At 42.0% G+C, this 72,089-nt stretch overlaps 1 protein-coding gene across 2 annotated transcripts; it reads left to right on the top strand.

The window, feature by feature from the left end:
* The first annotated feature begins 26,417 nt into the window (after window positions 1-26,417).
* Window positions 26,418-61,568, top strand: LOC123044699 (midasin). 2 transcript variants are annotated; one of them, XM_044467540.1, is made up of 66 exons: window positions 26,418-26,889; window positions 29,292-29,370; window positions 29,739-30,010; window positions 30,094-30,255; window positions 30,349-30,497; window positions 32,131-32,240; window positions 32,437-32,556; window positions 32,723-32,801; window positions 33,043-33,165; window positions 33,230-33,329; window positions 33,409-33,505; window positions 34,241-34,372; window positions 34,452-34,508; window positions 34,798-34,974; window positions 35,415-35,540; window positions 35,891-37,639; window positions 38,208-38,275; window positions 38,357-38,552; window positions 38,651-38,755; window positions 38,841-39,146; window positions 41,586-43,817; window positions 43,897-45,387; window positions 45,460-45,646; window positions 45,736-45,801; window positions 46,131-46,213; window positions 46,290-46,526; window positions 46,715-46,850; window positions 46,947-47,032; window positions 47,117-47,193; window positions 47,676-47,817; window positions 47,896-47,985; window positions 48,839-48,965; window positions 49,379-49,533; window positions 49,794-49,901; window positions 50,577-50,729; window positions 50,852-51,031; window positions 51,270-51,467; window positions 51,574-51,675; window positions 51,750-51,977; window positions 52,057-52,179; window positions 52,442-52,523; window positions 52,598-52,725; window positions 52,799-52,963; window positions 53,051-53,126; window positions 53,371-53,483; window positions 53,570-53,646; window positions 53,728-53,841; window positions 53,992-54,060; window positions 54,137-54,296; window positions 54,910-55,037; window positions 55,111-55,208; window positions 55,325-55,551; window positions 55,704-55,940; window positions 56,034-56,160; window positions 56,261-56,322; window positions 56,406-56,564; window positions 56,834-57,052; window positions 57,614-57,901; window positions 58,007-58,141; window positions 58,251-58,457; window positions 58,532-60,196; window positions 60,312-60,593; window positions 60,672-60,851; window positions 60,936-61,034; window positions 61,121-61,246; window positions 61,337-61,568. In XM_044467540.1, exons 1-66 carry the CDS (start codon window positions 26,474-26,476, stop codon window positions 61,367-61,369), a joined length of 16,080 nt encoding a protein of 5,359 aa, XP_044323475.1. In that variant the 5' UTR covers window positions 26,418-26,473; the 3' UTR covers window positions 61,370-61,568. The 2 variants fall into 2 exon arrangements, with proteins under 2 accessions (XP_044323475.1, XP_044323467.1); XM_044467532.1 differs by having other exon boundaries at window positions 58,529-60,196.
* Window positions 61,569-72,089: the final 10,521 nt, after the last annotated feature.

Genomic DNA, 72,089 nt, shown 5'->3' with positions numbered 1-72,089 from the left:
CTCTTCCAAACCCGCTTTAGATGATAGTATTATTCATACTACAAAATATATAAGTGAAGTTCATGGAGCATTCTACAATTAATATACACTAACCAATATCCAAGCTCAAAATGTATAAGTGAAGCACACGAAGCATTCTATAAAACCATACTCAAAGGATTTAAGTGAAGCTCAAAGAGCAATTCTATAAGATCATACTTAAAAGATATAAGTGAAGCACACAAAGTATTCTATAAATTGATGAAGGTACATCTCATACTAGCATGGTTCTTAAAGAAAATGAAAAACACAAATGACACAAATCATGTGAACGAAACAAAAACCGAGGTATACCGGTATTTGTTGAAGAAGAAATATGGGACGCCAACCGGGGCATCCCCAAGCTTAGATGCTTGAGTATCCTCTGAAATATTTACTTGGGGTGCCTTGGGCATCCCCAAGCTTGAAATCTTGCCTCTCTTTATTCTTCTCATATTGATATCTCCTCGATCTTCAAACACTTCATCCACAGAAAACTTTAACAAAAACTTTGTGAGATCCGTTAGTATAATAAAGCAAATCACTACCTTTAGGTACTGTTTCAAACTCATTCCAATTTCATATTAGAACTACATCTACTTTATTCCAACTTCACCATGGTTCATACCCCCCGATACTACCCATAGATTCATCAAAATAAGCAAACAACACATGAAAAACAGAATCTGTCTAAAAGAGGACAGTCTGTAGTAATTTCGAGCTTTAGTAAACTTATGTAACTCCAAAAATTATGAAATAAATTTGAAACTTTTGTACAGAAGTAATGTGCAAAAAGTTTCAGACGCATTTGACTTTCCGATAAAAATGTAAAATCACGCGCTACAACCAAAGTTTCTGTTTTTTGTTCTGCACATAGTAAACAAGCAATCTAGTCATCCTAAAACCAAAGCTTGGCACATTATTTTTATAATACAATGGATATACACAAGGGGATAATTATTTTCAGAGAAGATTCCATGGAAAATTCTACATTGTTTCCATGAGCATGAACAGGAGTGCTCAAGGTCGACCCTCACTTCTTCAATGCATAACTTTCCAATCACTTCTCTTTTTGAAAAACTTTTTAGGCATGAGAGGCAAGTAATTTTTTTGTACTTTCATTCTTTAATTTTTTTTGTATGTTTCACCCACAACTAAACAGAAACAAAAAAGGAAAAACAAAATCTACTTAGTGAAGAAAGCAAACAAGCACACACGAGAATATCAACCCCACGCTATTGCTCCGCGGCAACGGCGCCAGAAAAGAGCTTGATAATCCCCAAGTGCAGGGAATCATCGTAGCAATTTCCAAAGGTTGAAGTGATAAGTATGGAGTGCCGAACCCACAAGGAGCTAAAGGTAAGATCAATATTCTCTCATGCCCTATCTGCCAACGATACGACTCTACGTACACCAGACGTTTGCTTCCAACTAGAAACGAGAAATAAAACTACGTTGTGGGTATGAAGTGGATAACTTTGTATGATATCGGAGAGCTAAAATATGAAAGTAGGTGCTGTTATCATAAAGTTAGAATATATTACTCAGTATTATAAATAGCGAGTGTGGAATAATGGTGGATCAGTGTGCGGAATTGTCCTAGGAAATTGTTAACAAGACTGGTAATCACTATTGCAGTTTCATATTAGGGAGAGGCATAAGCTAACATACTTTATCTTCTTGGATCATATGCACTTATGATTGGAACTCTAGCAAGCATCCGCAACTACTAAAGATCATTAAGGTAAAACCCAACCATAGCATTAAAGCATCAAGTCCCCTTTATCCCATACGCAACAATCCCCTTACTCGGGTTTATGCTTCTGTCACTCACGCAACCCACTATAAGCGAATCATGAACGTATTGCAAGACCCTACAGCGGGAATCCCTCATGCTTGCACGACACGGAGGGCACCATAGGACAGCACCAAAGTAAAACATACAATTCATACCAATCTAGATCATCAATCAACCCAAAGACAAAGGATATCTACTCAAAACATCATAGGATGGCAACACATCATTGGATCATAATATGTGGCATAAAGCACCATGTTCAAGTAGGGATTACAACGGGGTGCGGGAGAGTGGACCGCGTAAAAGAGATGAGGATGGTGATGATGATGGTGATGAAGACGATCACCGCGGCGATGATTCCCCTCCCGATGGCACTCCGATGCCACCGAGAGAGAGGAGGAGAGATTCTCCCCCTTGTGCTTCCTCCTCCATGGCCTCCCCCCTGGATGGGGAGAGGTTCTCCCTCTGGTCATTGGCCTTCATGACGATGATGGCCCCTCCGGGATCCTCCTCCATGCCCTTCGGTGATGATGGCCCCCTCCGGCAGGGTGCCAGAGAGGGCCTAGATTGGTTTTCGGTGGCTACGGAGGCTTCTGGCGGCGGAACTCCTGATCTAGGTTAATTTTCGGAGGTTTCTGTATTTATAGGAGAAGTTGGCGTTGATTTCACGTTAGGGGGGACCTCGGGGAGTCCACGAGGCAAGGGGGGCCCCCGTGGGGTGGGCGCGCCCCCCACCCTCGTGGGGCCCCCGTGACTCCCCTCCGGTGGATTTTCGTTCCAGTATTTTTCATAATTTCTAGAAAAAATCTCCGTTGATTTTCATCGCATTCCGAGAACTTTTATTTCTGCACAAAAACAACACCACGGTAGTTCTGCTAAAAACAGCGTCAGTCCGGGTTAGTTCTAATCAAATCATACCAAAATCATATAAAAATATTGTGAACATGGCATGAATACTTCATAAATTATAGATACATTGGAGACGTATCAGGGAGTGTATGGAGCAGAGAACTCGTAACTAATACCATTTTCATCAAGAAAATCCTCAATATGAGTATTTTTTAACTCAATGCCATTGTCGCTTCTGACGTGCTTTATGCACACATCATATTCATTTTGAGCTTTCTTGGCGAATCTTTTGAAGATGTCTTGGGTGCATGTCTTGTCTTCGAGAAAGAATACCTAAGTATAGCGAGATAAATCATCAACAAGAACCAGACCATAATGAATGCAACCGAAGCTGGCATAATTCTGAGGCCTGAATAAGTCCATATGAAGAATTTTCAGAGGTCTTGTCGTGATCATGACAATTTTTGATGAGTGATACTTCTTGGCCAATTTTCCGTCCTCACACGCAACACATATGCGACCCTTGTCGAATTTCACATCAGGAATGCCATGAAGATGATTTTTATTCACTAGGGTCTGCAAATTTCTCATGCCTGCATGACCAAATACGCAGAGCCATAGCCAACCTTCGGTTGCTTTTGCAAGCAAACAAGTCTGGACTCAGGGTCCCTTAGAGAAATCCACAATGTATAAATCACCTTTTCTATTTCCCTCTAAGACGATGGAATTGTCAGTGGCCATAAAGACAATGCATTTGGTGATGGAAAATAGAACTAGCATGCTTAGATCACATAGCTTGCCAATTGACATGAGATTGAATCCAATAGACTGAACATGTAAAACATTGTCAATGTTCTTGTCTTGGAATATAGCAATTTTACCTAGCCCAATTACCTTTCCTTTGTTGTTTTCAGCGAAAGTAATATACTTCAGAGATGAAGCAAATAAGTTGGGGTCGACAAACAACGACTTGTCTCCGGTCATATGACTAGTGCATCCACTATCCATGATCCATTCGGTACACCCGGAGACATAGTGTAGAATTGTATTGAATAATTGTTGATGCAATATTATGTCGGTACAAGAAGTATATATAAGAGCTAAGCCGCACCTGACCTAGCCTTATTACAAACCGAGTAGGAGTCATAATCCTAATACAAGTTGTATTCTAACATCCCCCCGCAGTGTCAACGATAGGCTCGATGACGTTGAGACTGAAACGAATGTCTTGGAACGGAGTAGTCGTCAGGCCTTTAGTAAAGATATCAGCAAACTGAGCAGAAGTAGGCACGTGGAAATGCTAACTTGACCGAGAGCCACCTTCTCTTGAACAAAATGAATGTCGATCTCAATATGCTTGGTGTAACGGTGTTGAACCGGATTCCCTGACATGTAGAGAGCTGAAATATTATCACAGCAAACAATGGTAGCTTGCTCAATAGGATGGTGCATCTCCGATAGCAACTGGCGCAACCAAATCGTATCAGCAACCGCATGAGCCACATCGCGGTACTCAGCTACAGCAGACGAGCGGGAGACCGTAACCTGCCTTTTTGAAGACTAAGAAACCAAATTGTTACCAAGAAAAACACAAAATCCGGATGTGGACCTACGAGTATCTGGACAACCAACCCAGTTTGCATTAGAGTAAGTTGTCAAGGAGGTGGGAGAGGATTTGTTGATATGAAGACCTAAGTCTAGTGTGCCTTTGAGATACCGAAGAATACGTTTGACATGATTGTAGTGTGGAATACGAGGATCATGCATGTATAAACAAGCTTGTTGGACAGCAAAAGAAATTTCAGGACGAGTGAGAGTGAGATACTGAAGTGCACCGGTAAGACTACGATAAAGAGAAGGATCAGAGAAAGGATCACTGTTGGCAGAGAGTTTGGAACCTGTGTCAACAGGGGTACGGTAAGTTTGACAATCAAGCATACCAGCACGAGAAAGAAGATCCAGAGTGTACTGACGTTGAGACAAGAAAAGACCAGAGGAGTCACGGATAACAGCAATACCTAAGAAGTGGTGAAGACGACCTAAATCTGTCATAGAGAATTCATGGCGAAGAAGAGAGATAATATGATCTAAAAATTGTTGTGATGAAGTTGTGAGGATAATATCATCAACATATAAAAGAAGTTAAGCAGTATTGTTGTTGTGATGAAAGGTGAAGACTGAAGTGTTAGAACGGGAAGGGGTAAAACCGATGGTTTGAGCATAAGTAGAAAAGCATTGGAACCAGGCACGTGGTGCTTGTTTAAGACCATAAAGAGATTTTTGAAGAAGACAAACATGATTAGGATAGGAGGAATGTTCGAAGCTAAGAGGTTGTTGACAATAGACCGTTTCTTGAAGAGAGCCATGAAGAAAAGCATTTTTGGCATCTAGTTGATGAATTGGCCAGGAAGAAGAGACGACGATGCTAAGGACAATGCGAATAGTGCCGGGCTTGACAACTGGAGAGAAAGTCTCATCATAATCGATGTCGTGTTGCTGAGAGTAACCACGACATACCCATCGAGCCTTATAACGTGCAAGACTCCCATTAGAATTAAATTTATGGCGAAAACCCCATTTTCCTGAAATGATATTTGTATTGGAAGGATGAGGAACTAACTGCCACATGTTATTCTGCAGAAGGGCATCATATTCATCTTTTATAGTTGCGGTCCAATTAGGATCTAGGAGAGCTGATTCGTAAGATTTGGGTAGAGAGGAAGGAGATAGAGATGCATGAAGATTGAGACGAACTTTTGCAGGTAAGCGAAAGCCAGACTTGGCACGTGTGCGCATGGTATGATCGTTAGTCGGTGCTGGAACGGGAATAGCATGAGTAGGAGGGGTGGGGGAAGATGTGGTGTATGTGTCCAGCGCAACGGAGGAAGCGGACGCGGGAGATGGCGGTGAAGACTGCGGTGGCAGGAGGTCTGCCGCGACAGAGTGTAATGGTTTTTCCTCTGTCGGAGCAGAGGTAATGAGAGAAGTGAAGGAAATATGCCCTAGAGGCAATAATAAAGTTATTATTTATTTCCTTATATCATGATAAATGTTTATTATTCATGCTAGAATTGTATTAACCGGAAACATAATACATGTGTGAATACATAGACAAACAGAGTGTCACTAGTATGCCTCTACTTGACTAGCTCGTTAATCAAAGATGGTTATGTTTCCTAACCATAAACAAAGAGTTGTTATTTGAATAACGGGATCACATCATTAGGTGAATGATCTGATTGACATGACCCATTCCATTAGCTTAGCACCCGATCGTTTAGTATGTTGCTATTGCTTTCTTCATGACTTATACATGTTCCTATGACTATGAGATTATGCAACTCCCGTTTGCCGGAGGAACACTTTGTGTGCTACCAAACGTCACAACGTAAATGGGTGATTATAAAGGTGCTCTACAGGTGTCTCCAAAGGTACATGTTGGGTTGGCGTATTTCGAGATTAGGATTTGTCACTCCGATTGTCGGAGAGGTATCTCTGGGCCCTCTCGGTAATACACATCACATAAGCCTTGCAAGCATTGCAACTAATGAGTTAGTTGTGAGATGATGTATTACGGAACGAGTAAAGAGACTTGCCGGTAACGAGATTGAACTAGGTATGGGATACCGACGATCGAATCTCGGGCAAGTAACATACCGATGACAAAGGGAACAACGTATGTTGTTATGCGGTCTGACCGATAAAAGATCTTCGTAGAATATGTAGGAGCCAATATGAGCATCCAGGTTCCGCTATTGGTTATTGACCGGAGACGTGTCTCGGTCATGTCTACATTGTTCTCGAACCCGTAGGGTCCGCACGCTTAAGGTTTCGATGACAGTTATATTATGAGTTTATGAGTTTTGATGTACCGAAGTTAGTTCGGAGTCCCGGATGTGATCACGGACATGACGAGGAGTCTCGAAATGGTCGAGACATAAAGATTGATATATTGGACGGCTATATTCGGACACCGGAAGTGTTCCGGGGAAGTTTCGGATAAAACCGGAGCACCGGGGGGTTACCGGAACCCCCCGGGGGGTTAATGGGCCTCATGGGCCTAAAGTGGAGAAGAGGAGGGGCTGCCAGGGCAGGCCGCGCGCCCCCTCTCCCCCTAGTCCGAATTGGACAAGGAGGGAGGGGCGGCGCCCCCCCCTTTTCCTTCTCTCCTTTCCCCTCTCCTACTTGGACAAGGAAAGGGAGGGGAGTCCTACTCCCGGTAGGAGTAGGACTCCTCCTGCGCGCCTCCTACTAGGGCCGGCCGCACCCCCCCTTGGATCCTTTATATACGGAGGCAAGGGGCACCCCTAGACACACAAGTTGATCCACGTGATCATATTCTTAGCCGTGTGCGGTGCCCCCTTCCACCATAGTCCTCGATAATATTGTAGCGGTGCTTAGGCGAAGCCCTGCGACAGTAGTACATCAAGATCGTCACCACGCCGTCGTGCTGACGGAACTCTTCCCCGACACTTTGCTGGATCGGAGTCCGGGGATCGTCATCGAGCTGAACGTGTGCTAGAACTCGGAGGTGCCGTAGTTTCGGTGCTTGATCGGTCGGGCCGTGAAGACGTACGACTACATCAACCAAGTTAACGCTTCCGTTGTCGATCTACAAGGGTACGTAGATCACACTCTCCCCCTCTCGTTGCTATGCATCACCATGATCTTGCGTGTGCGTAGGAATTTTTTTGAAATTACTACGAAACCCAACAGTGGCATCCGAGCCTAGGTTATATATGTTGATGTTATATGCACGAGTAGAACACAAGTGAGTTGTGGGCGATATAAGTCATACTGCTTACCAGCATGTCATACTTTGGTTCGGCGGTATTGTTGGACGAAGCGGCCCGGACCGACATTACGCGTACGCTTACGCGAGACCGGTTCTCCCGACGTGCTTTGCACATAGGTGGCTTGCGGGTGACAGTTTCTCCAACTTTAGTTGAACCGAGTGTGGCTACGCCCGGTCCTTGCGAAGGTTAAAACAGCACCAACTTGACAAACTATCGTTGTGGTTTTGATGCGTAGGTAAGATTGGTTCTTGCTTAAGCCCGTAGCAGCCACGTAAAACTTGCAACAACAAAGTAGAGGACGTCTAACTTGTTTTTGCAGGGCATGTTGTGATGTGATATGGTCAAGACATGATGCTAAATTTTATTGTATGAGATGATCATGTTTTGTAACCGAGTTATCGGCAACTGGCAGGAGCCATATGGTTGTCGCTTTATTGTATGCAATGCAATCGCGCTGTAATGCTTTACTTTATCACTAAGCGGTAGCGATAGTCGTGGAAGCATAAGATTGGCGAGACGACAACGATGCTACGATGGAGATCAAGGTGTCGCGCCGGTGACGATGGTGATCACGACGGTGCTTCGAAGATGGAGATCACAAGCACAAGATGATGATGGCCATATCATATCACTTATATTGATTGCATGTGATGTTTATCTTTTATGCATCTTATCTTGCTTTGATTGACGGTAGCATTATAAGATGATCTCTCACTAATTATCAAGAAGTGTTCTCCCTGAGTATGCACCGTTGCGAAAGTTCTTCGTGCTGAGACACCACGTGATGATCGGGTGTGATAGGCTCTACGTTCAAATACAACGGGTGCAAAACAGTTGCACACGCGGAATACTCAGGTTATACTTGACGAGCCAAGCATATACAGATATGGCCTCGGAACACGGAGACCGAAAGGTCGAGCGTGAATCATATAGTAGATATGATCAACATAGTGATGTTCACCAATGAAACTACTCCATCTCACGTGATGATCGGACATGGTTTAGTTGATTTGGATCACGTAATCACTTAGAGGATTAGAGGGATGTCTATCTAAGTGGGAGTTCTTTAAGTAAATTAATTGAACCTAAATTTATCATGAAACTTAGTACCTGATAGTATCTTGCTTGTTTTTGCTTGATTGTAGATAGATGGCTCGTGCTGTTGTTCCGTTGAATTTTAATGCGTTCCTTGAGAAAGCAAAGTTGAAAGATGATGGTAGCAATTACACGGACTGGGTCCGTAACTTGAGGATTATCCTCATTGCTGCACAGAAGAATTACGTCCTGGAAGCACCGCTGGGTGCCAGGCCTGCTGCTGGAGCAACACCAGATGTTATGAACGTCTGGCAGAGCAAAGCTGATGACTACTCGATAGTTCAGTGTGCCATGCTTTACGGCTTAGAATCGGGACTTCAACGACGTTTTGAACGTCATGGAGCATATGAGATGTTCCAGGAGTTGAAGTTAATATTTCAAGCAAATGCCCGGATTGAGAGATATGAAGTCTCCAATAAGTTCTATAGCTGCAAGATGGAGGAGAACAGTTCTGTCAGTGAGCATATACTCAAAATGTCTGGGTATAATAATCACTTGATTCAATTGGGAGTTAATCTTCCAGATGATTGCGTCATTGACAGAATTCTCCAATCACTGCCACCAAGCTACAAGAGCTTCGTGATGAACTATAATATGCAAGGGATGAATAAGACTATTCCCGAGCTCTTCGCAATGCTGAAAGCTGCGGAGGTAGAAATCAAGAAGGAGCATCAAGTGTTGATGGTCAACAAGACCACTAGTTTCAAGAAAAAGGGCAAAGGGAAGAAGAAGGGGAACTTCAAAAAGAACAGCAAGCAAGTTGCTACTCAAGAGAAGAAACCCAAACCTGGACCTAAGCCTGAAACTGAGTGCTTCTACTGCAAGCAGACTGGTCACTGGAAGCGGAACTGCCCCAAGTATTTGGCGGATAAGAAGGATGGCAAGGTGAACAAAGGTATATGTGATATACATGTTATTGATGTGTACCTTACTAATGCTCGCAGTAGCACCTGGGTATTTGATACTGGTTCTGTTGCTAATATTTGCAACTCGAAACAGGGACTACGGATTAAGCGAAGATTGGCTAAGGACGAGGTGACGATGCGCGTGGGAAACGGTTCCAAAGTCGATGTGATCGCAGTCGGCACGCTACCTCTACATCTACCTTCGGGATTAATATTAGACCTAAATAATTGTTATTTGGTGCCAGCGTTAAGCATGAACATTATATCTGGATCTTGTTTGATGCGAGACGGTTATTCATTTAAATCTGAGAATAATGGTTGTTCTATTTATATGAGTAATATCTTTTATGGTCATGCACCCTTAAAGAGTGGTCTATTTTTATTGAATCTCGATAGTAGTGACACACATATTCATAGTGTTGAAGCCAAAAGATGCAGAGTTGATAATGATAGTGCAACTTATTTGTGGCACTGCCGTTTAGGTCATATCGGTGTAAAGCGCATGAAGAAACTCCATACTGATGGACTTTTGGAACCACTTGATTATGAATCACTTGGTACTTGCGAACCGTGCCTCATGGGCAAGATGACCAAAACACCGTTCTCCGGTACTATGGAGAGAGCAACAGATTTGTTGGAAATCATACATACAGATGTATGTGGTCCGATGAATATTGAGGCTCGTGGCGGATATCGTTATTTTCTCACCTTCACAGATGACTTAAGCAGATATGGGTATATCTACTTAATGAAACACAAGTCTGAAACATTTGAAAAGTTCAAAGAATTTCAGAGTGAAGTAGAAAATCATCGTAACAAGAAAATAAAATTCCTACGATCTGATCGTGGAGGAGAATATTTGAGTTACGAGTTTGGTGTACATTTGAAAAATTGTGGAATAGTTTCGCAACTCACGCCACCCGGAACACCACAGCGTAATGGTGTGTCCGAACGTCGTAATCGTACTTTACTAGATATGGTGCGATCTATGATGTCTCTTACTGATTTACCGCTATCGTTTTGGGGATACGCTCTAGAGACGGCCGCATTCACGTTAAATAGGGCACCATCAAAATCCGTTGAGACGACGCCTTATGAACTGTGGTTTGGCAAGAAACCAAAGTTGTCGTTTCTGAAAGTTTGGGGCTGCGATGCTTATGTGAAAAAGCTTCAACCTGATAAGCTCGAACCCAAATCGGAGAAATGTGTCTTCATAGGATATCCAAAGGAAACTATTGGATACACCTTCTATCACAGATCCGAAGGCAAGACTTTTGTTGCTAAATTCGGAAACTTTCTGGAGAAGGAGTTTCTCTCGAAAGAAGTGAGTGGGAGGAAAGTAGAACTTGACGAGGTAACTGTACCTGCTCCCTTATTGGAAAGTAGTGCATCACAGAAAACTGTTTCAGTGACACCTACACCAGTTAGTGAGGAAGCTAATGATGATGATCATGAAACTTCAGAACAAGATACTACTGAACCTCGTAGATCAACCAGAGTGAGATCCGCGCCAGAGTGGTACGGTAATCCTGTTCTGGAAGTCATGCTACTAGATCATGATGAACCTACGAACTATGAAGAAGCGATGGTGAGCCCAGATTCCGCAAAATGGCTTGAAGCCATGAAATCTGAGATGGGATCCATGTATGAGAACAAAGTATGGACTTTGGTTGACTTGCCCGATGATCGGCAAGCAATTGAGAATAAATGGATCTTCAAGAAGAAGACTGACGCTGACGGTAATATTACTGTCTACAAAGCTCGACTTGTCGCAAAAGGTTTTCGGCAAGTTCAAGGGATTGACTACGATGAGACCTTCTCACCCGTAGCGATGCTTAAGTCTGTCCGAATCATGTTAGCAATTGCCGCATTTTATGATTATGAAATTTGGCAGATGGATGTCAAAACTGCATTCCTGAATGGATTTCTGGAAGAAGAGTTGTATATGATGCAACCAGAAGGTTTTGTCGATCCAAAGGGAGCTAACAAAGTGTGCAAGCTCCAGCGATCCATTTATGGACTGGTGCAAGCCTCTCGGAGTTGGAATAAACGCTTTGATAGTGTGATCAAAGCATTTGGTTTTATACAGACTTTTGGAGAAGCCTGTATTTACAAGAAAGTGAGTGGGAGCTCTGTAGCATTTCTGATATTATATGTGGATGACATATTACTAATTGGAAATGATATAGAATTTCTGGATAGCATAAAGGGATACTTGAATAAGAGTTTTTCAATGAAAGACCTCGGTGAAGCTGCTTACATATTAGGCATTAAGATCTATAGAGATAGATCAAGACGCTTAATTGGACTTTCACAAAGCACATACCTTGACAAAGTTTTGAAGAAGTTCAAAATGGATCAAGCAAAGAAAGGGTTCTTGCCTGTGTTACAAGGTGTGAAGTTGAGTAAGACTCAATGCCCGACCACTGCAGAAGATAGAGAGAAAATGAAAGATGTTCCCTATGCTTCAGCCATAGGCTCTATCATGTATGCAATGCTGTGTACCAGACCTGATGTGTGCCTTGCTATAAGTCTAGCAGGGAGGTACCAAAGTGATCCAGGAGTGGATCACTGGACAGCGGTCAAGAACATCCTGAAATACCTGAAAAGGACTAAGGATATGTTTCTCATATATGGAGGTGACAAAGAGCTCATCGTAAAAGGTTACGTTGATGCAAGCTTTGACACTGATCCGGACGATTCTAAATCGCAAACCGGATACGTGTTTACATTAAACGGTGGAGCTGTCAGTTGGTGCAGTTCTAAACAAAGCGTTGTAGCGGGATCTACATGTGAAGCGGAGTACATAGCTGCTTCGGAAGCAGCAAATGAAGGAGTCTGGATGAAGGAGTTCATATCCGATCTAGGTGTCATACCTAGTGCATCGGGTCCAATGAAAATCTTTTGTGACAATACTGGTGCAATTGCCTTGGCAAAGGAATCCAGATTTCACAAGAGAACCAAGCACATCAAAAGACGCTTCAATTCCATCCGGGATCTAGTCCAGGTGGGAGACATAGAGATTTGCAAGATACATACGGATCTGAATGTTGCAGACCCGTTGACTAAGCCTCTTCCACGAGCAAAACATGATCAGCACCAAGGCTCCATGGGTGTTAGAATCATTACTGTGTAATCTAGATTATTGACTCTAGTGCAAGTGGGAGACTGAAGGAAATATGCCCTAGAGGCAATAATAAAGTTATTATTTATTTCCTTATATCATGATAAATGTTTATTATTCATGCTAGAATTGTATTAACCGGAAACATAATACATGTGTGAATACATAGACAAACAGAGTGTCACTAGTATGCCTCTACTTGACTAGCTCGTTAATCAAAGATGGTTATGTTTCCTAACCATAAACAAAGAGTTGTTATTTGATTAACGGGATCACATCATTAGGTGAATGATCTGATTGACATGACCCATTCCATTAGCTTAGCACCCGATCGTTTAGTATGTTGCTATTGCTTTCTTCATGACTTATACATGTTCCTATGACTATGAGATTATGCAACTCCCGTTTGCCGGAGGAACACTTTGTGTGCTACCAAACGTCACAACGTAAATGGGTGATTATAAAGGTGCTCTACAGGTGTCTCCAAAGGTACATGTTGGGTTGGCGTATTTCGAGATTAGGATTTGTCACTCCGATTGTCGGAGAGGTATCTCTGGGCCCTCTCGGTAATACACATCACATAAGCCTTGCAAGCATTGCAACTAATGAGTTAGTTGTGAGATGATGTATTACGGAATGAGTAAAGAGACTTGCCGGTAACGAGATTGAACTAGGTATGGGATACCGACGATCGAATCTCGGGCAAGTAACATACCGATGACAAAGGGAACAACGTATGTTGTTATGCGGTCTGACCGATAAAAGATCTTCGTAGAATATGTAGGAGCCAATATGAGCATCCAGGTTCCGCTATTGGTTATTGACCGGAGACGTGTCTCGGTCATGTCTACATTGTTCTCGAACCCGTAGGGTCCGCACGCTTAAGGTTTCGATGACAGTTATATTATGAGTTTATGAGTTTTGATGTACCGAAGTTAGTTCAGAGTCCCGGATGTGATCACGGACATGACGAGGAGTCTCGAAATGGTCGAGACATAAAGATTGATATATTGGACGGCTATATTCGGACACCGGAAGTGTTCCGGGGAAGTTTCGGATAAAACCGGAGCACCGGGGGGTTACCGGAACCCCCGGGGGGTTAATGGGCCTCATGGGCCTAAAGTGGAGAAGAGGAGGGGCTGCCAGGGCAGGCCGCGCGCCCCCTCTCCCCCTAGTCCGAATTGGACAAGGAGGGAGGGGCGGCGCCCCCCCTTTTCCTTCTCTCCTTCCCCCTCTCCTACTTGGACAAGGAAAGGGAGGGGAGTCCTACTCCCGGTAGGAGTAGGACTCCTCCTGCGCGCCTCCTACTAGGGCCGGCCGCACCCCCCCCCTTGGATCCTTTATATACGGAGGCAAGGGGCACCCCTAGACACACAAGTTGATCCACGTGATCATATTCTTAGCCGTGTGCGGTGCCCCCTTCCACCATAGTCCTCGATAATATTGTAGCGGTGCTTAGGCGAAGCCCTGCGACAGTAGTACATCAAGATCGTCACCACACCGTCGTGCTGACGGAACTCTTCCCCGACACTTTGCTGGATCGGAGTCCGGGGATCGTCATCGAGCTGAACGTGTGCTAGAACTCGGAGGTGCCGTAGTTTCGGTGCTTGATCGGTCGGGCCGTGAAGACATACGACTACATCAACCAAGTTAACGCTTCCGTTGTCGATCTACAAGGGTACGTAGATCACACTCTCCTCCTCTCGTTGCTATGCATCACCATGATCTTGTGTGTGCGTAGGAAATTTTTTGAAATTACTACGAAACCCAACAAGAAGTGGTCGTGGCAGGATCCGCTACCACGGTAGAGGATTCAGCTGGTTTCGCTGGATAGGTCGGCGGGTGAAAGAAGGGAAGATGATTGTGACGAGAGGAACTAGTGGACGGCGTGGGTGAGTTGGGATCTAATTGTTGATGCTCGGAAAAGGGAAAAATGTTTTCGGCGAATGTTACATGACGAGACACATGAACACGGCCACTAACAAGATCTAGACAACGATAACCCTTGTGCTCGTCAGAAAAACCTAGATGGACACACGGGGTAGAGCGCGGGGAAAGTTTGTTAGGAGAAGTGGAGTAGGAGTTTGGGAAACAAAGACAACCGAAGATGCGAACGTCGGAGTAATTTGGATGAGAGAGAAATAAAGAGAAGTAAGTAGTTTGTGGGTTAACTTTGGATGGACGAATATTGAGTAAATATGTGGTCGTGTGGAGGGCCTCAGCCCAGAACTTCGGAGGCATAGAAGATTGAACAACCAGAGTGTGAATGATGTCATTAAGAGTACGAAGAGAACGCTCGGCTTTGCCGTTTTGAGGGGAGGTATAAGGACAGGAGAAGCGCAAGAGAATTCCATATCGCAGAAAGAAATTTCGATTTTTAAAGTTGTCAAATTCACGACCATTATCACATTGGATGAATCTTATAGGGAGGAAAAAGTGGACCGAGACATAGCGCTGAAAGTTAAGGAATATATTATGAACGTCGGATTTGTTACGTAAAGGAAAAGTCCAAACATAATGAGTAAAATCATCAAGAATCACGATATAATACTTAAAACCAGATACAGTTTCTATGGGTGATGTCCAGAGATCACAATGAAGTAATTCAAAAGGAGAAGTGCTAGAGGATTGAGAGGAACTAAAGGGAAGGCGAACATGTTTGCCCAATTGACATGACTGACACATAGAAGAATTATGAGAGTCTCTATGACAAGGTATTGAAAATTCACTAAGAAATGTGGATAACACATTTTTATTGCCACTAAGAAATTGCCGAGACGTTGGTGCCATAGATCAACAGAGGCCACCGTAGATGTTGGAGGAGCAGCGATCGGAGCACCATGGAGAGAATATAAATCACCGGAGCTATTGAATCGAGCGATCTCGGCTTTGGTCAGGTAGTCCTTCATAGACAAACCAAAGGGGTCAAACTCAACAGAAACATGATTATCAGTGGTGATTTGGCGTACAGAAATCAGATTTTAAATAAGAGCAGGAGCTACAAGAACATCACGAAGAAGCAAATGCTTAATTGGGGATTGGATTTGAGCCTGATCGACACAGTAAATACGAATAGAAGATCCATCACCGAGAGTAATAGAGGGAAAAGACGAATGTGTGCAAGAAGAAAGCAAATTAGTCGATGCAGACATGTGACGAGAAGCACCAGAATCGAAAATCCAATCCGTACCTGAGTTCCCTTGTGCATCAAAGTTGTTCATGGCTTGTAGAAAAGCAGCTTGGTCCCAACTCGGAGTAGAAGTAGAGGCCGGTGTAGGCATGGGAGCTTGCGGGTGTGGTGGCGTCGGTAGTAGGGGCGGCATCGGCGTAAAGAGAGAGACACCATCATTGTACCGCTGCATGTAGGGGGACGATGGAGCGCCATAGGATGCATACGGACTGGTGTTGTAGATAGGTGGTGTGTAGAGGGAGCAGCATGGTAGGCAGCCGTCGGCTGTCGAGGTGTGAGGACGGGTGCGCCGGTGTGAGGGGCGAGCACCGGGCTGCCAGCCACCGGTATAGGCAGGCGGGGCACCATATGGCGTAGGGGCGGACCATGGCATAGGCCACGCCTGGACTAGCCCTGTCCATGGATCAAGAGATGGGCGCCATCTGGGCGGCGGTGGTGGTGCAGTTGATGAAGCCGGGGGCGGTGGTGGTGCAGTTGGTGGAGCCGGGGGCGGAGCAGGAGCGGGCATCATGCGGAACTGCGGCGGCCTAGGGTTTTTGCCCCGGTAGTTAGGACTTGGACGCCAGCCGGATGGTTGAGGAGGTGTTGTTGGTGGAGGTGGCCGTGGCGGCGTCGACGCAGGCGGGCGAGGAGAAGCAATGAGGACCCGAGGACGGGAGTCCTTCGTAGTTAGGGCACGATCGGCCCATTGGAGCATCGAGTGAACCTCGGCGAAGGAGGGACGCGGATGCATCATAGGAATGAAGGAGGTCTTCTTCTCGAACCGCTCGCTAAGCCCAACGAGGAGGACGTTGATGAGCTGGCGATCGTCGATCGGATCACCAAGTTCGCGGAGTTCATCCGCGATCACCTTGAGGCGTTGGCAGTAGACGCCGACTGGTGAATCACCTTGCACCGTATTCCAAAGCTCGGTGTGGAGATTGTTGGCGCGAGCATCGACGTTGTCCTGGAAGAGCTGACGAAGGGCCGCCCGTAGATCGGCGGCGGAGGCACCGTCACAGTGGACGAGATTGAAGATCTATGTGGAGACTCACATGTAGATCCATTAAATAATGGCGAGATCATCCTTGACCCATTGCAGATCATGAAGTTCAGGAAGAGAGTCGTCGGCAACGTGAGAGCGGAGACTGCATCGCCCAAGGTGTACGTCGACGTAGTAGTTGTGAGCAGCGAGGTCTAGGGTTACGGGGATGTAGGGGCTAATATCGGAGATGATGTCGGTGAAGGAGATGGAAGGGGGTATTGGTGGAGGTAGAGCTAGAGTAGATGTAGAGGCAAAGGAGGCCATGGTCGCGGCGACCTTGGCGGCGACGATGGTGGCGCGCCGCTCGAAGTAGCCGGGCGGCGGCAGCGGTGGCAGGGCTGGCGGGTTAGCCATACCCTAGGATCGAAAGTCTGATACCATGTAGAATTATATTGAATAATTATTGATGCAATATTGTGCCGGTACAAGAAGTATATATAAGAGCTAAGCCGCACCTAACCTAGCCTTATTACAAACCGAGTAGGAATCATAATCCTAATACAAGTTGTATTCTAACACATAGTCCTTTTCTTTCGAAGCTTTGGCCATGAAGCAGAAGGCTGGACACTCGTTGTCGCTCAAATGATTCTCGAAGAAGTTCATTGTTGGGCCAGAAGCACATGCTATGCCAGCCATTCTAAAGTCCAAATAATCCTCAGATTCAACAACTTCTTCGGAGTCGGATGATTCTTCTTCATCAGAGTCCATCTCCTTGCCGATGTACCCTTGGCCTTGAGAGAGGTGTTCTCGTGGTTGGACGAAGACTTGGAGGGTTTCGTGAGGAAGATCTTGACGAGGACTTGGAGTAACTGTCCTTCTTCTTGAAGAACTTCTTTGATTTCTTCTCATCATCCGAGTCGTAGTTCTTGCCCTTACCTTTTCCATGGTTGCTGTTTCCCGAGTCAAATCTTCCACTCGCACGTATTTCAGCTCCAATCATCCGAGTCGTAGTTCTTTCCCTTCCCTTTTCCATGGTTGTTGTTTCCCGAGTCAAATCTTCCACTCGCACGTATTTCAGCTCCAATCCCAAGATTTTCCGGTGCCGCTTCCGGATGGCGAGACATGTGTTCAATTGTATTCGGGAGGGAGTGGTAGCATATGATGATTACTTTATGTGACGGTATGCTATCCAGGCAGAACAATGTGCCGGCCGGTTGGGCGCACTGCCCACGCAAACAGAGAAGAGGTCGGTCGTCGCCCCTTTGGCCGACCCAGACAGATGAAAAGCGGACAAAAACCGTGTCCATTTGCGGTCAGGCATTGGAGCTGGCAAAAAATTAAAGTTCTGGAATTGTCCTAAGTCAATCCATTAAAGTTTGACGAAGTCTATATAAAAAGTATGTCAACAACTACAAAACCGAAATTACCCCATTAGATTAATTATGGAATATATTTTCATATTATATATATGCATGTATTTGATTTTATATAATTATTATATACTACATCCGTTTCTAAATATTTGTCTTTCTAGAGATTTCAACAAGTGACTACATACGGAGCAAAATAAGTGAATCTACTTTCAAAAATATGTCTATATACATCCATATGTGGTATTCCATTTAAAATCTCTAAGGGTGTGTTTGGTTCGGGAACGAAGTGTAATGGAATGCCATAGTTTCATTCTAGTGTAATGAGTTTGTTCCATTCTCATGTTTGGTGCGGATAATTCAAAGGAATGAAATGGTTGCATATTGATGTTTGGTTTGATGGATGGAATGGAATGGATTTGTAAATGCCCATCTATACATGGAGATAAACATTTTTACTTTTTAAATCGGTGCCAAAGTTTCACGTAAAACAAAGTCATTGTACATTTAACTTTTTCTTTTCTGGATAAGCAGTTCCTGCAACTGAAGTTTGCCTCGCAGAACTGAACCGGGACAACAAAACTGCAGTATGCCTCGCTGAACAGGGGTGTGAGAATCACCGAACCGGACTCAAGCAATTTTTGTTTGAGCATCAATGAATAGAATCCATCCATCCACGCAACGAACAGGGGTGTGAGATACAAGAATCGAATTCAACCACAAGATAAACAACAGCTACAAGAGAAGAAAAACAACAGCCGAGCGTGGCGACCGGCTGGATAAGCGGCTTGGCCTTGGCGTCCCCACGCGCGACCACAGCCGGCTTCTCCGTCGAGCACGGCGGCGCGGCGCTTTTCTGACGTGTGGCTCCGCTATTGCCCTGTTGCAAGATCGACACGAACCCGCTCGCCCGCCACGCGTGGTTCAGAGGAGAGGGAGACTGTGCTTCAGAGGAGGATGAGACGAGGGAGCCGGCGTTGTAGATCGAAGGAAGAAGGCCAGTGGCGCAGACCGGAGAAGGAGGGCCGGCGGCGCAAATCGCGGGAGAGGAGAGATGGGGAGAGGAGTCGTACGAGAGAGATGGGCAATTTGATTATTTGCCACCCCTTACTTGGTACATTGACTATTTGCCACTTTTTATTTTGTATTTAATCTGATGACACTCTTTACCTGGATGTTTATTATTTGAGAGAAGTGCATATTACACCCCTCAATTCTAGCCCTAGTCTAATATACACCCCCCAATTTCAATACCGTCTAGTTTACACCCCCCAACTCTCAAAACCAGCTGGAATTCAACCCTCCCCTCCCTGTTGACCTGTTTTGACCCAGTTGACTAGGTGAACAGTAAATTCAAAAGGAATATTTTTAAAAAAAATCATTCTTTTAACCGGGTGAACAGTAAATTTAGAAAAGTTTTAAATAAAAATAAACTCAAGTGTCCAAACAAGTTGAAAATTGGCGCGGACATCACGCACTGAAAATCGTCCATGCAAAAATAATTCAGATTTTTTTCAAAAATTTAGTATTTTCTTGAATTTACTAATCACCCGTTAAAAAATCAAAACTGTTTGTTGAATTTTATTTCCAACTTTTTTTAATTTACTGTTCACCATTGAAAAAACAAAATTATTTTCTGAATTTTTTTAGGTACTGTTCAGCAAGTCAATAGGTAAAAAATCAACTGGGTCAAAACCGGTCAACGGGGAGGCGAGGGTTGAGTTCTGGCCGGTTTTGAGAGTTGGGGCTGTAAAGTAGACGGTATTGGAGTTGGGGGATGTATATTAAAATAGGGCTAGAGTTGAGGGGTGTAATATGCTCTTCTCTCTTGTTATTTTGCCCTCTGTCATATGGGTCCCGTAGAAAAAGACATACTTGCTCTTACATCTCGATTGACCAGGAACAGAGGAGCTCGTTCTTATCCCCTCTCCAGCACGAACGACAACCCTGGCGGCTACTGGACGACATCGACGATGGCAGCCCTGGGGATACTCGACGGCGGCGGCCCTGGTGAGTCCCTCTCCCCCTCCCTCTTTCCTGCTCCCTCCCTCTCTTGCGCTCATCTCCCCGGCGGCGCCCCTAGGGTTAGGGTAACCATTAGGCGGAGCAGCGGCGGCCGGCCCTAGGGTTAGGGCAGGCGGCGAGGCGGCTTCTGGCTTGGTTGTGGCCGTGGTGTGCCACCGCTGCTTTGTGTGCTTCTGCTGCCGCAGCTATGTGCTGTACACGAGCAAGTTGACCCTGTTGATGTTCTAAGTCATTTTGTACACGAGCTGCTTACTTGTTGTTGTATATCTCATGATGTTTGCTTGATTTCTTGCTGTTACAGGCCACATAACTCAGATGAGCTAGGTGTTGGAGATGGCTGAATCAGAGAGGGGTGAGCATGTTGTTGCAGACGGCTTCGACTTTCCTCCTTTGTTTGTTCCCAAGCCGAGGTGAGAAAGCAAAGTAGCTTATTTTTTGTGCTCATCTGAATGCACGTTAGTGAACAAACGCTAACTCCATCGTATGTTGTTTGTTATTGGTCATTATCGAGTAGGCCGCATTGGCCGCCGCTGGTGTACACATTAACTATTAGAGTAGCTCCTTATGTCTACAAGCTTGATGATGGAAGCGAGCAAGTTGTTGACAAGCATGACGTTGTGTTTGATTTTAACATTTCTGGTATGTCATGGGTTAGCTTCAATGAAGCTGTGGCACAACATATCAAAATGGGGATTGGCCAAGAGGTGCGGTTGTTTGCATTAGACACCGTTGAGAGCACTGTTGATCTTGTACTTAATGGTCAACAACTGAGTTCGCACTTTATTGGCAATCATTGGGATTTTGAGGCTAAGAAATCGTTTCTGTTAGCTGAGGTTGTTACATTGGAGGCACCGATTGCAAAGAAAGTAGGAAAGAAGAGGGCTCCCAAAAAGCCAACTGCCCCAACAAATCCCATAAAACCACCAGCTCCTAAAAAACCAGCTGCCCCCAAAAAGCCAAGTGCTCCTAGAAAACCCAAAAACCCACCAGCTCCCAAAAAGCCAAGTGTTGCTAGTAAGAAGGCAACAACAAACACTTCTGTAGAATGCAATGCTAGCTCATCTATGCTTGTTGATAATTCAAACTTGTCAGCTTTTGAGTTGGCACAGACAATGGTGAGTTAGTATAAAGTTTTTCCAGATGATATGGAGTTTTCACCGGATGATGTTGACCACCCAGCTACAATGCAATTTCAAAGTGTTTGTGATGTGGTTGATAGTAGTGAGAGATGTGAGTCCTCTGTGCTTACTCAGGAAGAACCACCCATAGATTGGAGCTTGATTGAGATAGATCCTCCCATATGTGATGACAATATGTGCGATCCTCTTGGTATTAATGATGTCGACATTCTCATAACCGAAGAGAATATGTGTGATATTCTTGGTATCAACGATGAGGCGGTCCCCGAGCCACCACCTTCTCCACCTAGTGAGGAAGTTTACATGACCGATGAGGAGGATCGTCAGCTTTTCATTGAGGCTACCATTCCTGTTGATGATAGTGTGCCACCAGAGGAGGAGATTGCATATGACAAAGAGAACCCGCAGATGTATCTTGGTGCTTTGTTTCCTTCAATGAAAGATTTTAGGATGGCTATCAGACAATATGCAATTAAAAGGGAAATTGACATTTGGGGATATAAGACTGATAAGAAAAGATATCTTGGCAAATGTAGAGCCAAGGGTTATCCATGGAGGATTACATCTAGAATAAGGACTGATGGACAAAGCATAAGGGTACTAATGTTTTATTTAAGGATTGTTATTGTTGTTGTTTTTTCTATGTTTTTCATAAGTTTTTCCTATGTTGTGATGTGTTTCTTCTTGTATTGCAGGTTACCAAGATTTCCGTGAAGCACAAGTGCTCCTCTACTGGTAGAATAAAAAGCAGCATGACATCTCAAGGATGGGTAGCACAGAGGACTGTACCCATTATACAGAGTGACCCTACTATTGGATGCAAAGAGCTGTTGGGGCATTTGGAAGATACATATGGCACAACCATTGAGTATCATACAGTGTGGAAAGGCAAAGATATAGCACAGAAAGAGATATATGGTAGCATGAGGCAGAGTTTTCAATATTTGTTTAACTTCAAAGCAGAAGTTGAGAAGAGATCCCCAGGCGGCATTGTAGAGGTGGATATGAAGATGGTTCACGGTATTGTTCGCTTTAATCGAATCTCTATGGCTCTTAAACCTTGCATTGATGGCTTTAAAGCTGGTTGTAGACCACATCTTAGTATAGATTCAACTGCACTCACCAGTAAATGGAGAGGTCATTTAGCAGCTTGTACAACATTAGATGGGCATAATTGGATGTACCCTCTAGCATTTGCATTCATTGATGGTGAAACTGATGAAAATTGGACATGGTTCATGTCACAACTAAACATGGCATTAGGTCATGTTTCCCCTCTAGCTATATGCACAGATGCATGTAAAGGTTTAGAGAATGCAGTCAAAAAAAATATTCCCTCGTGCAGATCAAAGAGAGTGTTTTAGGCATCTCATGGCTAACTTCTCTAAAAAGTTCCAAGGAGATGTGTTTGGCATAATGTGGCCAGCTGCTAGGGCATATAGGCCACAAGTTTTTAACTACCACATGAATAAAATCCTAGCAGAAGCACCTGATGTGCATGAGTATCTCTCAAGGTACCATAGCTTAAAATGGATGAGATGCATGTTTGACCCCTCAATTAAATGTTATTACATCAATAATAACCTTGCCGAGTCTTTTAATGGCTGGATTGAAGATTACAAAGAGTTGCCACCTGATGAGCTAGCTGACACTCTTAGAGAGCTAGTCATGAAACTTCATGAGAAAAGGAGAAAGATTGGAATGAAACTGAAAGGAAAAATTATTCCAGCCATCATCCAATAAATTCATAATAGGACAAGGGGACTTAAACATTTGAAAGTTGGGAAATCTGGAGTTGCAAGTTGTGAGGTGAGGGATACAAGTAAATACAACTTGCGACATGTTGTGAAAACTACCCAAAGCGAGTGCACGTGCTTGGAGTGGCAGCACACATGGAAGCCTTGTGAGCATGCACTTGCTTTCTTGCTAGATAGAAGGAACCCCAAATGGGAGGATTACGTGCATGACTATTTCTCTCTAGAGAAGTTTAGGGCAGCATATGCTGGAGAGGTTGAGCCATTGACAGATAGGTCTCAATGGCCACATGTACAATTTCCATTTGACATGGAGGCTCCATTAGACAAGAAAAGAGGTGTTGGAAGGCCTAGAAAAAACAGGTACAAGAGCTTCCTTGAAGGTGGAGATGGTGGTCCTAAAAAGAAGAAAGAACCAAAACAGCTAGGCAGCAAGAATAGATGCAAAAGATGCCACATTTTAGGCCACAGGCAGTCTACATGTCCACTGAATGGACCAAGGCCAAGGTACGTGTGATGATTTATGTTTATTTCATCACTTGTAATGATCAATGTTTATTTCATCACTTATTTTACTGTGTACTACCTGTGCAGGAAAAGAAAGAAGAGAGCACCAAGATATCCAGTTGATGATGATGCCTCAACACCGGAACCTGAAGTGGCATCCCAACAACCTGAAGTTTTCACTCCCAATAGGCACATGATCACCATGCCACAAAGTCTTTAAGGCAGTCCCAAACCAGTGACAAGAAGGTAACACATCCACATACTACAACAATGTCTATTTTAACTTGCACTTATTACATTTCTCGATACATGCAGCATGTTGGCTTCGGCATTGGCTGATGAGGCAACACATGCAGCACCACAACTTGATGTGGCTGTCACTCCAACCAGGCACATGATCACTATGCCACAGAGTCTCCAAGGAAGTCCCAATCCAGTCACAAGAAGGATGTTGGCCATGGCATTGGCTGATGAGGCGTCGCAGCAACCTACCCCAACCGTGGAGGACACCATGATAACATATGACATGGCCTCAAGCTCGAAAGCTAGAAAGTTGACCCCAAAGAGAAGGAAGTACTAGTATTGTGCTTGATCTTCTCTATGCTTTTGGTTGTAATATGGCAAACTTAGCATCCTTTACTTTGATGTAACATGGCAGCAACTATTGTGTTATGCTTTTGGTTGTAACATGGCAGTTACAATGGCCTTCTGCTTTTGGTTGTAAAACATGGCAGAAATTATGGCCTTATGGTAGATGGTGTATGATCATGTTAACTGCTTTATTTCGCTATATTGTCTTGATATTGTGTCATGGTGTATGAATATGTTCATTTGGAAATATATGTTTGAATTTTCTATTCTGTGCATACATATCTTGAAAAGTGAAATAACAAGCAAAATGCTGTCCAAATTGAGCCAATATGCTGCCCAAAATTTGAACTTTTTTTGAACAACCCAGAAAAAATTGAAAAAATTACAGTAAATCATTCATATATGTTTGACTAATCTGAGAAAGTTTCATGCAATTTGGATCATTGGTTCAACGGGAAAATGCATCTCAACTTTCAGATTAACTAGTTTGACCACATTTTGACCGAAATTTAAAAGTTGTCAGAAAAAATTGAAAAAAATACAGTAAATCATTCATATATGTGTGACTAATCTGAGAAAGTTTCATGCAATTTGGATCATTGGTTCAACGAATCTATGCATTTCAACTAGTTTGAGCAAATTTGGACCAAAACTTGACGAGGAGCAGCAGCGAAAGGAGACTCCAGTGGTAGGGGCAGCAGCGGCAGGGTAGAAGATGGATGAGGGGAGCAAGAGGGGGCGGCAGCAGCATGGCAGCAAGGGCCAGCGAGGAGCAGCAAGGGCCGGCAAGGAGCAGCAGGAAGGTGCAGGAGAGGAGGGAGGTACAGGAGTACGAGTTCATCCTGTGTTATGTTTGGATCAGAGAGGTACAAGGGTATAATAGTCCTCTATTTTGTTCACTTATGTTGTTTATTATTTACAAAGTTTGTTTTGTGTTGAAAAGTGGCAAACGATCAAAGTCCAAACAAAGAAGTGTCACCAGATCAATTACAAAGTAAGGAGTGGCAAATTATCAAAGTCCAAAGTAAGGGGTGGCAAAAAATCAAATCGCCCGAGAGAGATAGGGTTGCGCGAGCGCGAGGAGAAGAGCGGTTCGGCGTGGTCCGCTCGATTTGGAGGTCTCACTCCGTTCCGGATTTGGCCTGAATATTCGGTTCGTGGGAACGAGGGGATGATTGTTCCACTTGATAACCGAACGCGAGAACGAGGCCTTAGAATGGATTAAACCCGTGACATTCCGGCCCATGACTGCAACCAAGCACATCCTAAAAAAACAAATATTTAGGAACAAAGGGAGAATATATTTCTATAGATTTGATTAAACTTTAAAAAGCTTATAATTTATACCCCATCCATTCCCAAATATAAGTCTTTTTAGAGATTCCACCAAATAACTACATTCTACATACAGAGCAAAATAAATGAATCTATACTCTAAAACATGTCTACATATATCCCTATGTTGTAGTCCATTTAAAATGTCTAAAAAGACTTATATTTAAGAACGGAGGGAGTAAAATATAAAAATATCAAGACTTTAATTATTTTGAAACAAAGGGAGTAGTAGTAGAGTATATACAGAGGAAAAAAAGAGTTCTAGGACTCATTCGGTTTGGAGGATTTCATAACGTAGGAATTAGGACTAGTATAAGAATTTTACAGGATGGCACTTGCCACCCTAAAGAAATGACTCGCCTCATTCCTATGCGCAAAATAAGTTTTGAGGCCCCCTTTGGTTTAGAAGAATCTTGTAGAAATTTCATAGGATATGATTTCTATAGGAAAAATTTCTTTAGAGCCCATTGGTTTGTAGGAATGGAACCCTATTTCTATGGAGGAATTATTTCTATCCTCCACATTTTATAGGAAAATAAACATTAGCCTAGACTCAATGAAAAAAATCCTATAATGTGAATCAAAGGGCATCTTCTTTCCTATTCCTACTCATAGGGTTTGAGATACATGTCATCTCATTTCCTATGACTTTTCTATTCCTATGATTTTTCTACCCTATGAACCAAAGGATGTCTGAGTGGATGTGTAATTTCCTTCAAAAACACAGAAAATGAATAGTATTTCTATGAAATTTCTATACACATTTTCTACAAACCGAACGTATTACAATTTTTTTTCTCCAAGATCCTTGTTCCGTTTCTATGAAAATCCTCCAAACCGCCCTAATCAGGTCCCCAACCGAGCCGAACGTGACCGCCACGGCGCTACCTCCGCACCGGCAAGACTCGACCTAAAACCCTAAACCCAGCGCCCCCATATATACGCAACGCACACAGAAATTTGACGACTTCCCTTCCCCCCAACCGCCGTTGCCGGTGTCGCTGCCGCCCGACATGTCGCTCGACCGGAGCTTCTCCACCTCCGCCGCCCTCTCGCGCCTCCTCGCCCGCTGCCCCGCGCTCGGCGCCGACCCGTGCCTCCTCGCCCTCGCGTCTGCGCCCGCCGCACCTACCTGGGACGACGTCGCCGCAGCGCTCGCCGAGCCGCTCCTCCACCCACGCTACACCGTCCCCATCATCGGCTGCTTCCGTCCACTCGCGCCCGCACTCGTCGACCACGCCTCTGAGCTCCTCCGCACCGCAGCGCCCGCCCTCCTCGTCGACAGTGTATCCAGCCAGGAGGAGGAGGTCGGGGAGGGGGATACCCGCGTCGTTGAGTTCTACCTCTCCAGGGGAAGGGGCTTGCGGCTGCACGAGCTCGCGTGCCTCGCGCTCTCCCGGGCCCTCGACCTTGCCCCCCACTTGATTCGGTAAACTGGCTGTCGTTTCCCACGCCACTCTCGCATGATTCAATGGAATTTAAATTTCGAGTGCTACAATCAACGTGTTTATCTGTTTGCACATCTGTATTTCGGTACAAAAAATTGACTCGTCATTTAGTTCGTTATTACTCAAGTCACCGCAACACTGACCTTCTATTAGGTATGGACACACCAAAATTTCCATGCCACTAGAAATGTTTGCATTCGTTTAATGGGTCGAGTCACACAGAAGGTTTAACTTTCAATGCTTTGTACTCAGTATAAACGTCTTTTCTGTAGAATTTTGACGATGTGTGGAATCTGGCAAATCGTTTTCAGTTTTGACCTTTGAGTTCATCTGAGTCAGGCTCTGTATCAAATTGTCTTCAGTGTTCATTTGAGTTAGATTCTGTATTTGTTTATATTTTGTGGTATAATATCCCATATCGTGTACTCTGGGACCAGGTCTATTTCAACATACACGAACCCATTGACCTCCCATGTTCCTTGGGAGCGTCGCATTACATTTGACTTTACAGTTATCAGAAAAGTTAGGGGTTGCGTCACACAAAGTTCTGCATTGACACTGAGAAAGTATGTGAAGTGATATGCCATTTGCTGAGGCTATCTACAATCCTGTTAAAAGGCAACTGCTAAACACTGAAGGGCAATGGAAATCAATTTGTAGATATTCGCAGTTTGATAAATTATATTAGTGGTATCTCTTGCATTTATATAGGGAAAACAAAAATAGCTACCTTTGTGTCGTACACTACTACATTAATGAGGAAATAATGTAGAAAAGAGGTTGGCGTCACTGGTTTGAAGGAAGAATGACCCTTTGAAGAGGGTGGCAGATGGTTCTTGCTGAGGTAAAGAGGAACTAAATCAAGGAGAGGCGGTCTAGACTAATAATTCATCTAATTTTCTTAATTGTAACAGGACGAGTCCTTAGTTATCTCCAATAACCAATGCAATGTTATCAAAATAGTTAGTGCATCTAACCTCAGGTCTTAGCTAACAATAACGATGCGGTCATTTTGATCTGCCAGTTGGACAATTTTTGCTTGACCAGGATCATTGTGTATGGTATGTCCATGCTGTCCTCAGAGTTGAATGTGCGTGAAAATTTGCTGCTTCCTTTTGTGTCACTGTCTGTGTCCTGGTTATTTCCTTTAGCAACGACCCTTGGTATTCACAACAATTAACATAGATTTATGTATGATTCAATGATTTTCATGCGGAATTTACCCTAAATGATTTCTGGTGGATCTGCTGTCTATGTTTGGCTAGTTAAACTTCATTCAGCGCTGTTGCCCCATCCTGCCATTAGCCGTTTAGCCTGGAAAGTGACATGGACAGAGGTCTTCATGAAATTCCATTTCTTCCACATATATACTTTGAAAAATATGATCAAAATCTCCTCTAAAATCTCCTCTGGTCAGAATTGAGGCAATACCACGTGTACTGTCCATGCCTGTATATAGTGAGTATGGACAATAGTTACTGCATTTGACAGTCTCTCTGGGTAGGTATTTAATGGTTCACTTAAATCTTGGAATTACATGTAGCAAGTCCAAGTCACACAGAAAAACTTTATGGCAGGCTTTATTAGTTATTTTATCTCGAGAAATCTGTAAAGCTACAGTTCACTAGTCTCAGATAGGATCAAGAATTCAAGCATGCTTACACAGGTATTGTAATTTTCAGGCAGGACTGTCAGTTTACAAGGCGTTTGCATATTCTTGGATCATCAATTTTACTACTGAAATATGTATTATATTGTACAAAACAGTACCATTCAATTTGTATATGAAAGACGTTTCTAATAGTATACTTTCGGTGGCATATAACTCACATTTCGTTGATCAAAATGATCTAGGAATACACGTGTGCCTTAACAAACCAAAAAGGAGGGAGTATGTTGTGATATTATTTCACTTGGTGCTAGAGTTATTTATTACTCCCTCCGTTCCTAAATATTTGTCTTTTTAAAGATTTCAAATGGACTACCACATATGGATGTATATAGACATATTTTAGAGTGTAGATTCACTCATTTTGCTCCGTATGTAGTCACTTGTTGAAATCTCTAGAAAGACAAATATTTAGGAGCGGAGGGAGTACATCCTAAGGACTAGTGATAAATTCATTCTATTGAAAAGTAGCATGCAGTGATTTAGTGGTCTACTTCTCAGCAAATCACATAAGCCCATCAGAGAGAACTAATGGATTAGAATTCACAAGACGTATTTGGTTTATTGGTTTGATAAATTTTATAATAACTGCTGTTCACTTATTATAAATTTCATCTTCCACAGTTACATTAACTATTTCGTGCAATCATGGCATGTAAGTGATGATGAGCTGCTCTATGTTATATAATTAGCTAAAAACTGTTATTTTTGCAGACGCGTATTAAAGTATTTCAAGTTCTCTCCACCGCCATTCCAGAGACTTCTTTGTGAAGGTGTTTCATCGTTTACTAAGGTATTAATATTCATGTGGTAAATTTGAAGCCCATGTTAACTTATTTGCTTGTTCACATAATGTTACTCCCTCTGATCCATATTAATTGTCGCCTATTTAGTACAAGTACAAAGTTGTACTAAATCAGTGACAAAGTAACATTATTTTGATGAATGCAGTGTGTTAATGTGAGTTTAAAAAGTGGCAAGGTAGTGTTGCTAAAATATTTATACATTCTGTGGAGACATAATGCGATTTTTGTGCTGCATTTCTTTTTTTTTTGCATGTGGCATTACTAGCCTTTTTCTCTAGGCGCGTCTTCCGCAGAGTTCATACTAATAAACCATTTTTATCAGTGCGGTGACATGATTATTGTTATTTGCTTTCAGGGATTACATCTGTTCCTTGATGCCACCCAAGTATCATACCGGTTTCTAGAATTGGAACCCAGGGTATTTTGTGAACAATGGGACTGGTCTTGCTTTTTGGACCTTGTAAATGGTACAACTGATTATAGGCTAGCGGACGACTCACTAAATAGTGTTGTATTGGATTTAAGATGGTGTGCAATACAAATACTCGTGGTGGTTTTTAAAGCAAGTGATATGGGCAATGCAAGTTTTGGTCTTGGGGCGGATGATGCATTTACATGTTTACTGAGGTTCCTTTTCACACTCTGTTTTAATATTGTTTTCTCTTGATGTCGACTTCCATGTCTCAATGGTACACTTATTGATCTTGTAGATGGAAGGAGTTTTGCACGGACACTTCGTTAGAGAAAGCCTCTTTGTATCTGCAGACTGAGGAAGGCAATTCTAACATTGATTTAACTTCTTTGTCTGATACTTTGTTGGATTGGTCAGAGGTTACAACGGGAAAGGAATATAACATTGGATGTAACATATGGTATGAGCATTTCATTTCATCTAACTACAATTGCTCTATGGCTTGTTAGATTCATCTTGCTTATACAATTTCTAAGTGGTTTTTCTCTGTTAGTCCGTTTGTGCTCACTGCTACTATGCGCAAGAGTCATGAGGTAGCTCTGATGGCAGTTAGCCAGAGGTGGCCTGTACTTCTCTATGGTCCGGTTGGAGCGGGGAAAACCGCACTCATTAATGAGTTGGCAAAGAATCACGGGAATCGAGGTATATATCTGTAACCTGCAACTGGTATAACGTTTAGAAATCTGCTAGAAGGTTTTATGCAAGTTCAAAACTACCCTGAAGGTTCTGCCCAATTGATTTTTCTATAGGGTTATGTACTTACTAGCACAACCGCCCGTGCGTTGCAACAGGAGATGTTGTTACCTGTCTCTGAAAATAAAATTCCTCCGACTTATTTCCGTCCGTCTTCGTCTCTTTGTCCCAGTCTGTTATCAACATCTCCTAAGCCCCATTGTCCTCCTTCCCGCCTCTATTGGACGATCATGTATACTCCAGGCAACGAGCTTCTTCGCATTCATTAATGCAGCCTCTCATTGGAATGTGATGTTTCCTCGTGTAAGTTGCATGCTCAAATGAGATAGAGGAGAGCACATAGTTGTGATGGTCATTGCATGTATAAGATGGTGTGGAGAAAGAGGTTGAGAGTATGCTTTAGTAACATCAAATAGAAGCCATGCATTGAAGTAATAATTCTAATTAGCTAGCACAAAAAATCTGCCCGCCACTTAATTAGTCTGAATCATGTTTACATAACGTGCAAGTATGCATGAACCCCTTTCTTAATTATCCCACACTCCTTTGCTATTTACGCAGCATACATAACGTGTCTTAGGAATCTCTCTTAATTGTCCCTCATAATTCACAAGCACGCATTAGGAATCCTATTATATTATGCAGCAAGCATTCAAGCATGTCTAGGGAAGGAATGTTTCTTAATTGCCCCGTTTAATTGCCCACCATATTTGTCAATCATGCATTAGGAATCCTTTTTTTATTATTTCATATAGTATTGATTCCTTCCTTGCCCCATTTAATTGCACATCATATTTGTCCTTCCTTCTTTTTTGAAAATCCTTCCTTGCTTCCCTGCGTTGCAAGCTGGGCCAACATACAGCCAGAAGGGCCAAGTCTTTGACGTACCAGCAGAACCGTAATGCTTTTGACGTAGAGTACAGGAATAGTACCACCTCGAATATATTTTAAACTCAAACTGAAAGCGTAAAATCACGGAAAGAAGCGTATTGTGACGGTGAACCCACGGAGTCAATCCGTGCTTTATTATTAGGGAAAGATATATGTATAAAAGAGAGTGCACATGGAAACTGTTGCGTACTCACCTGTAGGGAGTATACATGGAAACTGTTGTATACTCACCGGTAAAGCATTCTATTGTCTGCTAATTTCTGACTTGAAATTTGTTAATATACATGTTGGCCTGTTTATTCCAGAAAAACATGTACAGCCAGTATTCAGTTTTGTATACAACACAATCTATTTCACTGTTAATGTGTTGACACTTGCACTTGACAATCAGAAAGGGGAAATAGAGGTTCGTTAGATATTTATATCATGAAAATAGCTGCATAGGAATGTTGTGTTCCAGCAATAGAGAGGTGAACTCCCTGTTTTATCATGCAGTACTTGAGTTAAGCCAAACCCATGGTCTGCACTTGTCATAGTAAGTTTGAATGAAAGTGTTCTTTCATTGTAATTTTGTCCATTGAAAACTATATCTTCTAGACACTTTTGGAACTCAACTAATCATGTCATCCCTGATACTGGTAATTCTCAGTGCATATTTTTACTAAGTGCTTATTGCCAATTATGTTTGCAGTACTTTTTATCCACATGGACGAGCAAATGGATGGCCGGACATTAGTTGGGAGTTATGTTTGCACTGAAAAACCTGGTGAATTCAAGTGGGCTCCTGGTTCTCTCACACAGGTCTGTACATGAGCATTACTCTCTCTCTCTCCCTCTCTCTCTCTCTCTCTCTCTTTATGTATGTATGTATGTATGTATATGTATATAGGTAAATTATCTGGGGCACCGGTGCCTTGGCACCTTGATTTGGTCAGACCCTATATATATTTCTGGGGGATTGTTCTCACATATTTATCTTTACCATCTTATGGGTCAGGCCATTGTCAAAGGGTTTTGGATTGTGTTTGAAGACATCGACAAGGCACCCACTGATGTGCAGTCAATCTTACTACCCTTATTGGAAGGTTCAAGCTCCTTCTCAATTGGGCATGCGGAGGTGAAATTGCCTTTTTCTTTTAATTGTTTAACGTAATTATAACTACAATGCGACTGCAAGAGCTGTATTATTTCTGTTGTTAAAAGTACCGAATATGTGTACATTTTGATGAATGCCACTTGCCTGGTGGTGCTTACCAGTTGCGGATTTTTAATTTCTAACGCAGGCAGTTGAAGTTGCCGATGGTTTCCGTTTATTTGCTACTGTCACCACCTCAAAGCATGATTTTTCACATGCCCTGGAAGGTTTGTCCATTTGATTAAAATACTGCATAATATGTCACATCTTGCTTTACTATGCACCACAAAACATTTCTGCCCATAGGTGTGTACTTGAAAATTACATAAAACCAGAGTCGTGATACAAACTATTCAACCACAGAGTGATAGTTGTACATTTTTACAACCCCACAACTTCTCATCTTCAATGAGCAAAGTAGTGACCTGTAATCTGACAATCATTCATTGTTTGAATCTTTTCAATCAGGGAGGTTAACCTATAGTGGCCTGTGGAGAAAAGTGATGCTGGGAGAACCTAACCGTGAAGACATGGTTAATATAGTTAATGGATGCTACCCAAGCTTGGATACTATCTCCTCTAAACTCATAGGTAGATAGAATTATATTGTCGTTTTTGTTGTTGTGAATTGTGTAACTAACATATCTCCATGTAGATACCTTTGAGAAGGTCAATTCTCTGGTATCTTACCAGTTTGGTGGGCTCAACTTAGCTGGAGGTTTTTCTGATGGCATTCTACACAGATTCTCATTAAGGTGCATAATTCTTGCTGTTACAGTGTATTTCTTATTTTAACATTCGATGAGAACAATCCTTACAATCTTCATTTGTTAGGGACCTGCTCAAATGGTGCAAGAGAATAGTTGGAGTTGATCTCAACTTTGAGGGTCTGGGACTTGCATCTAGTGGTTACCAATTCATCTATTATGAGGTTTTTGTTTTCTCTTCCTTCTAATATGTATTTTGACATTCTACCTGTGGCTACCGGCCCTTGTCATTGTGGGAAGCCTGCAGTCAAATGTTGTGACTGCATAGTCAAATGTTGTGACTGCATAATCTAGATTTGTCACTTTTAAACATGTTTTGGTTTGCCCTATCTATACTCCAATACCATTATAACTAGAATTAATGTGATGAAAACCAGCTTGTTGAACTTGCATCTTGGACATGGTTGAAAGTATTTTTGTTTACGAGTATCCGAATGCGTGCGTTGAGAAGAAAAAATGACTATTTGATTATTCTGCTTTTATGAATGTAATAACACTTTGAGAACTGAACCATTGTATAATTCTTCATCATCAGACATGTATTTTACGATCACTTTGGATGCAATACTCCAAAACACTACTATTCTTGGAGTTGAATTCCAATCCCATGATACAAGGCCAATTGTTGGCAGCTAAACTTTGTCTACAGTATTTTTATTTAAGGATATAGTGTTAATGGACTTGCAGTATGGTTATGCTGTATAATGTAGAACAGTACTGCTGCCTGTGAAAAGGCACCTACATAAAGTACATGGTAGGAAAGATGATTTTTTTTTGATATGCACTCATGTTGCCATGCCATTTTCCTAGTGGGAACCAGTGATTCATAAGAAACAACTTCCCATGGGGATACCATGAGCTTTCCAGGCTCTCAGTAACCTTTGTCTTCCTAAATCCAGGCTGCTGATATTTTTGCTGCTTCCTTATCATCTCCGGATAAAAGGCAATATGTAGCAAGAGAAATTGCTAGAATATTGGGTTTATTTCATCAGGCAGAAACCATGCATCCTACCGACAAGCCCATTATTCAGGCATGTGTAGCAATTTCTTATCTATAACACATGTTTTGTTTATTTGGTTTTGACAAAATTAATAGTTCCTAAAACACAGGCTCGGCACACTGACTTGCAAGTTGGCAGAGTTACTCTGCAATGCAGCGACAAACCAGTAATTACTATTCCTTTCTTTAGTACATACTCCCTCTGTAAACTTTTATAAGACGTTTTAGGTCACTACAGAGGTGCTCCCTCCGTTCCTAAATGTAAGTCTTTGTAGAGATTTCACTATGGACAACATGTGGATGTATCTAGATGCATTTTAGAGTATAGATTCACTCATTTTGCTCCGTATGTGGTCCATAGTGGAATCTCTCCAAAGACTTATATTTAGGAACGGAGGGAGTATTATTTTGTAAGCTTCTGTTTGTTTGCTCACTCTGGGTTTAAAAACTATGCAGGCATTAATTCAGAAGGGGCCTTTTGCTGATATTCGCAGCGCACTAGATGTTCTTGAGAGGGTTGCATGTTCAATAAAATTCAATGAGCCTGTTCTTCTTGTTGGCGAAACCGGCACGGGGAAGACTACTCTCGTGCAAAATCTTGCTTCCTGGCTTAAACAACCTTTGACTGTAGTGGTACGGACAAACAGTAACAAATTACCTTGTGTTGAAAGCATAACTTGTTTACCATTGCAAATCCATTGATTATCAAATTTGTTACCCAGAAATTGATTGTATCTGCTTATGCTGGTGCAAAAGTTTTAATATTGTGGAAAGGATATAATCTCCTAAAGCACCTCTACACCATTCAGTAGTGCTGCCCTGGCTACCATTTGCTTCACCAGTGGCCATGGTGGAAGTTGGGCACAGCAATACAGCATGTGTCAGTGTTACTGTTTGCAAATGTTTGAAAGGACAGAAGATTATCAGCTAGTGGCATAAAATCTGTATTTCCATTTTTGCCATGGCATAAAAAGTCCAAAATGTGTTTCTCTTTTGTAATTTATATGATCTAGCGGGGTCGCACAATTTTTGAGATTTGCAATATACTAATATCTTGTCTTGACATCTTTCAGAACTTAAGCCAGCAAAGTGATATATCTGATCTCCTTGGTGGATTTAAGCCTACAGATGCTCGGTCAATATGCTTTCCTCTTTATATGGAGTTCAAGGATCTATTTTTTCAAAGTTTTTCTAAAAAGGTGCGGCCATTGTTGGCTTCTTATGGTTTTGCCCCGTACTAACCTGCTCAATGTAGCTTACAGTTAGCTTGGGATCTTATTGTTTCTAATATTCTAATAGATCATAAGTTTAAGATGCGCTTACCAAGACAAATCTTAAAAATGTTATTTTGTTCAGCTTAAGACATATAAACTTTCTTTTTGTGGCTCGTGGTTTATTGCAAGGTTGGCTTAAGCTTGTGGGTGAAGTGAACGATAAGTTGCATTATTGACCAAGATTATCTTGTTCATAAGCCTAAGATTTGCATACACCATGCAAGCCATAGAGATCATCTACATTGATTTATTAATTGAATTGTTTGGTTGTTCAGGGGAATGAAGATCTTTTACGTTATTTTGATGTATATGCAATGGAGAAGAATTGGGTAAAATTATTAAATTCGTTGGCGAAGTGTGCTAAGAATGCTCATAAGCTACTTGAAGGGGGTTCCAATAAGAGAAAAAGGTCTTTGGGTGAATGGGACTCCCTTTTTTCCAGGCTAAATGTTGCCCATAGTCAACTTGGTTCAGCAAGTGGCATGTCATTTCAGTTTGCAGAGGGTGCTTTTGTTTCAGCTTTAAGAAATGGCCATTGGATTTTGCTTGATGAGGTCAACCTTGCACCTCCAGAGACTCTTCAGAGAATTGGTGCTGTACTGGATGGAGAGAAGGGCACGCTGTGCCTTGCTGAAAGGGGTGATGTGGATTATATTGAACGTCATCCTTGCTTTCGTATGTTTGCTTGCATGAATCCGGCAACGGATGCTGGGAAAAGAGAGTTGCCATATGCTTTTAGGAGCAGATTTACAGAATGCTTTGTTGATGATCTCATGGATGATGATGATCTCCGTCTTTTTGTCAGTAAATATTTGGATGGTCTGCATACTGCTAAAGGAGTTATAGATAGCATTGTTTGTTTCTATAAGGCGGCGAAAAAGGAATCTGAGGAGAAGCTGCAGGATGGAGCCAATCAGAAGCCCCAATTTACTCTGAGATCTCTTTCTCGTGCATTAGGTTATGTAAAAATGGCAGAGAAATCTTTTGGCTTCAGAAAAGCTCTTTATGATGGCTTCTGTATGTTCTTTCTTACAATGCTGGATGTCCCTAGTGCAAAAATCATTAAGAACTTAATAGTATCTCTTTTGTTGAATGGAAGAGTGCCACCAAGCATTTCTTTTGCTGACTACTTTGTTGAAAAGCCTAAGCAACTAAATGATTCCGAATCAGATGAATTTTTGTCCAGCTATGTGTTAACCAGCAGTGTTACTGAGCACATTGTCAACCTTGCCCGGGCTGTTTACATTAAAAGATATCCTGTTCTCCTGCAAGGTCCAACATCAAGTGGCAAAACTAGCTTAGTGAGGTATCTTGCTGCAAAAACTGGCCATGAATTTGTCCGCATAAACAACCATGAGCATACGGATCTTCAAGAATATCTTGGTACGTATGTCCCTGACAGTCACGGGAAGCTTCAGTTTCAGGAGGGTGCTTTGGTGAAGGCTGTACGTGAGGGGCACTGGATTGTGTTGGATGAGCTAAATCTTGCACCTTCTGATGTTTTGGAAGCTTTGAATCGGCTGTTAGATGACAACAGGGAGCTGTTTGTTCCAGAGCTTCAAGAGACTATTCCTGCTCATCCTAACTTTATGCTTTTTGCTACTCAAAATCCACCTGTGCTCTATGGGGGACGTAAAATGCTGTCTAGGGCATTCCGCAACCGTTTCATTGAAGTGAATGTTGATGAAATCCCAGAAGATGAGCTAATCACAATTTTGGAGCAGCGCTGTATGGTTGCTCGCAGTTATGCCACAAAAATGGTTCAAGTTATGAAAGATCTGCAAATGCATAGACAAAACAGTAGAGTGTTTGCCGGCAGACATGGTTTCATTACACCAAGAGATTTATTCCGTTGGGCCAATCGGTACCGAACATTCGAGGGGAAGTCATATGAGGATCTGGCTAAGGATGGGTATTTACTTCTTGCAGAGAGATTGAGGGATGACAATGAGAAAATAGTTGTTCAAGAAGCATTGGAACGTCACCTACGTGTTAAACTCAACATCCCTGATCTATATAACTTGGTAAGTTGAATCTTTCTATGGCGTATGTCTAACTATTCATTAACTTTCTTTCTTCTATTCGATGTCATGGTAGATGAAAGTCCACTTTTTTAAAAACACTTGTGGATAAATCATAATGTTGCACTGATATCATGTTATATGGGACTTGATACTAAAATAACATGATTTAAATTTCTGAAAATGCGTGGATGCTGCTTAGCAGGTATTCAATGTAAAAATGAACTGGACTGTTTTTCTAAATGTGAGGTACTAGAAGGTGTCGATTTGTAGTTGATGTACATGTATGAAATTTTGCAATACATTGGAAACTATATGCTGACATACTCTACTAGAGGACGGATGTTATTTGATGGGCGAGGATTCTCATTCTAGAAAATACTTCTTTGTTCTTTTGACATTGTTTGCTCTGCAATGACCTTTCCCTGTTATGTTATTTATTAATGCAAAAAAATATTGAAGTAGAGTTTCTGCATGGCATATTTATGCTTTTCTGTATGTTGATACTTGTTTGATGATTGCTGCATGGCCTTTGAGCCAGTCGTCTAATTGAGTGTTTTTTTCTTTGCAGGAAAGCATCTACGGGGAGAGCTTATCTTCTCATGCTATAAGACAAAGAGTACAAGAAAGCTTTGGACAGTGAGTTCTCATTTACTTTAGGCTACAGCATGTGTTTTTGCCTTCTCCGCATCTAATGCAATATCTTTTTGAGCTTTGCAGTATCACTTGGACGAAAAGTATGTGGAGGCTATTCTTCCTCATTGAGCGTTGTTACAGGTCACGGGAACCTGTCCTCCTTGTTGGTGAAACTGGTGGGGGGAAAACAACAGTATGCCAGGTCTTGAGTGCTGTTCTTGGAGTGAAGTTACACATTTTGAACTGCCACCAATATACTGAGACATCAGACTTCATCGGGGTAGGTTTTGTTGTCTCTCAAGTTTTTACCATGAGTTGTTATTTGCTGTTGCTGTGCTTCAGATATTTGGTTCACTAGCATAATGCTGTTACTTGCAGGGATTTTGTCCTGTGCGTGATAGGTCAACAATAGCGTTGGAGTACAAGCATCTTATTTCAACATTGAAGGGAATGAAAATTTTCATTCATGTTGCTGGAGATGTGGTATGTTCTTTGTTTTTAACATGTGGTATTTCAACAGCAGATATACACTTCTCAAATTAGGTAACTGATTCTCTATTGTTCACAGCTATTTCCATCTGATATATCTGGAGCCATTAGCGTCGTGAATTGTATGAATGAAATACTTGATAGATACAGAAAAGAAAAGGAACTGTTTCCGGAGGTGCCACCTCAAGATATTGATGACATGGAGCAAATTAAGTTGAAATTGATGCATCTTCATCAGAAGTCGAAGGCAATTTTTCTTTGGCAGGATGGGCCACTTTTGCAAGCAATGAAGAGCGGAGATCTTTTCCTTATTGACGAAGTTTCTTTGGCTGACGACAGTGTACTTGAACGGCTGAACAGTGTTCTGGAACCTGAAAGAAAATTGGTATGCTTTCTTCAGTTTGCTTCTTTTACTAAAGTAGCAACTCATGGATAATTAGGTTAATAAAAAAGGAGCTGAAATTGCAAATTTAGGGGCCTAATGGATTAACTCGCAAGCTTATGGACCTAAGTGATACAACCTTGCAAATTTGGGCACCTAATAGATGATAAACGTGCAAACTATAGGGCCTAAATAACACAATTTTTAGATAACACATATACCTTTACTCTAAATGTTACTCGGGGAGTATTAATATGGGACGGAGGGAGTTTTGTGCATTTACACTGATGATATTGTTAAGTTCAGTTTCCTGGTGTAGAGGTGTTTGAGCCAGCTTTGCATTGCCGTGCTTTGCTGTGGAATCTAGTTACAGTAAAACCTTAGCAATCTGGTAAAATTTTAGGTTTTCATCCATTCATGTAACGTATAGTTTTTAAGCTACTAGTAATAATGTACGTGCAATGCACGTTTATATTAGGTAGGATATTAGTTGCACGTTATATTAGGTAAGATATATCTGTTGCATGTTGGTATTTGGTAAGATATCAATTATTTTTTCGTGGGAATGGTAAGATATTAATTACATGGCATATTTCAAGGGATAGTGTTGAGTCAAAACGTGTTTGGTGCTCAACATTGGAGCGATTTGAACCGCTAGATAACATGATTTGACGGTCGAGATAGTTTGGATCTGCCCATTTGGGTCTTTTTATATTGGTATAGATAAACTTAGGCACATGTCTTTGTTAAAATTCTTTATCGATTTCTCTTATCATGATGCAAAGGCAGATCTTATCTTGTTACTAACTACAAACATTTTTTTGCGGGGATGGTTAGATGACATGGTTTGAAGAGGATTGGGTTTTAGAAGGGATGTACATATATTTGGATGAGAGAGGGGTTTAGAGATAGCAAATACTACAGTGCAATGACGTTTCTTCTTCCTTGTTCTCATAAAAGACAGTTCCTTTCATAGCCCTGACCTGACCTATCCCATAAGGGCCAGTTCTTTTGCAGCTTATTTCAGCTTATTGTGAAAATAAGCCAAAAGCCCAAAAGAACTCATTTCAGAAGTGGAGCTTAACTTATTTCCACAGCTCTCTCCTTCACAATGGAAAAAAGCTGGGGGCAGGGCAGCTTCCCGCAGCTTCTCGCGGCAATCACTTAAAAACCAAAGCGGTATATCCCTTTGCCCTCGCACTTGAACACAATTACAGCTGAAATGCCACCGCGCCCCTCCCCTGTACCAGCCCCGAAGGAAAAAAAACACCCGCAGCGCTCTGCACCCCTGTCATCCCTCTCCTCCCGTGATTGAGAATTTTTAGGGTTTCCCCGCCGCCGTCGACCCCGCCTCCAGCCGCTGACCTCGCCTCGCCTCTCGGACGCCGGCGGTGCTGGGTAGACGCGCTCCTCCCCTGCCTCCCTCTGCTCTGCTCCACACCGGCTACCCCTCTAGCAAGCAGGACAGCTGCCCGCCTCCGGCGGCCGTGGGCGTCGGCTTCCGGGCTCGACTGGATCGACGCCGACCCCTTCCCCGCATGGATCGATGCCGGCTGCTCCTCCCCGACGCCCCACTTCGCTCACTCTCGTCCCATGGCAAAGAAGCCCCTGGTACATCGCCGCCGTTGTCGTCAACACACTGCCCCGACACCTGCACTTCTCTGGACGCCATGGCCACCCACTGCTAGTTCTCTGATTGTCCATCGAGCAGCAAATGCTTGACAATCTCACGGCGATTAAATGAAGTATTCAGTTTGCCTATTTTAAATTCTATTTCAGAGATGCATATGAATTTTCATGAGAAATTGTCAGTTACATGTCAGGTAACTGTATACATAGATATACATGTAGCTGATTTTTGTTGACAGGAAGTTTTTGGTCATGTCCAAGTTTCTACTTGTTGTAAAAAAAGGATGAATGTTGCTAGTGAATGCATTCAGAAATTTGTATGCAAGCACTAGCATTTTGATTGTTGTTTGGTTTGGTCCTGCTAGTATTTTCTGCAAGTGCAAGAGAGTATGAATGAAGTTGTCCAAGTTGCTGCTACAATATACAGAAAATTCAGTTAAATGTCATACAATTACATTTTAGGGGTATTCTACACTTTTCTCCAGAGAACTCGGAACATAAGCTGAGACAAAAGAACTGGATAGCTTATTCTCATGGACTTATTTCCACGGCAGCTTCTATGAGGCTTATTCCCATCGCAGCTTATGAATAAGCTGCACCTCAAAAGAACTGGCCCTAAGATTCATGTAACTCTACACTATTCTGTGCCTTTATAGTACCTCTTAATAGTTCTCTCATGCTTACCCCTGCTTATCCAATCATGCAATTGTTGTCTTTGATTCCAAAGGCTTGTTGAACAATCAACTATTCTCTTTTGAAATTCAGTTTTATTAATTATGATTGTGCATTTGTGTCTTCTTTATTATTTTGTAGTCACTGGCCGAGCAAGGTGGTTCTGTGCTAGAGAAGATTGTAGCACATCCAAATTTCTTTATCCTTGCAACAATGAATCCAGGTGGCGACTATGGAAAAAAAGAGCTTTCTCCAGCACTAAGAAACCGATTCACAGAATTGTGGGTTCCAGCTGTTACAGATGTTGATGAACTCAAGAGCATAGCTGTAGAGAGGTTCAGCGAAGCTGAACTCTCTTGCTTTGGAGATTGTATTGTTAATTTCTTGAAGTGGTTCAACCACCTGCACACTGGAAGAATGCTCACCATACGCGATCTGTTATCCTGGATTTCGTTTATCAATTTGACAGAGATGAAACTTGGATCACAACAAGCTTTAATACATGGTCTGTTCCTTGTACTACTTGATGGGCTCACATTGGGAATGAATCTTGCTAAATCGGAGGCTACTGAGTTGAGAAGAACATGCATGTCCTTTATTTTAGAAGAGCTGCAGAAGGTTGAGGGGAAACCCTTAAATTCAGGCTTGAATGATCTAAAGAACTATGGCTGGGGTGATGATATAACAAAAACTGATATTGATTGTAATCATCCAGATGATTTTGGCATTGCACCATTCTATATCACTAAAGGTCATTTTGCTTGTAAGCAACAGGGATTTTTATTCACGGCACCCACTACCAGCAAGAATGTTTTGCGAGTATTGCGTGGCATGCAACTACCCAAACCTCTTTTGTTAGAAGGTAGTCCTGGAGTTGGTAAAACAAGCTTAATTATGTCATTAGCTGGATTTTCTGGTCACAATGTCGTGCGAATAAACCTATCTGAGCAGACAGATATGATGGATCTTTTAGGTTCGGACTTACCACTTGAAGGGGAGAATGGAATAGAATTTGCCTGGTCGGATGGTATTCTTCTTCAGGCTTTAAAGAATGGAAGTTGGGTTCTGTTGGATGAACTCAATCTGGCCCCCCAATCTGTCCTAGAGGGTCTTAATGCCATTCTAGACCACCGTGCAGAGGTCTATATACCCGAGCTTGGCCAGACCTACAAATGTCCACAGTCCTTTCGTGTCTTTGCGTGCCAGAATCCTTCATCACAGGGTGGTGGGCGGAAAGGCCTCCCCAAGTCTTTCTTGAACCGCTTCACCAAGGTTTATGTTGATGAATTAAAAGAAGACGATTATTTTTCCATTTGTAAATCAGAATATCCATTACTCGGTGATGATCTGCTCAGAAACCTGATTTGCTTCAACAATAGGCTCTTCACAGATACCATGATACACAGGAAGTATGGCCAAGAAGGTTCTCCTTGGGAATTTAATCTACGTGATATTATGAGGTCTTGTCAGATGATAGCAGATTTGCCAGATACTTCAAAGAATGACTGCTTTCTAAATACTGTATATCTTCAACGAATGCGAACTGCGGTTGACCGCAATGAAGTTCTCAAGCTTTTTGAAGAAGTCTTTCAGATAAAGCCTAGCATTCATCAGTCGAAAATGCTTTATGTCAATGCGCATTGCTTAGTTGTTGGAAATGCGTCTATTAGAAGAAATAATTCCCGGTCCTATGCAGTTCAGATTAACCAACTAAACATACTTCCTGGTATTCTTCATAGCCTTGAAGCTGCTATCCACTGTATCCATCAAGGTTGGTTGTGCATTCTTGTCGGACAACACTCATCTGGGAAAACCTCGTTAATCCGCTTGCTTGCTCAGCTGTCTGGCAATACATTGAATGAGTTGAATTTGTCATCTGCAACTGATGTGTCAGAATTGCTGGGGTGCTTTGAACAGTATAACTTCTTCAGACACTACAAAGAGGTCATATCACAAGTTGAGCGTTATGTTAATGAATATTTCAGCTTGAGTATGGATATACGTTGGAAGAAGGATTTGATTATGGTCAGAAAGGGTTTGTTTGAGAAATGGTTTAAATTTGTGGTTGCGAAAAAGTATTCTTCAATCGACACTTCCACATTTATTGAGATGGGCAGGAATGCATCTTTGCCACCATTGAGCTTGGTCATAGACATAGTTGAGCAGATGAAGAGTGATCTGGAATTGCTTGACTTGCCTATATCACTGACCAAAGATGATTTGAGTAAAACACTGAAGTCCATCTACAGCTTGCAGCAGAAAGAAGCTCTATACCAACCAGTTAAATTTGAATGGGTCGCTGGAGACTTGATCAGGGCCATTGAACGCGGTGAATGGGTTATTCTGGACAATGCGAATTTGTGTAATCCTACTGTATGTTTACTAATCTCTTGTACTCTGTCATTTATCCTACAATTTGGTTTTGCTAATTTTTGTTTCTTTGATCTTTCAGGTACTTGATAGAATAAATTCTTTGTTTGAGAAAGAAAGGTCCATTGTAGTGAATGAATGTGGTCTCGTTGATGGAAATCCTGTAGTTCTGAAGGCTCATACTAACTTCAGAATGTTTTTGACAGTTAATGCGAAGTATGGTGAAGTTTCAAGAGCCATGCGAAATAGAGGAGTGGAGATATTTCTGATGGAGCAAAGTCGGTGTCTGGAAGGGTGCCCGAATGTGCCTGAGACTAGTGAGAGGAAGGACGTGACAAGATTTTTAATTTCTTGTGGTATACCTAGAATGGAATTGATTTCATCAATGACTGAAGCACACCTCTATGCAAAAGCTGCGGGATTACGTCTTGGTATAAATATTACCATTCTTGAGATCACACGATGGGTTCAACTGTTCCAACAACTTCTTATTAAAGGAAATCAGCTTAGTTGGAGCCTACATCTAAGTTGGGAACACACTTACCTACCCTCGTTGGGTCAAGTTAGTGGATCTGATGTTGTTGAGGAGGGAAAATTAAGGTTTTTGACCAATGTTGACGGTTGTTCAGCTGGTTTGCCTTGTGATTTTTCGTTGTCCTTGCCTGGTGGTTGGCCAATTGAACTGAAACTAAGGGATTTTATTTGGTACTCGAAAGAATCTTGTGTCCAAAGAAACTGCATGTATCTACAATCATTGGGTGCCCAGTATGCTGCTTATCAACTAAACAATTTGGAAGGTAGTTCATCCTTAATAGGACCTAGTAACATCCATCCATATGTTCTTCCTGCTTCAAGCTTATATGCACTGCAATTTCTGACTTTGTCCGGTCAGCATTCTCTTAAGACTCGTGCAACTGGGGGATTTAATTCAGAGTTAGCTGATCAGATGCTTTTCATTGCCGCAAACTGGGTAATGGAGCAATCTACGAAGAGCGATCTTGATTTGTATGGGATATGGTTTAAATGGTATAATGGTCTGCTCCAGCCATACTGCAGCTTCTTTGAAAACTATGGTAATATTCTTAAGCAAGAATCCGAGCATCCTGTCTGGCATAGCATCCTCGAATGTTATGGGGAAATAACTGCTTATCACAAGGTTGATGCTGTTCATCCTATTCCATTGCTGTCGACGAGGTTGCTGGATATGGCTGGTTGTGACACCCTTAAAACTTGCCAAAAGCGGCTTCATAAGGCTCTTAATGGTTTGAACTTGTTGCGGCTTACATTATGGCAATGGCAATCTGAGACAGTTCTTCCTGATTTTGGTGTTCTAAAAGCTGCTTTGTTGCCGGCATTGAAGTCCCTCAGATGCTTGGAGGATGAGGTACTCAAGTTGATTGTGAGCTCTCGGAAGCTGCTGCAGATATACACTCGTATCCTGGATTATCACAGATCAATATGGAAGATGATAGTCTCGTCTCAGTTTGAGGGCTTACCAGTTGTTTGGAATCTTCTGAGGAAGGAAATTCTGAAGCTGCAGCCAAAATTCCCAGAAGTAGTTGGTATCTTTCTGGTAAGTTATAATCATTATCATTTTTTTCTTGGTAATATACTATGATTGTGAACTGACATCACAATCATACAGATGGAAAGCGTCAATCTGAACAACCTCCAAGATTTCAATTCACAAAATAGCAAACCAACTTTGTGGATCCATGGTGGCCATCCTCTTGTACCATCATCTGGAAGAGTCTTCTACAAATTCCAAGAAATTGTAGCATTTTCTGCAGCTGTTTGGCCATGCAAGAATCTTTCAAAGAAACAGCTTGATGGTAATATATTGCAGATTTGGCAGCTAAAAAGAATTACTTGTTTCTTATCTTGGTCCCATCCAAATTTAATTACCTTTTGCTGCTTGCAGATAAGCAACAAATAATTGATGCCATGTTGTCAGCCAATCAGGATCTTAGATGCCTTGCGTTGGAAGGTACTCCTGTTATTATTCCAAGAGATCTCCTTGATGCTAATACTTTTTCTAGGGTATTATACGGAGGACTTGTAGGAAGAGCTACACTTATTATAAAGAAGAGTTTTCCTCATTTTTATTTTTATGTTCGGCAATATACTTTATCTTCTTTTTCTCTTATGTTAGTTGTGGTTTGATCTTTAGATGTAGCTGAAACACAATTTTGTTTAACTGACGAAGGTCTAGTTGCTTTCTTAATATGTATTTTCACTTCATTTGCTAAGTATAATATTACCAGTTTGAAACATTCTGACCCATTAACCCTTTATGACTATTGTTTTTGTGTCAAGGTGTTTATATAGCTTTATGTGCTGTATCTGAGCCTGAGGAAGAGGAGTCGACAGTTCTGGCCCAGTTGGATGAAATTCATAAGGTTTTTTAGTTACCTGTAGTTTTCCTAAGATGGCTTTATCCTCAACTGTTTGTCTTACTTCATTTTCCTGATGTAGAGTCTTGTTCAAAAGGTTGAGTATGAGAGGAATAATCTAGGATTATTGTTGAAGACTTCCAATGCTGAAGTTAAAGTCTGTTGCTCAGTCTCATCTGATATCTTGTGTAACACTTGTGGTTTCAATGGTTGGTTAGCGAGTCTTCCTTTGCTCAATTTGAAGAGCTTGAACTTGGACACTGCTTTACTTCAATGCCTATCCAAGTGGATACAAATAGATTCTTCTCAAATTCGCCAGGTCTCTCTCCCTCTCACTTAACTTTTGGATGATTTTGTCCTCTCCATTGATCGATCATACAATTTGTTGCTCTTGAACCCATTATATTTGTTGTCTATTCTTTCCCATGATAACTGAATAATTTCTGTGAGATATCAGTAGGAGGCAGACATTTGTAATACTATGCAGTTTTTTCTTTTGCTACACAGAGTATAGCAAACTCAGAAGCCCTGCTTACATATGCTATTGACTACTCATTGGAGTTATCGTCAAGATCTCCTTTGGAGTTTACCCAGCATAAGATCGTTTGGTGGATTCATCATACCTGGGACACAGTTGAGAATGGTAAAAATCAATATCTCTACTTTGGGTGCAACTCATATCAGTTATGTGTCTGTTTTTTGGGTTATAACTTGAAGTTGACACTTAAATGCTGTGCAGTCGATGCAAAATTTGCTAGCTCGCTTCTTGAAATATGGTACAACTATCATACGTCTCTGTGGACTTATTGCTCTGGAAGTCCAAAGGTTTTTCTCTTAGATTTTACATACAGTTCCGTAAGTATTTTAATACAACCATGATTCTTTCCTCATGATTTTATTCATTTTCAGGCCCTGTTCCCTCTTACACACGATGAAACCTCTGATCTAGCACACCTGACAAAAATGGACGCCATCAATACTATTATGTATGTCATCTCACATAGTGCTTGTTCCTTGTTTCTCATTTATGCGCTACTGCTTGGAGGTGATTATGCTGATATTTGTGCCTTAAGGGCATGCACAGTGGTTGAGAAGGCAGTCCTCTGTTTAAGCCTCCATGTCTTCATCTAGTTATGACAATAAAAGCACATTATACAATGGTTTATCTCTTTAGTGTTATCTGTTGCAGTTACTTTTTGCATGCGCCTAGAATTATGTGGTGATCAAAATTAAATAAGCAAACGTATGACTAAGAGATGACATCTGGTAGTGGTACAATGGAGAAAAATGTCTTATCTTAAGCGCTAAGAGGTCATCTCTTAGTAAAGAGAAGGGACACCCCTTATTTATTTTCTCTCTTCCAACTTAGCAGTTACCCTACGTGGCATCCCTAAGAGAAAGCTGACAACACCCCATTGTACATGCTCTACAGGATGACAATATTCTTATTGTTTGTCTGTTTCTGCAGCCGCGGTGATTTATGTGTGATGGATTATCAGAAGAACAGTTTAATGCTTAGAATGTCATCTAGAAGTCTCTGGGAAGGTGTCTCGTATGCGGGAAACTTAGTTGGTGGTCTCTATTCTGCTGCTGATTCCCTCTTCAAACAGGTAATGTTCTATCTATCCCTGTTTGGTTTGCAACCATCCCTTTTAGTTGTTGTTCTGAGTTCTGACAATCTGTTGCAGATCATATTTGCCCATAAGAAGCATTTCAAGCCAGAAGAGTACAGCCAGTTGGAGCACATCCTGTTTCAACAATCGGAACATCATCTGGAGGTTTGTGTATCATCCTTGTGATGTTGTTTAAAGTCTTGTGTACCACATTACTTGCGAGTTGCATGTACTTTATTTACATTCTTTTAATTCTAATCATAGCCACCATTTTAGCTGACACGCGGAAGTGCATTTTCTATGCCAGAGACTCCGCCAGCGTTTATTTGGGACATTTTATGGTTTAGATTTTAAGCTACTGTTGAAATTTATTAATTTCTGTTTGGAAAATTTGTGGGCACACTACATAATGAATGATAATGGTGACCTTGAATTCCTGTACACACTTGTTTTTTACTGCGATTACCAGCTTTCATGCTTGAAACCTGAACCGTGGGTTATATTTTAGCATAGAAATCTAACAAATATTATCTCAATCCAAATATATGTCATCACTGGAAGCTTTTGTTGCGAATACTTTTCGATATGTTTTCCAAGGACAAGTTTTTCACCAGATGTGCCTATTAAATTCTTATTGGTATTGGGGATTGAAAGATGGGTAGTTAATAAGGGCAAAACAAGTAAAAAACTGAAGGATTGTCTACAGTCACGTAAATGGCAAACAAGAAATCCTTTCACACCGATGCCTGTGTGCATCCAAAGCAACACAAGTTAGTATGGTTGTAGGTTTTGTTCTTAGGTGCTGAGTAATGTGAACATAATCGACCAACATTATACAGGGTAATTTCTGAACTTCATCATATTATGGTCTTTGTAATTTCTTCTTATGTGGCGTCTTCCATTGTCACTAATAATCACAGTACATCTTGGTAGATGGTACCCTTGATTGCCGACCTTTTGTTTTTCTTGAAACAATTTTCTGGCCTTGCATTCTTCTTGACATGTCGCTCTATCGCAGGATAAATGCCTCCATACTGCTTGTGCATTGTTATCTTCATCAAGTCATGGAGTACTTGCTTCATTCTCAGGGTCAAATAAACTCATAGGGTCCCTGCTTCTGGAGTTGTACTCATCGTACTCGCGTGGTATGTTCTTTTTGGATCTCTAGAACTAGAATGAATGATTTGTGATATACGCAAGTTTACCAATTCAGCCTCAACAGTGTCTAAACTTGCTGGTATGATATATGTATTTGCTTTTTTAACGGAATATATATGGATTTACATTGGTTAGCTCAATTATGTGCTGCTTTCTGGCCTGATGAGTTGTTGAGATAGTATCCTGTTTAGCACAGGATAAAGAGTGACTACGGAGAACACTTAGGCACAGCACCACCCATTACAGTTTACAAATCCTTCATACATGTTATTCCGCAACAGGCTGTCTCAACGTGAAGGGCTTGCTACAATATTTTGAATTCTGCTCTCTTTGTTGTTTCTGATTATTCATTTTAGCAGACGCTGTGCACTTATTTTTAATTATCTTTTTGGGCTTGCAGACTCTTTATTGCATCTTGGGGCTGCCTGGGTATATATTGGGATGTTGCGTTTCCAGCTATTGTTGAGCTCATACAATCCAGATCCTGCGTTCCTATCTGCTTTTATGCATTCTCAGATTCTGGAGAAGATTTCACTCCTAGATCTCAAGGGAAAGGTAAAAATCTCTTGTTTATGGCACATAGCTCCTGTGAGCTGTTTTGTGCTATACAGTATGGTGCAATGCAAGCATCGTGAACTCATATAATCCAACTTTCTATGTTGTATCAGTCATTCATATAAAGTCATTGCTATTTTGTTAGTGCTGAAACTGTATTTTGATTGTTTTATAAAATCATATACCTAGAGGGTGTTCATAAGACATTGTCTTTACTCAAGAAAAGGTCAAGTAAATTTATGACATCTTTTTTCTAATAGGTTCGTCATGAATGTGAAGAATTGGCGGGCTCTAACTTAGCAGGAGATTGTCATGATCAGAAGTTAATGCAAGAGCTGAAAACTGAAGAGAAGAATCTCCGGTCAAAGGTTCTGTTTATAATAGCATAGCACCCAGAGCTTGCAGTTCAATTCTAAGTTCTAGATGTTTCATACTTTTTTTAATCCCGTGGTATCTTGCCGATTCTACCATGCTGCTAGTTTTTTCTTTCACTTCTTAATTCTTTGCTGGTCAGGAATTGGATGCACTATTGTAAATATTCATGTTTCACAGCTAGATGAATGTCCTATCTCCGAAAGTAACATGACAATGTACATTGTTTTCTCTGTGATATGGTGCTACGTGCTTTCTTGCCCATGGTAGTGAATTGGTGATGCTACAAGCTGTGGAAAGCCGGCTAATATGAAATTTATCTCTAAATGTTCGGATCGCTTGGCTATTGCACAAGATGAAGCATGCCAAGCCCTCAACATGATTATTCAATTTTGTATGCATGTGCTTTTTTTTATTGATAAAATGCATAATGTACATTGTTTTCTCTGTGATATGGTGCTACGGTGCTTTCTTGGCCATGGTGGTGAATTGGTGATGCTACAAGCTGGAATAGCTGGCTAATATGAAATTTATCTCTAAATGTTTGGATCGATTGGCTATTGCATAAGATGAAGCATGCCAAGCCCTCAACTTGATTATTGAATCTTGCATTATGTAATCTATGCATGCAAATGGACGAGATTCTTACTTGTCCTCATACACTATTGCAGGTTGTATTTCGACCTCGACAGTCTAAACACAAGAGTTTGATTGCAGCATGCTGTGAGTTTGAGGGACGGTTGTCTGACTGCAAGGATCTGTTAGTTCATTTAAACTGCAATGGTGCTGGGCAATTGGAGGTCAACAGAATCTGCAATTGGCAGGTGAGATTTGTTGGGACTGATTTTAATGTCTTAGCTATAGCCATGGGGCTGTTTTTATTCTTCTCTTCCACTCCTCATAACTGCAGTTAAAATTGATTGGTCGTGCAATCATTCTATGACAGATAACATCAAGAAACTTTATTAAGAGGCTGACAGAAGAGTATGGGGAATATGTGGATTTGATTCAGCCAGTGCAAGTTGCCGTATACGAAATGAAACTTGGCTTGGCAATTGCTCTATCTGGTTCTCTTGAGAGAGAATATTTGAAGAAGGTGAAAGAAGATGATATTGAAAAAGTTCTGGTATGTATATGTTTGCAGCTGAAGTTGAAATATGCAAGTTTCTTCCATGGACAATCTTTTAGAATATAATGTCTAGAGTGCACTTCATATAGTCAAATTTGTTCTTCACCAAACAATAGTTCACATCTGTTTGAAGATGTTGTGAAGCAATATAATGTCCCTGGTTAATGTTAATAGGAACACACTCAATGAATATATGGTGCTTATGGCTGTACTGTTATCATTTTCTGCTCTGCAGGGTGCAGTTTTTACTTTTATGCAGTTTCCCAATGGACATGTTGCTGGAATGACTGTAGTGGGCGTTCCAGATTTAACAAATTATTCAATGGGTGATCAATTGGAAACTCAATACAGTGAGTTCAATGATGTAGATATATTGGAGAAGCTGTCTCGTGTGTCGAGTCAGTTAAATGTTGGCGAAGTTGCAGATGAAGTGGTTAGTTAATTGAACCGTCTTCTATCCTATTCAATTTTATGCTTCTGTAGATTATAAGTATTTGGAGAATGAAGCTGTTTGTAAGTGTTTTCTGTACTGATTGCAGAGATCCCATTCGCAGATGCTAGTAACATTTCATCATGTTTCTTTAGTACGGACAACATACCGTATCTTTCATTCCCTTATCATGGATAAAACTTCTTATCTGGTATGTACTCCTATCGTCATGGTTAATAAACCTCGAATTGAAATAATGTGTGTCTTACCAGTTTCTCTTTCCAGTCTTTGAAGAAGATCTTCGATTATTTTGAAAGCATGTGGATCAATATGAAATCTAGCGTGAAGGCTAGGGAAAATGATGGTTCTCAGTATTACAAGTTCAGGTCCCGTATCATCGATATACAGGACATCTTTGAAGGAGATGTGCCTTCAATTTCAGATATAGACTCTGATGGCAATGCTGGTCCAGATAATGAAGAAAAATTGGAGCTTGAGTTTTTCAAAATTATGGTATTCCAATGTTCTGTATTCCTTACTAGTGCTTGTATTTTCATTTTATATTTTTATTGAAAACTATTGTTTTACTCAGGAGAGAAGTGACGAAGATGATGGTTCTGTTGAAGACAAATGGGATCTTGTTCCAGAGTCTGCTCTGAAATGTATTATATTAACACATAACCAATTGTTTGGATCTCCTGATCTTGTTGAAAAGGTAAATAGTAACATGAGAAAGAAGATGCATCTTCTGTTAACTTTCATGATCAGTTCGAATGCCTATATGGATGCTCACGGTAACAGTAGTTGATAATTTTCTTGACCTTTGTTGGGTGTTGTCTTTCTGACCTTCTTTTAGATGGTAATTTCTTTGGCATAGGAGGCCAAGATAATAAATAAGATGAACGCAGGAACTTCAGACTGAAAAATTTGTACATTCTCATAGCTAACTAATATTTTTCTTGATGTATTTGTTTCAGACTGAAAGATTCCAAATTAGTGATCAGCAGAAACTTAAGTCTTTTGTAGACTCGTACGATTTTGGTGCAAGAATATTGAAAGGTATGTACATGGACTATGATTTCAGACAGTGGTGTATGCTGGACTCTTTGCTGATTTTTGATATCATTTTCCAGGCCTGCCAGAATTGACTTCTTCAACACTAGATGAGAAACTCATGCCTGAGCATTTACTCCGTGTTTGTCTAGAATATCAGCGAACCTGTGCAGCCTCTCTAGGCAGCAATAGTTATAATGCTTACAAGGTATCGAGTCCTGCAAGTTATACCTTTGATACCCAGTCGTTCCTTCTTACTAAGTTTACTTGCTTATTTGCAGGACCCGAATCCTCCTGTTTTATTCAAAATGGTTGAGCCACTAACTGCACTTCAAGAGAAAGTTAGGACCTTTTTAGACGAGTGGCCTGATCATCCAGGTTTACTGAAAATATTGGAGATAATTGCTTCCCTTTTAGCAATGCCCCTGAGTGCTCCACTTTCTAAGGTCTGGTACCCAATAAATTGCTTGTATAATACTAATTTGCTGCTCAATACTAAGCTATCCTTGTCTACTGCCCCCTTATTTTTGCAGGTCTTACTTGGATTGCAACTTTTGGCTGGGAAAGCTCAAACATTGCAGGAAAATGACTCCAAGTTTTTTCTTAAAGGTAAAGGCTGAATCTTCAGTAGCAAGACGAATTCTAGTTTCTCATTCCCACCTTTGTGTTCAGGTGGTAACATCGTATACTGTAAAATGTAGGACTGTTTATTTACTTGTGCTTACGTGCTGTAAAATTTTTGTGGTAAAATCGTATAATTTGTTTTGTATTACGGCCGTAACATTTCCAGCATCTCAAATCTCTGGTAAATCGAAGCTATGCTGTTCAATTGCTCTAATTCTTTCCCCCACAGATCATCTTCCACCAATATTCATGCTTCTATCTTCATGGCAAAGGCTTGAGTTAGAATGTTGGCCTATCCTGCTTGAGGAGGTCCAGGGAAAGTATGAAACTAATGCTGCAAAAGTGAGTTTGTATTTAATTTGCGTGCCATTATAGTTTATTAATAGTTTCAGTTTTGCTCAACATAATATATTGTTGGACCTGTGCAGCTATGGTTTCCACTGCGAGCATTGCTTTCAAAGTCTTGTGACATTCCAACGAATGATGATTTGTCTATAATCAAGAGGTATGCTTCAGTGCTTCTGCATTTGTTCTCTGTTCATGTCTCTGTCTATATTTTCTTATGTTAGCTTGATCCAAAATGCAGCATAGAGGAGTTCGTCCAAACATCAAATCTTGGAGAATTCAAGACACGATTGCATCTCCTCCTTGCCTTCCATGGTGAATTTTCTGATGGTTCTAGTGTGGGTGTTTATTTAAGGTGAGGTCTAGAGTTTGCTGTGTAGTTGATCTCATGTTATTTATGGAAGTTGGGTTTTTCGTGTTTTTGCATCTCTGATATTTTTCAAACTGGTCCCTTCATTCTCAAAATGTGCCTTAATATATTAATATCTTCTCTCTCTCTTGGCAGTACTCCAGTGAAGAAAATCCAGAACATTCTGTACAACGTGTTTGGTTACTACATGCAGTTTTTGTCACTGTAAGTTTTTGTCACGTGAAGTTATTGCTAGCTCATTTCTTAATGGTTGATTATAATAGGTTTTTTTGCTCCTCAGTGTTCTTCGGCAAATTGAGGTCAGTAAAGAATCAGTTGAAAAGGAGTTGAAGGATCAGGTTAAGCTTTATCGATGGGATCAAGATCCATACAGTCTTGCTTCGATTGAAAATTTCAAGAGGACGAGGCAGAAAATTTTTAAGCTTCTGCAACGGTTCAATGTATGTACTAATTGCTTACTGTGGTTATTTTCATGTGAATGAATTTGCTAGGGCAGCTTAGCTTATTCTGTTACTGTGAATAGGGCTTCTTCTGCAACCCTATTGTGCCCATCAAACAACAGTCAATTGAATTACTTAGTTACATTTCTAGTTGGAAATTTCCTCTCGAATGATCTCTAGTTGTAATTACAACAGAAACATTTTTCTGCTAGTCGTCACTTCCATTAGTCTTTTTGCCATTATCGAAGCAATCATGTATAATAGGGTTTCTAAACTACCACTCCCTCTCTTTCCGTATGCAGGGCATATTAAGTTTCGTGAATACAATGTTTTCACACCAAGAATTACTTTATGTGTTCCATAAAAGAATTATTGACATTAAATTGGTATCACTAGATCCGTTTTCAAAAGTACCTACTGGTAATTTTGATTTGTATCATATAAACATGTATTAATGGAGTAATGTCCAAAGCCTTATATTAACAAAACCTAATGCATCCTGCATACAGGAAGAAAGGGTGTATTGCTTAGTGCTCCATTGTTCTGACATTTATGCTTATCTTCAATAACAATTTTGGAAAATACATTTATTGGGCAGTTTACCTTTTTATAGGATATTTTGAAGAAACCTGTTATTACCCTACTGAATGAAGAGGCTACAGCAAGAAAAGTTCCATGCTGGCTTGATCCTGAGATACCTGAATCACAGTTTCCTGTTGACACGGAGAAACTTAGTGAAAGGTTGTCCCATAAGGACCATATATTTATTTAATCTGCACCATTGCATGTTCTTAGGTTCCCCTCTTTCTTCCAGGTTTTTGTGGTACAACAAGTGGAAAAGCCAGGCTTCTCTGTCATTGCAAACATTATTGCATGCAAACGATAGTGCTGCTGCAGTTCCCAACGTGAAAGGTGATAACCCCCCACCCACCCCTCTGTGGAAACTTGTTCTTTTCCCACGTGTTTTGTCCCTTCATTTTCCTTTAGTGTGTGTTATTATTGTGAACCATTGTTCTTTTTGTTCACAGAATCTGTGTATGCTGTTGTGCACAATATGGACCACCAACAAGATGAAGCTGAACTCAATGACAAATTGAAATTCTTTTGGTATGCACTTGAGAGGATTTGTAACGCGGCTGATTTTGGTTCTATACTGAAGCATGGTAAAAAGAACCAGAAGAAAACTGCTTTGTCCAGTTTGTTCAAGACACTTGAGGAATGTGGACTCTCAAAGCACAGGCCAATTAGTCATGAGGTACTGCTAATGGCAAAAACTGATTTTCCACTTGCGCTATATGTTGTTTGGCTGTTGAATGCTGTGATGTGAAATTAAAAGAAATTTATTTATTTTAATGTTGTCTTGATTTTTGTCTGCAAAATTGACTCTGACAACTTAATGTCTTCTAGTGGGGAAACGAGTTGGATGCACCAAGCCCATTGTTTTTGGAGCAGTCATACAACACAACACATTTACTCCAAGTGATCACGCAAAAAGCGTGTGAAGATGTTAGCACTATTCATTCTACTCTATTGGGCGCAAATAACTGGAAGCTTGCAAATCAGCAGTACTTCAGATGTTTGGCAACGGTGCAACAACTTAGGCAAATTTCCTTGAAATTTAACAAAGATCTAGACTTGCAAGAGGTTAGTTCCTTTACGTTTTGTTGTTTTGATGCCACAGATGATGCATTATCGAATTCGTGTTTATGGTTTAATTGGTTGAGCCATCTTTTGCAGGTTAATAAGGCTGCGTCCTTTATGAACCATCTTTTGACTACGTTATGTGAACAAAGACATCTTGCTTATGATCTATTTGAGCAGCTGAACCAGTTCCGGCATATGATCTTATTATTAGGTTCAGGAGGTACCTCTAGATCTGTGCCTTTTCTTTTCCTGTTATATATTTAAGTAAGTGAAACTTGTGACTTATCCTAAGTGAAAACTTATGACTTATCCTTTTGTAGGGAAGAGTGAATCTCTATCATCCTGCCAAAATGTACTGCTAATTTCCATGTGGCAGCAAAAGGTATGATTTCCACTACTTCAAGCTTTGAAGTTGTATGGATTCTATGTATTTAATTGACACGTGTTTTTGCACTTTTTATGTAGCAATTTTTTGACAATGTGCTAGCTATGGCCATGGACACCAACTTGTTGCTCAAAACCTTCAAAGGTTCTCATCATGCCTCCTGTGACAACTTTGAAGTAGAAGTTGCCGCGATGTCAACTCTTGTGGAGAAGTTTATTACAAGATTTTCTGAATCCAAGGTAAGATTGTTTGTTTCTTGACACTTACAGCTTGCGTATCGTATGTGTACGAGCTAGCTGAAACCAGGAACGGTAGGGGTCCTTTTGGTTGTCATCTGAGAATTTATGCCTTATTTTTTATGCATGCTTCGAATAAGTTGATGACATTGCAATGTGCCTTTTTGGTCCAATAACTTGAGCCGGATATTCTTTGAGTACTATAACAAGTTGCTCCATCTGAGCCGAATATTCTTCGAATAAGTTAATAATTCTGTTCTATTTTTTTGCAGGATTTATTAGACAAATTCTTAGTTGGATCCAACAATATCCTTGCTGGTGCCCACAAAAATATGCCTCTTGCTACAATAGAGATGGAGCAACTTGTTGCTGCGAATTGCCAGCTTGTCGACACATTTAGAGAGGATATACAGGTTTTATGCCACCAGGATGTTTCACTGAGATCTGTGAAGAAAGTTCTGCTCTCTCGTTTCGAAGAGTTACTGGACAAGGTTCGTGTTAATTACCAGTGCAAAGGATACTTAATTTTATTCCTCTAGTATGCTTAAGACGTGTAATGCAAAGGATGCTTGGTGTTTTGATTGTTGTACTGGTGATATGCTTATTAGTTTTTCCTCTAGTATGCTTAAGACGTGTAATGCAAAGGATGCTTGGTGTTTGGATTGTTGTACTGGTGATATGCTTATTAGTTTTTCCTCTAGTATGCTTAAGAGGTGTAGGTCCTGCAAAAATGTTACTGAGAGTTATGTAACATTTTCAGTTGCCCTGTTTTGCTGGGTGACTGGTAGACTTCTTCCTATTTTATGCACTACAGAACACTTTTTTTACTATAGGCATCCCCAAAATGCAGAAAAAGAAGAATTTATGTTTTGGTCTGATGTTGCAGCAGGTGGACTAATAATATCTTGCTCCTGTATGGATATAGTTATTTCAAATTTCTGTCTCTTCATTTTGCAATCATGCTTGAGGAATTTCTCATGTGTTACTATTTGATGCATTTCGTTTGTGTTGTATGGATGTTTGGTTCTTAAGCATGGGTTAATGTTGTGTAGGGGAAGATAGCAACAGAGAGTTTCTCTAGAGAACTTAAAGACAAGCATGGACTATTCTCTGATGAACAAAAGCCTGAAGATTCATACACAGAAGCTTTTAAGGAAACTTTCGCACTAGCTGTCGGTGTTGTAGGACAGCTCACTGGTCTTGGGAGATCCGTTGATGAAACTAAAGAACCCTCCTTAGAGGGAAATATTACTTCCTGGAAAGATATTTTGCATTCGTATGTCATGAATCTTCAAATGGACCATGTCTGTGACGCTGGTGAAAATCTTTCTGTTTTAGTGGTATGTTCCTTCGCCCTTTGTTTGTCTTCTTGGTGTGTGTTCCTTCACCTTTAATACCTATGGATTTTTTTGCTTTGCCATCTGATCCTTATTGTTACCCAACAGAGGAAATTGTTGGACTACAAACCTGAGATGTGTTCTATAATAGAGGCGCAGTTAATGCATCTTCGTGTTTTGCTGCGTGTGATCCTGTCATCAGCCGAAGGCATACTTTCTGAACTTTTGGAAGCTCACAGAAGAGTAAGCTTGTCTTTGGTTTAGTAAAGTTTTACTTGTCCTTTTCCCCTGCTTTGATTGTAATGATCCCCCTCCCCCCCTTCTCATTGGCTTTTTCCCCTAATGGTTCCAGACATCTGAAATGACTCATGCACTCGGGGATCTTTTTATTTATCTATGTGCGGAGGGCTTTGGTTGTGTCGAAGATGCAGCTGAAGATGCTTCAGACGGACAGAAAGATGCAACAGGAACTGGAACTGGCATGGGTGAGGGGGAAGGTCAAGAGAGTGCAAGCTCTAAAATTGATGATATATCACAACTTGAGGGCACCAATGAAATGGTTAGTGTGTTTGAACAATAGTTTTAATCTTAGATTCTTTTAGTGAAGCTAACCCGTCTGCTGATATTTAGCAGGATGCTCAGTGTAAGGCAGATCAAACTCCTAAGGATGATGATCAAGCAATTGAAATGGAAGGAGATTTTGCTGCTGAATTAGCTGATGTTTCTGAGAATGAAAGCAATGACTCGGGCAGCGAGGGTGAAGACAACTTGGATAATCAGATGGGTGACACTGGTGATGCCAGTGAAATGGTTGCCAAGAAATCCTGGGACAAGAATGAAGATGATGATTCTAAGACGTCTGACGAGAAGTATGAGTCGGGTTCATTAGCCAAGGGGGCAGATGAGAATGATAGGGAATTGCGTGCTAAGGACGAATGTCCCATGGAGACAGATCCCGTGGAGACAGATGATAACGAGCAAGGCAAGAATAATAATATGGATGATGAACCAAGTGCTTGTGAGGATGCTGATGAGAATACTGATGATGTAATGAACAAAGCTGATGCATATGATGATCGAACAGGACCTGAACTCTCTGAACTGGACAATGATGATGAGGATGTCAACATGGATGATGCAGAACAAACCGATAGCATGGGTGCTGACAATCCTGACAACGAAGATATGGGCCCAGAAGAGGGGCAGCAAGAAGATGATAGTGCAGTTGCGTCAGAAGATATGGAGGAAGACGATGCCACACATGATGGTAACAATGTGGTTGATAATGAAGGGGATCATGATGAAGATGGAAATGTCGAGCCAAACAACATGGAGAAGCAACAGTTGGACAAAATGGAGTCACTTGCACATCCTTCACAAGGTATACAACCCAACCAATTGGAAACAGACTCCAACAGAGAATCTGAAGCAAACTTGGCCAACAGCATGGACATGAGCAGTGGAGTTGCTCCTTCTGTCGATTTTTCAAGTAATGAAGTGCCTAGTCTGGAAATCTCTATGCCCAACTCTGGTGAAGGTTCAAGAAATTTGTCCAACTCCAAGCCAGAGTTGCAGCCTGATGCTCCACCGTCACACATCAAGCAGACAAATCCTTTCAGGAGCATTGGGGACGCATTGGAGGACTGGAAAGAACGAGCAAGAGTCTCAGATGATACCCAGGATCATCAACCCGAAACTGAACACCATATTGATGAGAGTGCTACTGAATTTCGTTATGTGCCTGAGGGTGAGCAGAGCACCTCTCAAGCATTAGGTGATGCGACAGCTGATCAAATCAATGACGAGCTGCAAGTCAGGCAACCTATGTTAGAAGATGAAACCCGTGCCGAAGTTGAACAACCCGATGAGAGGATACCCGGGGATGACAAGCCTGAAATGCCCCATCTTCAAACTTCGCAATCACGTGCCAACAAGTCCGAAAGTGCCAACAGATTGGAGAGAAGAGATATTCAGACTGATGCATCCATTGAGGATTTGGTTCAAGATGAAATAATTGACACTTTTGGAGATGTTGTTTCATTCAAGCAGCGTCTGACAGATGACAGGATGGTTCAGCTGGATGCCCTAACCAGTGACAGGGAGATGTCTACTCATATGGATCTGGACATAATTAATGAAGAAACTGGAAGGACTATCATGGACTGGAGAAATCTTGAACTGGCTACCATGAAATTGTCCCAAGAACTGGCTGAGCAATTGCGCCTTGTCATGGAACCAACTCTTGCAAGTAAGCTTCAAGGAGATTACAGAACTGGAAAGAGAATAAACATGAAGAAGGTACTTGTATTCTCTTTGCCCCTTGTCAGTCATTGTAACATGCTCTCCTCTTTTTCTCTTGATGTCCCTCTCAAGAATGTGCACTTATACAAACATTATTTTTTTCTTCTGTCAGGTCATTCCATATATTGCGAGCCAGTTTCGCAGGGACAAGATATGGTTGCGACGAACTAAACCCAATAAACGAAATTACCAGGTGGTTATTGCTGTCGATGACTCACGAAGCATGTCCGAGGGCAAGTGTGGAAAAGTTGCAATTGAAGCATTAGTTACAGTTTGCCGGGCCATGTCGCAGCTTGAGGTTGGACAGTTTGCAGTTGCAAGTTTCGGGAAAAGAGGGAATGTTAAAGTCTTGCATGATTTTGATCAGATCTTCAATGCTGAAGCTGGAGTCAAGGTAGGGCATCTCTTTTGCTTTCGTCAGTTATAATAGAGTAATACTAACGTCTGTCTGTCTCTGTCTCTCTCTCTGCAGATGATCTCTAGTCTGTCCTTTGAGCAAGACAACAAAATTGAGGATCAACCAGTTGCGGATCTCTTGATGCATCTGAATATAATGCTTGATGCTGCTGTGGCAAGGTCGCGCACGCCATCAGGACAAAATCCACTTCAGCAACTCATACTTGTAATATCTGATGGAAAGTTCCATGAAAAGGTATAAACACTTTTTCTTTCATATTTGCTTATGGATTAAACAATGCTTATTGTTTTAGTGCTGAAGTTTACTTTATGGGAGCAGGAAAATTTGAGGCGCTGTATCAGGAATGTTCTAAACAGAAGGAGAATGATTGCATATGTACTCCTAGATAGTCATGAGGAATCCATTATGAACTCACTGGTGTGTACTTCAATACTTTCACTGACATTGTTTTGCACAGCCATCTAACTTAGGTAGTTTATATTCTGACGGCATTTTCTTTCCAGGAAGCATGCTATGAAGGAGACAAGCTAATCTTGGGAAAATATATGGACTCATTTCCGTTCCCTTACTATGTTATGCTGAAGAACATCGAAGCGCTTCCTCGCACACTGGCCGATTTGCTTAGACAGGTATGGAGCAACACACATTTTTGGCTCATGTCATTCCTTAGTTAACAAATGGATGCTGGATTCATATCTATGCTGTTTTCTGCTGCGCAGTGGTTTGAGCTGATGCAGAGCGCGAACGAATGATCTTTGGGGACGTTGCCAGCTTGTCAAATTGCTCAGGGAACCCGATGTTGTAAACCCATGGGTGTTCTCTAGGTTCATACTGGAACAACTAGTGGTCCAAAGTCCCGAGTTTTGTACAAAATATACCACACCTGTTGTAGCTTGTTTTACACTTCGGAACAAATTGTTGTGTAAAGATTCCTTTGTACTCCCTCCGTTCCGAATTACTTGTCTTGGATTTGTCTAGATACGGATGTATCTAGACTCATTTTAGTGCTAGATACCTCCGTATCTAGACAAATCTAAGACAAGTAATTTGGAACGGAGGGAGTACGAAATATGCTACATTTCCACATAAATGACTTGTGGGAAGTCAGATTTTGAGTAAAACGCACATTGCAATACCAAGGGATTAATGCAAAATCGCTTGCCATTGTCACCATACAACACTATCTTGTGCCCTAAGAGGATTCAGGGATGACCCGGTGGAGAATTCTTGAAGGAGTGGTGGGTGGAGAATTCTTGAAGGAGTGGTGATTGTTGTAGCCCGAGGCTTGTAGGCACTTAGGTGGCCGACTTGAAGTAGTCGCCCGAGGCTTCAAACTTGCAGTAGCATGTAGCTCGAGTATAAGTGTCGTACTTGTAGGAACTTATAGCATCTACTCCCTTCGTTCCTAAATATTTGCCTTTATGAATATTTTAACAAATGACCATATACGGAGCAAAATGAGTGAATTTACACTCTAAAATAAGTGAATTTACACTCTAAAATATGTCTACATATATCTGTATGTGTAGTTTATTTGAAATGACTAGAAAGACAAATATTTAGAAACGGAGGGAGTAGCTTGATTATAAGGTGGAGCTTATACTCAAACTTGTAGTGGAGTTAGCTTGGGCATAAGGTGCAATTGTAGGAGCTTGAGAGTTGTTGGTGAAGCTACGTATCGAAGGTGGAGTACTTATGTCATCTTCTGCTCCACCTTTGTCGCTTGGTGAGAAATAATGTTGTCGGTGGAACCGAAGCAGGTCTTGCACGACCGGATGGACGGACAACGATAATCCCCGTTCGTTAATCCCCGTTCGTTGAACTATATGCGATACTCTTAAAGACTCAAATGTTCCATCAAGGATAGAACCGTATATTGACACGCTTTTGGAAAGTGGATATATACAGAACATACAAATGCCGCAAGATTACATAATATATCATACATAAGATATTAACATCCTACTACGGGTAAAACACAAACATGAGCTCGAATGACATCCACCCTGCTAGCTCAGGCTGCCGACTAGGAACCTATCCCTTGAACAAAGAAGAAGCGGAACAAGAACTCCAAAACAATAAACCTCGCTCTCATGTCATGATCGTCGCATAATCTGTACCTGCAACTGTTGGAGGAAGGGGCAAGTGGTGAGGTTGCAGCAGCGTCTAAGCAATGTATTATGAACAATATTTGATTCTTCTCTTAAATCTTTTATGTATGATTGGTTATCTATGCAAGTCTCATCGAATTATCAGTTTTGTTTGGCCTACTAGATTGATCTTTCTTGCAATGAAAGAAGTGCTTAGCTTTGGGTTTAATCTTGCGGTGTCCTTTCCCAGTGACAACAGGGGTAGCAAGGCACGTATTGTATTGTTGACATCGAGGATAAAAATATGGGGTTTATATCATATTGCTTGAGTTTATCCCTCTACATCAAGAAGATGACATCTTCTACCGCAATTGAGTTCGAAAGCAAACTTAGAAGGAAAGATTGAACGGAGTTGTTGTAAATTCAACAACGAAAAGAATAAGCTTGTTGTGGCCTTATGGAAAAATATCTCAAGATTATGAGGTGGTAATCGGCCACAACCGGGAATGATTGCATAGCTAAGAAGAACGATGAACAAAACTCCACTTCAAAAGAATACGGAGAATTAATTGTACTTCGAGACGCAAGAGGAAAAGATACTTGCACTCCTCCAACAAGAATCTTAATGAACTCTTGAAGAATGAATTAAATCCTTACGAACCACCGTGAAGAACTCCGATAACAAAAGAATGATGAGATGGAATTGAAGTATGAAAAGAATAAGATTAAAGCCTTGCAATGATTAAGATGGAGGTTCCGATGATATAACCGAGAAAACTTTGAACTCTGGAAAAGAAAATATGAAACACATTGAACCGAGAATGTGATATGACGAGCAAACTCCAAAAGGAAGAGATTAAACAACTTGATGAAAGAAGAATAAGAATTGTGTTATGCTTATCCTCCACCAATTAGATTGATGAGAAGCAATGGATTTGCATACTACTTATTCGCGTTGGGAGAGATTAGGGGCGATATCGTGCAAAACTTGAGAAAGTCTTCATGAACCACCGGTAGGACTGCAAAGAACGAATGAATTGATACGATAACAAAGGAATAGGAATGTAGAACGAACCACCGTAAGAATTAGAAAATGAATTACAAAAAAGAGAATGACTCTCCAGAAAACATTACAGACGGACGAAGGTACTTGAGTGAATCCAGAAGCAAGAGAACGAAGAGATCGCGAACTGATTAAAGAATGCTTGAACGAAGCACCGGTACAAATAAAGGAACTTACGAAGCTGAAGGCTTGGAACGAAGGAATCTTCTGAAATGGAGGCCTCCAGATAATCGAAACGGAAAACAACTCTTGAAATACTCCGGATGGTTAAGAACGCATGATTAGAAACAATTTGAGAGGATAACATGAAGCTAGAACCATGAATCTCTAAGAGAACGGACAAGATTTAGAGGAAAAAATCTTCTTCGGTCTTCAAATGTTGAGAATGACGATGAGAAACACCACCAAAATTGTTGAGGTACTTTGGGAGAATATAAAGCGAAGAGGTTAATCCAACAATGAAAATGGTTTGAAATCAATCTTGGAAAAGCATCTGGCTGATGAAATCCATACTTACGTCAAACTTCGAAAATAATTTTGGAATAACTCTAGAAAATTAGAAGAGTCAGGTAAGATCCTGGGAAAAGACCCGTGGGTTAGGGCCCACTGAAAAGAAGTACCGTTGGAAAGGATTGATGTGGAAGAGATAATGCACCAGTTGATTTAAATGGCTTGAACGAGATATCCACCTCGAAATAGCTTGAATCGATTAAGAATTGGAAAATGCGAATCTTTTGAGATATCTCCAGCACTTCGGATATGAATAGAGAGAGGTGAATAAGTAAGACATCCATGGATAAGAAATTCCAACATGGAAATCATGTAAACCAAAAGGAAGAGTTATGAATAACAACGAAGCTTGATTTTAGACCACCGGAGAAGGAAGAGAACGAAGAATGATGAACTGCAAGCTTCCTTACTATCTTCGTGAGAGTCACCGGATAAGAACATTGATGGAAAAGAATCGAGAGACTTCCCATCAATAAAAAAATGATACTTGATTAGGAAATATGAGTCCTTGAAGAAAAGGGTGGGAGGGCGGGGAAAACAAAGACAACTAGATGAAATTCTAAGCATTTTACATATATAAAACATTTTAATCTGATGCACGGTTTGTGAGTTATTAAATGCATGAAGTGCAAGGGCTTTTCTGTAAAACTGGCAGCCTCTGGATAATTACTAAATTCGTAGAACTGAAAAAAAGTCTACGAGCCGAATCTGCTCTTGGGCCAACAACGCATAGGGGGGTGGTTTGGGCGGCTCACCAAGGGTTGAGGCCCAGTCGGTGGAGGAGGCAGGCCGGCAGGAGGGCGCACAGCTTGGCCGACTCGTGGGGCCGACGGCGCGTAGGAGGCAGGCTGACTCGGTGCTGCTCGCTGGGAGTGGTTGCTGGGATTTGGCGCTCCTCGAGGCCCACGCGAGGCAGAGCTCGCGTGTGTGCAGGCGCGGTCCAGGTCATCGTGATGCAGGGGAAAAATGGCGGCCGACGGCGCGAGATCCAGCGTGAAGGACGATGGATCCGGGCGTTTGATGGCTGGAATGGGCAGATCCAGGGGGTTCCAGCAAGATCCGACGGGGTTGGAGCTCCAGGCGGTGACGGTTCCGTGCTTCGGCAAAACAGGGAGAGAGAGATGGGAGGGAGAGCGAAGGAACTAGAGGAAGGAAGAGGAGGGCAGGGAGAAGGGCGATGGGAGGCGGCGACCTGACAGAGGTGGCGGCCACGGTTGCCAGTGAGGGCCAGCTTCGGTGACCCGCCGGAGGAGCGAACGACGGTGGGAGGCGTTGCATGAGGTTCAGTGATGAGGGAGCTCGAGGGAAGCAAGGCTCCTGCGGCTGCGGGCGCTCGGGAGGCGCGGCGGCATGGTTCAGGCTTGCTTGGGCCCGGCGGGCCAGATTCGGCCCCCGGTGGGCCGCGCGATGGAGAGGGGGCTGCGGGGCGACGTGGCGGCCTCTGAGTGCGCAGGAGCGACGCTGGGTGGCGGCGCGACCACTCAGACGACGCCAAGTGGCGACGGGGAGGTGGCCGGCACGGAACACGAAGAGGGCGGCAGCGACTGATGATTAGGGGCATGGAAATTGAGGAGGAGGGGTAGGTGGCTGCCAAAAATGGAAGGGGAGGGTTTTAAATAGGAAAGGGGGGCTAGGATTAGGGTTAGGAGGGGTTTGGAGGTGTTTCCGGACCTCCGATCGCGATCCGATGGTTCCGGTCGGAGGGGGGTTTGGTGGCTGGTTTAGAGTGGGAGTGGGCTCTAACGAGAGGCCTTGGGCTAAGAGAAGGGAAGAGAAGGAGAGGCCCGACGACAGTTTTGGGGACCGAAACATCCGACGAATAAACCGACTATAATGCCGCTATATGTTTAACGGTTGGGCTATCAAACGAGCTCCGAATGCGATGAAACTGGACAGGCGGTCTATCTATGCTATAATAAGACTGCACGCCAACTTTTGTCCCATTCCGAGAACATTTTTTGGCCACTTATAAAATAATTTTTCGGAGGTGCCGTGGGCGCGCGCAAGTGTGTCTGGGCTCAGAACGGACAATAGAAGGAACGGGGAGACTGGGACAGACGCGAGTTTTGAAAACATGCAGATGCAATGCGGATGATGACATGGCAAAATGCAACACGCAAAAAAATGACATGGCAAAGACAGCGAATAACTAGAAGACACCTGGCGCATCGGACTCGGGGCGTTACAGGATGCCAAGGTCAAGCCGGTTGTTATTCCAGTCGTAGAGGATTTTTGTTTAACTATGGTTAAACTGTGTTATCAAACGCCTTGATCCAAGTAGCTCAAGATGCGATTTTCAGAAGTCTCATGAACCTTATGATCAAACTAAAACACAACCTGAAATAGGTATGAAAGATTACGTCTTATGAGCTTGTGGATCCCACGTGGCTCCGTTTGATCTAATTCCAACACTATAAATTTCTTAAAATCCAGAAACCCCTAGTGCGAGACCCGAAACAATTCTTCCGCCTCCACAAGCCTTTGTTCTTCCGCGATCCCATCTGGAGGTCTCCACCAGTACTCAGCCGGAGGGGGAAACCATTGGGGAGGCAATCTTCATCAACCATGTTGCCTCCATGATGATGTGTGAGTAGTCCCCACAAGACCTACGGGTCCATAGCATTAGTTAGATGGCTTTCTCTGTCTCTCTTTGATCTTCGATACAACGAGCTCTTCGGAGATCTACAATTCTCGCGGCACGTTTGTTGGGATCCAATGATTTATGGGTTTATGGTCAGATTCGAGTTATTTTCTAAGATTTATTTATGTGTGATTTTATAGCCTTGCAATTCTCTCGGATCTATCCATCTTCTTTGGCCAATTAGATTGATTTATCTTCAATGGGAGAGTTGGTTGGTAGTAGGTTCAATCTTCTGGTGTCCTTACTTTGGCCAATTAGATTGATTTATCTTCAATAGGAGAGGTGCTTGGTAGTAGCTTCATTATGTCATCATGCTTCAAGCATTAAGGGTAAAACGATGGGCCTCAAACATATTATTTGGTCTTTCTTTGCGTACATTATGTCATCACACTTCAAGCATTACTCTGTTTGTTATGAACTTAATGTTGGAAATATGCCCTAGAGGCAATAATATTGTATTATTATATTTCCATTTTCATAGTAAAGAGTTTATATTTCATGCTATAACTGCTATGATCCTGCAATATGTGATATAGTGAAAAACTCATGCATGTGTGAAATGATAAACAATAAAGAACATGTTCCTAGTCTTGCCTCTAAGACTGGCTGGTGATCATGTTTTCCGGATCTTAGAATATCGTTAAGTGTAACGATAGTCCTAAAGCAACATTGGGAGTATGACGTTAGAAGAATGATCATATTGGATCGACCCAAACTTGCTCATTATACTTTGAGGTAATATTGCCTGAAATCAATTGTTATAACACGGAGTGTTAACATGTGTTTTTGTTCCTCAGACCATGAGAGTACTGTAGTCACTTCTTACCATACGATAAGCCTCGAGGTTACTCAAATGCCATATTTGTGTGTGTGTGCGATATATTTGCCTAATCGGGCAATAAGATGGAAATAGTGCATGTGACATGAGTTGCCGCCGAACTGTGCTTGAGTTGCCTATGTTTTCCTGAAATGTCAACTTATTTCCGTTTCGGCGGATTTCGGGCAAACTCTACATGTCCTCTTTTTAGGGAAGGTCATGCCGAATTTTTGTATGACTTTGATGCATGCATGCATTTTTATAATAAATTTGTTTATTATTACCACACATGCGATAATGATGGTCAGTGGAACGAGGGTGGAAACGTGGTTGCGATCGGCGGTGTAGGACATGAATGCAAATAACCGGAGAGAGATTTTATGTCTGTGTTGAAGATGTAAAGGAGTTTGGCTCAACCCCTATAAGGATGGTCGTTTGAAGGCGCACCTGCTCATGACTGGTTTCATGGATGACTAGACTCGATGGATAATTGAAGATGATGATGAGGACGCCGATGGGGCAGCCAATGATGACACTGGGCCAGACAAAGATATGACCGATAATGGCAACAAAGAAGGGGCTGGACATGGCAGCGGAGAAGAGGCCGAACATGGCAGCGGAGAAGACGTCGACACACTGCAACCTTCCTCGCTACTAAGTTCAATCGTGCGGGACCCTCATGTTCGAGACCTGCTTCGCAAGGAGATGAGTACCGATAGAGCTGCTTCTAGAGAGGAGGCCAAGCTAGAGCAACTGGAGGTAGACTTGAACACTCCATTGTATGATGGTTGCGATACCGAGGTGACCCACTTGAGTTTCACGGTCGAACTTCTAAAGACGAAGGCTAAAAACAAATGAACCGACATAAGCCTGGACAAGCCTCTCAAGTACCTAAAGAAGGTTCTTCCTGCGGAGAATCTATGTCCTACTAGTGTGGATGAGGCCAATAAGATCATGTGCCCTCTTGATCTGCCGCACATTAGATACCATGCATGCATCAACGATTGCGTCATTTATCAGAAGGAGCACGCGGAAAAAACCAGCTGTCGTGTGTGCAATGCTTCTCGATACAAGAAGGCCGGAAAGAAATCTCCCCAGAAAGTTGTATGGTACTTACCGATCACTCCCCGTCTGCAACGTTATTTCGTAGATCCTAAGGAAGAAAAACTCATGCGTTGGCACGCGGAGAGGAAAAAGCCCGACGATGAAGATGATCCGAAGCTGAGACACCTCACGGATGCAAGCCACTGGAGAGCATTCAATGCCGAATATCGATATTTCGCAGCTGATGCAAGGAACATCGTGCTTGGCGGGAGTACCGATGGCATGAATCCGTTTGGCAACCAAAACACCAACCATAACACATGGCCCATGTTTGTATGGATGTACAACCTCCCCCTTGGTTGTGCATGAAGTCAAAGTACACACACATGAGCATGCTGATTCAAGGGCCGATACAACCGGGAAATAATATTAATCTGTATCTGGGGCTACTTCAAGAGGAGTTAGACACGTTATGGAAAACACCGGCCAAGACATGGGACACCAGCAAAGGCGAGTAATTCTATATGAGAGCCGTGCTGATGATGACGATGCACGAATATTGCGGATGCATGCGGTGCATGGATGATACAACATCCCAGCAGCTAACGGAAGATGGCGGGTCTTGGAAAATCGTGTACATGAGGCATCGAAGATGGCTCACGAAGGAAAACCCGCAGAGAAACCATGGAGCTCTATTCAATGGTGAGGCTGAGCATCGAGGACCTCCACATAAGCAGAGCGGCGCTGAAATCGATGAGCTATTGAAAAACTGGGAACAGTGCCCCGCACCGGGAAAGATGATGAAAAAGGCGTCGGAGCCGCTGCTAAAGGTATGGAAAATGAGGTCTATTTTCTGGGCCTTGGAGTACCAGCCCACACTCGACATGCCTCATTGCTTTGATCAAATGCATATCACGAAGAATGTCCTTGAGAGCTCGATTGCAACACTAATGAACATGCCGGATAAGACCAAGGATGGGCCGAAGGCAAGAAGAGACTTGGAAGATTTGAAAATCAGGGCAGATCTCCACATGCCGCCCCATAAAAAGTCAGAGGAGGCGGAGACAGAGGCGCGGGAGCAGGGCAAAAAAGTGAACACGAAGGAAGAGAATTATTTGCCCCTTCTTGCTTTACCTTAAGTCCGAAGGAGATCGATCAATTCTTCAAGTGCCTTACCGGAATCAAAGTTGGTTCCGTTTACTATGGGAGGATAAGCAGATTTCTAGACACGAAGAAGAAAAGGTTCAACGGGATGAAGTCTCATGACTGTCATGTGATGATGATGCAGATACTACCTGTTGCCCTTAGAGGGATAATGGACAAGCATGTCCGTGACATGTTTATTGGTCTCTACAACTTTTTTTGACGTTATTTCTCAAAAGTCGATCGATGTGAAGCAGCTCCGGAGGCTACAGGAAGAGATTTTTTTGATACTAAATGAGCTTCAGATGTACTTCCCGCCCGTGTTCTTTGACGTCATGGTGCATCTGTGTGTCCACATTGTGGACGACATAATAGACCCGCGGCCGGCATTCCTGCACATCATGATGCCGTTCGAGAGGATGCATGGGGTCATCAAAGGATTCGTTCATAACATGTTGCGTCCAGATGGAAGCATCGTCCAGGGCTATCTGACACAAGAGTGCATCTATTTCTACGAGAATTCTCTATATGGCGGAGACCGGCCTATTGTTGGTTTGCCCATTAAGAATCACCTTGGGAGGCTTGAAGGAGAAGGTCACTCCAAAGGTCACATGGAACTACATGTGGGTTACTCGGATCGACGCAACGACTTTGACATAGTAAAATTAGTAGTGAGACATCACCTAGACATGGTAGCTCCTTTCATGACACTGCACAAAGAAACCAACGCAAAGAAGTATCATGACCAGGGGCTATCCAGGACGAACTCCGAAGTTATTAGAGAGCACAACTCCACTTTCCTGCATTGGTTCAAAGAGCATATTCTTGCTAATCCCCTGGAAGAGGGCTCTATGGATAGATTGCTCACATATGCCTTAGCACATGGCCCCGCAGCCAACCTCGCGACCTATCAGATATATGATATCAATGGATACACATTCTACATGGAGGCCAAAGATATAAACAATGATTTTCAGAACTCAGGGGTGACGATGGAATGCATGACCGGTGAGAACGCCGCAACTGAAAGATTCTATGGAAGGATTGAGGAGATCTGGGAGCTTGACTACTTTGGACTGCACAATGCGACGATTTTCCGTGTCAGATTGGCTAAGAATGTCGAAAGATAAAACCGATATTTCACTACCATGTCGATACCCAACTCCAAGAGCGTTGCTGTGAACGCCATCACAAAAAAGAGCCATGTGTACACGCTAAGCACGTGACACAATGCTTCTTCATAACCGACCCGAGAATCCCAGCCGTGTTGTCATGAGGAGAGGCAAAAGGAACATCATCAGAATGGATGAAGTCGCCAACGAGGAAGACTATGCATGGTTCCGGCTCGGTCGTCTATCAGAAAAGAAAACTGAGAAAGGAAAGAAGAAAAGGAAAAGGAAAACAAAAAAATACAAGGAATAGAAAAGAAAATGAAAAGAAAAAGAAAAAAGGAGAAAGGAAAAAAGAAAATGAAAAGAAAAGAAAAAATAAGAAAGGAAAAAAGAAAAAGAAAATGAAAAGAAAAACAGAAGGAATAGCAGTAGCGTGGGTATGGACCCGCGCTATAGCTAACTTAGCTGTAGCGTGTGTTTGTCCTTTCTTCTTAGCTATAGCGCGGGTCCAGGCCCGCGCTACTGCTAAGTTAGAGTTAACCACTGCATGGGCTCCCTTCCTCCTCCTTCCTCCTCCAATTCCACACTCTCTCTGTCTCCCCCCTCGTTGCCACCGGAGCCCCTACCCTTGCCGCACCCCAGCCTCGAGCGACGTTGGAGCCTTGCCCTTGCCGGAGCCCCTACCCTCACTAGAGCTGGAGTCTCTGTCCTTGCCGCGCCCCTACCTCCTCCCTGTCAGAGCCCCTGCCCTCCACGACATCGCCCCACCCTCCGGTGCCTCGTCACCGCCTCATCACAATCTCCACCGACCTCCACCACCCCGCCACCGTCTCCCCCGCCCTCCACCTCGCTGCTGTAATCACCTACCTCTCCTCTCTAGGGTTAAGTGTAGTTAACTATAGTTTAGGTGTTTAGGTTAACTAAAGTTTAATTAGGTGTATGTTTTAGTTAACTGTAGTTTAATTAGGTGTATTGTAGTTTAGGTGTTAACTGAAGTTAACTATAGCTTAGGTGTTCACGTGTTTTAGTGTAATATTAGTTAAGGTAATTCT

The sequence above is a fragment of the Triticum aestivum genome, chromosome 1A (assembly GCF_018294505.1).
Source record: "Triticum aestivum cultivar Chinese Spring chromosome 1A, IWGSC CS RefSeq v2.1, whole genome shotgun sequence".
Taxonomy (NCBI): domain Eukaryota; kingdom Viridiplantae; phylum Streptophyta; class Magnoliopsida; order Poales; family Poaceae; genus Triticum; species Triticum aestivum.
This window is presented reverse-complemented; position numbering and strand designations above follow the sequence as displayed.

Coding starts and splice junctions, on each gene's coding strand:
- LOC123044699 (XM_044467532.1), top strand. CDS start 26,474: ATGTCGCTCGACCGGAGCTTCTCCACCTCCGCCGCCCTCTCGCGCCTC. Junction 53,484..53,569: donor ATGAAACTAATGCTGCAAAA/GTGAGTTTGTAT, acceptor GGACCTGTGCAG/CTATGGTTTCCACTGCGAGC. Junction 61,247..61,336: donor TGGCCGATTTGCTTAGACAG/GTATGGAGCAAC, acceptor TCTGCTGCGCAG/TGGTTTGAGCTGATGCAGAG.